Here is a 72,089-nt window from a genome sequence, read left to right on the forward strand (position 1 = left end):
ATATTCTGAAAAAGATTTTGTTATTGACTAGAGAATAAAAAAATCAGGTGCATGTGTATACAGATGCCATTCTGTTGTCTTTACAACATGAGATATTACACATAAAGCACAGAGACTTGATCACAGGAAGTGGCTGATAGACACTAGTGATGAGGAGGTGTGGCGTCAGCTCCATGCCATCATCTCGTGCCTTTCTCATTTCTGTGATATGTGTGGCTAAAGATACGAATGACTTCCAAAAGGAAATACACCAGTTATGTGGGAGGTGCCACATGACTTTAGAAAAATTGTGTATTCCAAAATGCATTTACTTATATCTTAAGTAGAGCAGATATAAAAGCCCAACTGGGCCTTTCCAGGATGTGAAATATCTGGCCTACTTATACGTTGCTAGTGTTCATTGGTATAATATATTTGGAAAACTGACAATATCTATTAAAGCTTAAAATGTGCATAATATGTGGTCCAGCAATTTCATTCTTAGGTATATACCAAACAGAAATATGTGTTTGTATCTGCATTTATGTGTGTGTGTACGTGTATGTATACATATATATTTCTTCTTATCTAAGAACATCTACTGTGATGTTCATAGCAGCATAGCTTTAAACTAGAAATTACCCTAATACCTATTAATAGTAGAATGGATGAATACACTGAGGTATATTCACACAACGGGCAGTAATAAGAATGACTGAACTATAACTACACAATAACATAAATAAATTTCAAAGATAATATTAAATGAAAGAAGCCAGGCACAGAAGAAAACATACTGTATGATCCCATTTATATACATTGTAAAAGCAGGCATAATGAATCTATGCTGTTAGATGTCAGAATAATGGTTATCCTTGGGGAGCAGTGACTGCAAAGGAGTATGAGAAGGTCACTGCGGTTTCTTAATCTGAGTGGTGGCTTAACGGGTGTGTTTAGTTGTGTCAATTCATCATGTTTGCACTTATGTGAGCTTTTCAGTATGTATAACATATTCTGATGTTAACAACAATAACAACAACAAACCACAGTTACTATGAACAAGTAGAAAATATGTTCTTTAGTTTTCCATAAACATTACTAAGTAAAGAACAACGACTTTTAAATTTCTCAAACCTATCGCATTGAGAAAGAAAAGTTTAGGTTTACTAATACCAGAAAATGGAGTAGGAAACTATTTGAATATTACCTATGATTTGACATGTATTACTGTTACTTTTTTTCTTTGGAGATAGGGTCTTGCTCTGTCACCCAGGCTGGAATGAAGTGGCACAATCACAGTCATTGCGATAGGGTCTTGCTGTGTCACCCAGGCTGGAATGAAGTAGCACAATCGCAGTCTTTGCAGCCTTGACTTCTTGGGTTCAAGTGATCTTCCCGCCTCAGCCTCCTGAGTAGGTGGAATGACAGGCATGTTCCACTATCCCCAGCCAATTTTCTTTAGTGCTTTTGGTGGAGATGGGGTCTCACCATGTCAGGTTCGTCTTGAACTCCTGGGCTTAAGCAATCCTCCCCCGTCAACCTCCCTAAGTGCTGGAATTACAGGTATAAGCCACTGTGCCCAGCTTTACCTATGTTTCATTTTCTGCCATCTTCTCTATTTCGTTGTCATGGTCCATTTAGATTTTGAGATAACTTAAAATAAAAATACACTGGTTAGTCTGTGAAACTTCATCTCCCCACCCCTTCAATAGAACAAAGATAAATAATAATATTTCCTGTGCCTGAGTTATTTCATTTTATATCATGGTTGAGACTTATCTGTATGAAGATTTTATTATCTAACATCACATGGGAAGCCATGCAGTATTCTAGCCGAGGTCTGAGTCAGATAGGAGAAGGTGAGCAGAATTCTATAGTTGATAGCTATTCCACATTATGAAACCACATTGATCCTCTCTTAATTCCACCCTTCTCCTATGCCAATGGCCTCTCCCATGGGCAATTATCATTAAATCTCCATAAAACAAAAATCTGATCACATTACCCTCTTGCTTAAAATCATTAAATAGTTGCTTATGTTCAGGCCTCTGTCCACACTTTGACCACACTTTTTTTCATTTACTCCTTGCTCACTCCCTATGGCCATATTGCCACTTATTTTTTGGCCTGTTAAATCAACCAGGATGGTTGCCATCAATAGGCCACTACAACAAGTGTTCATCTACTGGGAATGTTCTTCAGATCTTTCTGGGCCTTCTCCCCATTTAAGTCTCTGTTCATAGTTAACCTCTTCAGAGAGATCTTCCCTGACTGCCTGCCTTTCCTGATTCCCTGCTTCCTAAAATATGAAAAAAATTATCTTAGTTTTCTTGTTTATTGTCTATATCCTTCATCTCCCTGCCCTCCAAGAGAACAAAGATAAAAGAGACTATTGTTTATTTCCTGTTGCAGCCCAAGGCCTAGAATAATTAGTACATAGTAAGCACTTAATACACATTTGTTAAATGTGAGGATATAGTATAACAAATATGGTGAGAGAAACATGCTTCTGCTCCTTTTGGGGTTCTTCTAACAAGACTATTTGGATTCCTGATAGTTTGTAGATTCTTGGGTAACTTACAGTATGTTAAATCCTCATGTATGTCCATTAGTAGGGACCCATATATCAAATGTACCAGATAACATTATTCTTTATCTTTCCCCTAATTATACCCTTGTTAATGGGAGGCAATAAGAGGCCTCAAGCAAAGCTACTGTCAGAGGAATCTGTATGCCATTAGCAGAGAGCTAATGGAAATAAAAGAGCCATGAGCCACTATACAGACCCAGCCAGTGGTTAAGTTCTGGGGGAGAATGTTGGCTCCCCATAACAATTGGGGAAATGTGGTTGATTAAAAAGATTTCAATAGATGGGTATAAAATTTACCTCATTTCTCACCAAGCATTCCATTAGGACTGTTGCAGAGATTTACAAAATTCAGAGAATATATAATTAAATTTTATATTTAAATTTTAAAATTAAATATCTTGACTTTTTATTGTGCTTTGTGGTGACTATTCAGCACTGTTTGCCTAGATAATCAATTGCATTCTTTGTTTTGGGTTTGCAGGTGTTGACAAAATGTACCATGTGAAATACGTGGTTTACACAAAGGGACAGAATAAGCCAGTGCTGAATGGCAAGGATCGTGTGTCTTGCCCTCTTCTGTTTACATAAGCTGTGCCTTCAAGCAACAGTTGCAGAACTCTTTGGAACTCTGCTCTGCTTATAATACTTTTAACACAATATATTCATTGTGTCCGGGTTTTTACAGCCAAGTACAATAGTATGTTTTGTGGCAATGCACAGGTGAAATCACATTGTCTGCAGGGTAAATGACCACTTTGGTAGCTTAGGATAGTGATGCTGGGCATTTATCTGAATATTCCTAGGTGCTTAGGACTAAACTTTTGGGCCAGGAAAATGTATGGTGCTACGTTTCTTCTGCCATCACTTTGGACCACTGATAATTTTGCTCTGGTAATTCATAAGGACAGAGGTCACTCTCAGGTCAGACAGTCTTCAGCAGAATGCCACTGTCTTTGAGTGGGTGATAAGGAAAGATAAATATGGGCTGGCCACACATGTTTCTTTGTCGTCCCATCCATACCACCCCGCACAGCTGAATGTGTCTATCAGGCTTTCCTGAATACTTGCGTTAACATTTATGTAGTTGAGGGCCAGGGGCAGTGGCTCATGCCTGTAATCCCAGTAATTTGGGAGTCTGATGCAGGTGGATTGCTTGAGCCCATGAATTTGAGACCATCCTGGGCAACAAAGTGAGACCCTGTCTTACAAAAAAAATATAAAAATTTGGCAGGCCTTTACTCCCCAGCTACTTGGGAGGCTATAAGGTGGGAGGATTGCTTGAGCCCCCGAGTTCGAGGCTGCAGTGAGCTCTATCGTGCCATTGCTCTCCAGCCTGGGTGGCAGAGTGAGACCTTGTCTCAAAAAAACAAAATAAAACTCAAACCAACCAACCAAACAAAAAACATTTATGTAGTGGATTAACAACCCTATAAATATGTACATTTGTATTTCAAGGTTACATTTGAGGAAGTGGAGACAGGGAAAGATTGATAATTCTTCTAAGCTTCTGGCAATTCTAACAGGGTTCTCAAGATTGCTGCTTCCTAGTGCAAGTGGCCTGGATGATCTGCTCATTTGAGTGTGAGCAAGACTTGTGAATATGATGGGCTATCACTCCCATTATGTTACAGTATATGACAGAAGAGACTTTCCAAATGTTATTAAGTTTCCTAGTCAGTTGAGTTGACTTTGAGTTAATCAAAAGTGAAATTATCCTGGGTGGGCCTGACCTAATTCAGATAAGTCTTTAAAGGAAGTCAGAGATATTTAAGGCAGCAGAGATTCTTCTGCTGGCCTCAAAAGAACAGACTACAACGTTGTGGAAAGGGTCACAGGGCAGGAAATAATGCCTCTCAGGGCTGAAAATGGCCCTCAATTGATAACTAGCACCAAAGTAGAAAACTCCATCCTGCAACTATAAAAAACGGAAACTACCAAAACCCATATGAACTTGGACAAGGATCTCATGAACCAGAAAGGAGTGTTGAATGACTCTAACCTTTATTTCATCCTGTGAGATCCTGAGCAGAGAAGCAAGCTATGATGTGCCTAGACTTCTGGCCTACAGAACTGTGAGATAAATGAGTGCTGTTTGAATCAGCTAAGTGTGGGATAATTTGTTATATAGCAATAGAAGGTAATGAATATGACTTTTCACATACTATAGGAAATTTTAGATTTTTATGAGTCAGAGCCCTTGTAAATGACCTGTTTCCTAATCTTGCTTCGTGTACTTTTCCTGGGCCTCTCTGTGAAAGTATTGAGGAGTTTTTGACTTCTGCATGCAACCTTCTATCACTCCCCATAGCCTCGCTATCCTCATCCCCATAACTGCCAGGCAGTTCATTTACTCAAGTATGAATAAATACATCTAGAATTGCCTTACTCTCAGATGTCCTGATTTATTTGTTTTGGGTTGAGGCCCAGTTATTTTTAAAATGTGCTTTCTTGATTTTATTTTAAAGTGTCTCAGGGATTTTATTGTGCAGCCATGAGGGAGAGTCTGTGGCCTAGAATGACATCTTGTGAAGCTCAGAAGGTCAGACTGTGGTAGCCATTAGTTATGCAAAGTCCTGTGCAGCGGAAGGACCAAGTGTGGAGAGCATCTGGAATGCCAGTTCATGACCAGAAGCTTCAGATGTGGTCACTGCTGGGAGTCTCCACTAGGAGAGGTTGAGTACATGTCTGTTCAGTCTCTAGCTCTTGCAGAAGATTCAGAGACACACACAAATGACACATTTGAAAGAGCATGCTTATTTCCTGAGACAGTATATTCTTAAATTTAAAAAGAAAGAACAAATTTTCTTTTATAAATAATATAAAGTGAAAGTCGGCCTCACTGTAATGTATTCAGTGCTTCATGTTACTACACAGTCATTGAATCTCCTGCTTTCCAATTATGACTGTTGGGTTACAGCCGATTAATTTGTCTCTTAAAAGCCATTGTTTTAGCTATACAAGTAACTGGGAAAAAAACTTTAGAAGAATTACTTGTAAATCATAAATTAATTTTTTAGCAACATATATTAGTCTATTTGAGCTGCTGTAACAAAATACCATAGGCTGGGTATCTCATAAATAACAGAAATTTATTTCTTATTCTAGAGGCTGGGAAGTCTAAGATCAAGGCAGATTTGGTGTCTGGTGAGAGCCCATTTTCTAGTTCATTTTCAGCACCTTCTTACTGTGTCTTCACATGGTGAAAGAAGTGACTGAGCTCCTTTGGTCTTCTTTTATAAGGGTAGCAATCTCATTCCTGAGGGCTCTGCCCTCAAGATCTAAACAGCTCCTAAAGGCCCCACCTTCTAATACCATCACCCTGGGGATTAGGATTTAACTATATGAATTTTGAGGAGACACAAATATTCAGTCAATAGCACAAAGATTTATATCTCTTCTTATTCTGTGTGTGGGGGTTGAGGTGAGGCGGGAAGTTGATTTTATTATTGCCGATTTACAGTATCATATATATTAATGCATACCTTGGTGTGCTTCCATTCATACATACTTAAAGACACATTCACTTTTATCATCCTGGTGTAAATTAGGATAAGGTTTGATTATCTTTCAACATTATTTGTGTCTTGACTAGTCCTTATAAAGGCAAACAATATATTTGAGAGTCTAAAGTTCTCTCTGTAACACAGGCTAATCATGGGAGGATAAGTAAACTGATGGAGGGGAAAAGCAATATTTTATTTGGTATGTGAAATACTAGCTTTTGAAGTACTACATCAGGTGGAAAATTTTTCCCTAACTTACAGAGAAATGTTAGATTTATAATAAAATTAGTGGTGTGTGTGTGTGTTTGTTCAGGTTTGCTTTGTTTAGGGGCTTTCCTGTGAATCAGCTCCAGGAAGATGAAAAGCCAAGTGTGGTCTAGTTTATTAAGTGGAACCCATAGCTGTGAAATAAAGCCTGAGGATATAGAAGTAAAAGAGTGAGCAGCTGTGAAGTGAGCTGCCAGGTAGGAATCGATAGAGATTGTCTTGTCGGGGCGGACCCCCATCCTGGGAGCCTGATGAAAGTGAGGTGGGGAAAGTGCTGAACCACCAGTAAGAGGAATCTGAGTTATAGCTCTCTGTAGAAGTAGCAAAATAAATTGAGTTTTTAAAACAAGAACACTCTATTTAATGCAATAAAGAATATTTGGATGGAAAATATTAATATAAATGTACCAACAATATATCCATCATTATTGGAGATGCAAAATTTTCAGGTGTTTTTGTTTGTTGCTTGCTTCAAATGAAGCAATAGAAGAGATGAGCACAGTCCCTGGCATGTGGCAGGCACTTAAATAATTTTTGGATAAATAGGTGAGCAATGTAAGAGCCTTATTACCGTATTTTTGCAGTTTCTGATAGTTTTGGAGGAGGTATGATTATAAGTACAGAGGTTCTGTGTTTTTGAAAAAAATACAACAACCAAAAACTTGATGTTCTACAAAAATTTCCACTAGAACTAAGAGGATCTAATGGGGCAAAGAGTGAGGGTGAGGGGAGACCATTCCCACCAGTGCAACTTTGTGACCACAGCACTACACAGAAGAGTAACTGGTACTTTGGTAGAAAACACATCACTCAGGCAGGCAGTTCAGTATGGCTAGAGGATGGCACAGAGGATACTAAAAATGTACAGAAAAAATACAATGAAAATGTTACAGGAAAGGGGTTTGGATCCAGACCCCAAGAGAGGGTTCTTGGATTTCGCGCAAGAAAGAATTCAGGATGAGTTTGCAGTGCAAAGTGAAAGCAAGTTTATTAAGAAAGTAAAGGAATAAAGAATGGCTACTCCAAAAATCGTTGCCCATTTTTATGGTTATTTCTTGATGATACGCTAAACAATGGGTGGATTATTCATGCCTCCTCTTTTTAACCATATAGGGTAACTTTCTGAGATTGCCATGGCATTTGTAAACTGTCATGGTGCTGGTGGGAGTGTAGCTGTGAGGATGACCACACGTTACTCTCGTCCCATTTTAGTTTTGGTGGGTTTTGGCCAGCTCCTTTTCTGAAACGCGTTTTATTAGCAAGGTCTTTATGACCTGTATTTTGTGCTGACCTCCTATATCATCCTGTGACTTAGAATGCCTTAACCATCTGGGAATGCAGCCTAGTAGGTTTCAGCCTCATTTTACCCAGCTCCTATTTAAGATGGAGTTGTTCTGTTTCACGTGCCTCTGACAGAAATACTAGTAGCTCTTAATTAGCATAGAGGCAGGTAGATAGATAGAAGTAGAACTCTAAACCAGAGGGGCTGCTTTGAAGGTGTTCTTTCTGGGGAGTGCAACCTCTCATCAGGCACAGCAAAACAAAGCTTGAGTGTTCCTTTTGGAGGAGGGATGCCCTGGTGCAGGACTTATTTATAATTTTATTAAAATGGAACGGAAAGGGTTTCAGCTGCCTGAGCAGCATAGGCTGAAGTCTTTATTCTTCATTGCTGAATGTTCGGTTTCTGCTCTTGATTTTCTACTTCCCCTTGCTTATAAAAAATCATGTATAAACCAGATTATGTCCATATTATTCTGACATAGTTTCTCTATTTTCCAATTGTTTATGAGCTGATTAGTGTTATAGAAATACATTCTGCAGCAGAATAATCTGCTCAGTAATTTGGAATTTTGTGAAGAATGAATCGGACCCCAGACTGTTAGATCTTTGGAGATCTTAATAGCCACTTACCAGGTTCCATTTTATAAGTAAGGAAACAGAATTAGAGAAATACATGTTTTGTTCAAGGCGCTACAGCAGGGATGTCCAATCTTTTTGGCTTCCCTGGGCCACATTGGAAGAAGAAGGATTGTCTTGGGCCACTCATAAAATACACTAACAATAGCTGATGAGCTAGAAAATAAAAATAGCAAAAAAAAAAAAAAAAAAAAAAAACCAAACCAAACCAAAACAAAAAAACCAACTAATAATGTTTTAAGAAAGTTTACAAATTTGTGTTGGGCTCCATTTAAAAGCATCCTGGGCCATACGTGGCCCTCAGGCCGCAGGTTGGACAACCTTGTCGTATATTAATTTAGAATTTTCTAAGTAAAAAACAGTTTAAAAGTCATAACCTTGAGAGTACATTGTAAATTTATGACAGGTGATAGAAATAACAGAATTTTAAGATGTCTTTTAAGTAGTTTAACAGCATTTAATAATTACAATTATATCACACATAAACATTCTGCTATTTTGGGTGGGTTTATGGAGTGTCAAAGCTAAAATTGCACTGAACAATGTTAAACAGACAAGGAAGACTTCATTCCAGGCTATTGCAATAGGGAAGAGAGGCCAAAACTCATTCTCACCTCATCTCCATAGAAACAAAGCGCTAAAGAGTTTTTAAGGGCTGGAGTGAGGGAAATTATAGGCTGCCTCTGTTTGCTAACTCGTCTCACCCAAAGGAAAAGTAAGCTTTCTCATATCTTTATGACAAGAGGTAGCTTTACAACTCGGACCAAGGCTTCCATCCTTTCACAAGGATGGGCTCATAGTTTGGCTCCTGCCCTCCCACAGAGATACCTTCCCTGATGATTATATTTCACAGGGAAGGCTCCCACATCTTTGAGAAAGGACATCCTGGGCTGTAAAGCTAGCAAGAGGCTTTTTAGAAGATTTACATCTCAAAGAGGCAAAGAGAGAATTTACACTTAGAAGTTTTCTAAAGTAAATGCTGTAAAGAAAAGGAAGGTCAGGAGCCTAGCATCAGGAAGAAGCCTGTCTAAAGCTTAGTCAAGCTGAGGGAAATGTTAAAGCTGTCTGGGTTAGGCATTTTATCTACCACTCCTTTCAATGGCCCAACGTTAACTCACCTTTTTGAGATGGTGATAAATTCTCATTGTTTTTATTCTATCTCCCTCTTCAATATCAGGTCTAATATGACATGTATTTATTTGTTACTTTAAAGAAATTTGATGCTCTTATGCTTTGCTGGCAGGAGGGCAAATTGATATAATCCTGTGTGAAAATAATTTATCAATAAGCATCAAAAGCTTGAAAAACCTTCATACTCCTAGACTTTTTAACTCCACTCTAAGAAATAGTTGTATAGAAATAATCGGAAGTGTCTTCAAATATGCACACAACTCTGATTGCAACATTTTCTATAATAGTGAAAACCTGGAAATAACCCATAGGTCCACAAGTAGGAGATAGCTAATAACAAAAATGAAAAAAAATTACATTTATATTATGGACTTCTTTTCAGCTATTAAATGTGGAAGTTAGAAGAGTACTTAAAACATTGATATACTTTTTAAAAGAACAGCATTTTTCCAATTTTGTTATGCATTGCTGTGTAAATATTAATATATTCTATGATAAGATAATATGGTAATCTATGATAGAATTTTTTCTACTTCCTAAAAGTTTATATTCTCCTGGTCACCTCCTCTTCAAATCTTATTCCTACAAAATCCTGATGTCTTGCCTTCTGCAGTTCCTCATTTCACTACATCAAAATGTGGAGCATACTTAAAAAAACATTTCTCCTAAGCATCGTCAACACAAGGCAGCTGGGTGTAGTGGACCACTTGTACTGAATGTTTGAGGGCAATTGGAAAAGGGTTATAGCACATCAAGCTTTCAACCTCAAATCAAATGATAGCATCTCTGTTCGCAATGTCCCTTAGCCATTTCTTCCAGGCATTTTTAAAAATAGATTATTCTTCTACCTTGCAGAGTTGCTTCCTGCCAATCTCTTTGCTTTTCTCTCCAGACTTCTTCATCATTATCCTTTTCTAGACAGTTCTCATTATTTTTCTACAGATATGTCTGAGCAATTTCAAGTTCTTTGTAATGTAAAGCAATTTAGCATTCTTAGTCTTTATGTCTTCAGGAGCATGCCCCTGGCTGTCTTCCTATTAACACACTGTCTTTTCATGAAAGGAGAATAAAAGTCTCTTTTTCTTACAATATACCAATAAACATCATGTGTACTGACAGTCTATACAAGCTCTATATTTCATTGGTTCTTTCCTCCTGTCTCCAACAGGACCCTGCTCCTACCCACAAAGTGCTCTTTTTTATTTTCTGGAGTCCCTTATGCTGCTGATAACGATAAAGCTTTTGAAGTGTCACTGTTGCTTAAGAATTCTGGAACCCTTACTGCCAAAGGTGGATGCCAAAGCCATACCTGTTTTTGCTGAAATGAAGAAAATGCCTTATTGTGTTGTAGTCAGCTAGAAAAGAATTCACAAAGAACAATCTTGCATCTCCAATACCTTCCTGAGATATTGGAGAAAGTAGTCTTCAGTCATTCCTTTGTAGCATCCTGCTCCCTGGGATTTCATTGGAGTTGGGCCAAAGGACGACATGAATGACTATCTCCATGGTAGACTTGGTGTCACTTTGGCTGACTACTGGCTTTGTTAGTAGATCTAGTTGGTTGTGGCTCCTTCCTTTCTTAGGATATATCCTTGCATTATTCCTAGGAATCTCTTCAAATGCTCTCAGAAATAAAATCCTATCTACCCTACCCTGAGTTTATTAGAGCAGTCTGAAAATGTGAGTATTGATGGTAGTTAACCTTAAAGACAGTAAAGAAATATATTAAAACTTTGAGTTGCTATCTTTAAGTGGTAAGATCATGAATAAGTTTAATTTTTTTGCTTTTCTCTATTTTCTATATTTTTTCATTGACTATATATTACTTTTATAATCACAATGGTTAACCTATGGTAATAAATGCAAAAAAATTCAAGCTACTTAAAATATATTATACTTTGAAAATGAATAATAGTTTTTGAGGGATGGTTGATGTTCTCTTTCATGTAACAAAAAACTAGTCTGAACACAATTATCCTAATTACTAACAGGCCGTTCTGTGGGCAAATAGTTGATCAACTTTATCCAAAAGATTTTTTTTTTCAATTCCTGAGCAAAAACTTGTGCAGAAAGAATTACAGAGAATTATATATTCTAGCAAAACTGGGGGACACATTGCCAAAACTCCTAGAATTGTGTGTAGCGCTAAATCTATGGGAACTAGGTATTTTTTTTAAAGAGAAAGATGGAATTTCATCAGTGAAACATAAAAAGAAAAGTTTTTCTTTAGCTATTTCTAAATTCCTTGAGTCTCTGAGTCAGCTGTTGCTCCTTGGTATGTGTTTGATGAATGGTCGATTATCAATATCTAATAGGGGAGAGCTGTGGGATCTGAGGCTGATGGGGGAATGGGGTGCCCATTGCTGAATTTCACGCTGAGAGGGGAAGCTATCTTTACTTTTCCGTAACTGAATCATGGTGAAATTGTGGCAGAAGCAGAGAAACAGAATGTGATGGGTGAAATAGAGGATTCTACTTCCCACTTCCTGTGAGGTGTTTGTAAAACTTACCAGCTATTGTGATGTCTTGCTGATGCTTTGGCCACTGGCTAGGCAATGTTTTGATGGAGGTGGAAGTTGTGTTTGGAAACATAGAAACCTGCTGTGAATTGACTGAGACTCTAAAGCCTCAGGGGGCTCTGCAGTAACCTGTTTTGAAGGCAATTAGAATAAAGTGATATAAACAGACATATTTTTCTGGGAGGTCACGCCTCAGGAATTCCAGAAGACCTTTCTCAGAGTGGCAAAATGGGGGCTGGCAGCCATATTAATTTTATTGTTAAAATTCATATGACTATATTTTCTACCCCAGACTGGGGATGTGAGAGATCTTAGTTACACTGAGAGCATTCACGCCTATGACATGGCCTCTATCATATTAGACACTGTAGTTGAAGAATGTAAAAATATCATTGCTTATGTATTGAATATATTCTTGTATCAAGCATTATGTCAGGCTTTGTGGGTAAACAAAGTTGGACAAGACATTGTTACTGTCTTTGAGAAGGTCAGAAATGAATTAACGTTTATTGAAACATGAATTACTATAATAGAGATATATAATAAGTGCTATGGGAGTATGCATAAAACATGAGTGGGCTAAAAACAGACACCCACCCAACCACAAGCTCCGTGAGTGAAAAGATCACTCTGATTTTACCTAAATTACATTCCCATACCCAGCAGTGTCCAGCCTGGAGTAAAAATAGATGATTAACAAACATCTTTTTTTATGTGTAAAACCCCAGGCTTCTTTCTACATAACGATGTAACTCAGGAAAGAATACGAATTAGTGATATCTGTATAGCACTTTTAGAGGTAATATTCATTCTGTAAATTGCTTTCATTTTGTCTAACACCATCACTGTATATGACATTTCAGTCACATTAAAACTGGGGGACACATTGCCAAAACTCCTAGAATTGTGTGCAATATAAGCACCTAGGAGAGAGTAAAGAGAGAAAGCCATTCTCGGATATAGGCTCATGGAGAGAAAAGAGAAGAATCGTTACTGCAGAGGTTAAACGGTGCATGCACTTTTATATCAGAAATATCTTGGTTCAAATCCTGTCTTCAATCCTACAATCCAGAGTTATTTAACTTCTCTGAGCCTCACTTTACTCATTTATATAAAAATGAAGACAATAATATTAGTACCAACCTTGGTAGGCAACCGTAATGAATAAATAAGTTCATTATTTGAAACAAGTGGTTCGGCCAGGCGTGGTGTCTCCTGCCTGTAATCCCAGCACTTTGGGAGGCCGAGGCGGGCGGATCACGAGGTCAGGAGATGGAGACCATCCTGGCCAACACGGTGAAACCCCATCTCTACTAAAAATACAAAAAAAGATTAGCCGGGCGCCTGTAGTCCCAGCTACTCGGGAGGCTGACAAGAGAATGGCGTGAACCCGGGAGGCGGAGCTTGCAGTGAGCCGCGATTGCGCCACTGGACTCCAGCCTGGGCACAGAGCGAGACTTCATCTCAAAAAAAAAAAAAAAAAAAAAGCAAGTGGTTCAACTATTAAAGCATAGTGAAAGTTTAATGAACATTGGTTACTATTAGAAAGTTCCAGAATTTCCTAGTTATATTGAAGGCAATTTTAAAAAAAGAAGGTCCAATTAGTGCAGTACACTGGATACAGAGAAATAACCATTTTAACAAAATCATTACGAGATGGGAACAGCTCTGGGATGGAAAAGAGAATCCATGTATGAAACAGAAGTAGGATGATAGAGGAATGACAGCATCAGGCAGAAACGCGGCATTGTTAACATTTTGGTGTACATGTTTTGAGACTTTTTGATATCGACTATTTAATCACTCAGCCATTCTATCCACATATATTTTTTTCTACATCATGCTCTCTGTAGATTCTTCCCCATTAGTAAAATGTTACATTATCTGTCTATTTGATAACTATATATCTAAAACATCATGTATTTTTGTATCTTGTCAGGGAAAGCAGCTCTCAAGCCATGTGTACTTTTGCCAGGCTCCTGAGAATCAGTGTGTCCAAATAGAGAGATGCACTTACATCACACACACACAAACAACACCAGGAGAAGAGGTTGGGGCAGCCGTTTCTCTTTGTCCATGTGGATGTAGCCTAGCATGCTTATCAATCAACAAGAAAGTAGAAAAAGCATAATATTTATATTTGATGAACATTTTAATCCTTTAAAAGATCAGTCCTTGTGGTTGCGGTACTGTTGGAATTGAAACACTTCTCTTCCTTGGAATGCAGTAAAATTTTTAGATTTTAACTCATTCTTGATGGAAGAGTGATGAGGAGGATCATAAGAGAAGAGCTTTAAATCAACTTTCTCCGCCCAGAAAACCAATAAACTTGAATAATTTTTCATAATTGCCATTAACTTGCATCTATTATGGATGGTTTATTCATGTTCTTACCCATTATTCTATTAGGATATGCATTTTTATATTGAATTGTATGTGCTCTATATGCATTTAAGGCCACTATCTATTTGCTGGCCATATAGGCTATAAGTATTTATTTCCTGGTTGATATGTACCTTTTATTTTGCTTATGGGATTTTTGGATGCACAGATATTACAATATTTAATACTGTTGTATATTTCAGTGCTTTCCTTTGTGATTTCTGCCTGCAGTATCATACTTAGAATACTTTTCATTGTCTGGGCGTATTTAAGAGATAATCTGTATTTCCTTCACTCTTTCCTTTAAAGAAGATGGAATAGGTTTTCATTTCATGTTAGCATTTATAATGCTCAATAACTGTGGTGGTTTTCTACATATAGGTTTCATATTTTTGTTGTACTGTTATTTTTAGGCATCTGATATAAATTTCAATTTTGAGAATGGTAAATTTTTTCCTTGATTTTTAAAACTTGTTATTTCAAGTGTAAAATAAAAGATTTGGAAATATCTGTGTACATTAATACTATTATTTAGACTGGCTCCTTTAGTGGGCTTTTATTTGAATTTTGTTTCATGTTGTTGATCATGCTGGGTTTTCCAGAGAGACAATCATCACCTGCAAATATTGGAAACTTTGCTTTTTCTTTATTTTTTTCCCTTATTCCTAGTCTTGGTTAGGATTTTTTTAATGTTATGGCTTTTTCATTCTAAAGTCCTTGATGTGATTTACCACTGCCTCTACAAAACATTTTGAAATAAGTTTTTATTTTAGGAAGGGTATGTGACTTGTACACTGTCTGAAGGCTTGAATATCCCCGAACATCTTCGTTTTGTCTTTGCACATCAATATCAACTTTGTTGGGAGCAGAATTTCATGTCACAACTTTTTGCCCTCAAATTGATATACATCTTGCTTCAATACCTCTGCCATTTTGTGTTGTAGCAACATCATAGGTCAACCTGAGTTTGCTCTTTTTTGATTAGAAATATTACTAGAACCAAAGAAATTATTTTTTCTCAGATCAATCACCTATGACATTAATAATCTTTATAACATTTCCCTTTGTCTCATTCAGAAAACAGGCCGTTGAGATCTTTAGAACTAAAGACAGGTGGCAGCCTTCTATCTGTGACACACAAACTTATCTCCTTATCATTTGTCTACTGTGGTATGTTTAAACTGTTCAGAGAGCCGTGATGAAGATGCTGTTGCTGCTGCTGATCAACTGCATAGGGAGGCTTTATTGTATTCTATAACCCTTTTTCAGTGTTTAAAAAATTATCTTTTTTCTTTTGCATCTGAAATTGATCTCTTTCTCATGACACTATACATACAAGACTGCATATGCAGATAGAATGGATTTTTATCTGCTTTTTCTTTTTTTTAATTGAGACAGGGTCTCACTCTGTCACCCAGGCTGGGTTGCGGTGGTGTGATCATGGCTCACTGCAGCCTTGACCTCCTGGGTTCAGATGATCCTCCTCCCTCAGCCTCCCAAGTAGTTGGAACCACAGGTACATACCACCATGCCCAATGAATTTTTTAAGAAATTATTATTTGTAGGGATGTGGTCTCACTATGTTGCCCAGGATGATCTTGAACTCCTGGGCTCAAGTGATCCTCCTACCTCCCCCTCCCAAAGTGCTGGGATTATAGGCATGAGCCACCATGACTGGCTTTATCTCCTTTCTAATGAAGATTTTTAATAAGCTTAAGAATCAAGAAATACTTGAGCTCTTCTGATTGAAGTAAAGACTTTGCAGTGATTCTACATTTATTACTCAAGTTGTGGTCATCTGCTTTTTTGTCTACATTCTGGAGGACAGGCACCAAACACAGAGTGTGCCCTCACAACAACACAGAGTAATCTCTGTGGAGACTTCTCAGAACTGGACCTAACAACTTAGGACAGTTTTTGCTCAATCGTACATTTGTTTTTTATATTTTATTTATTCTGTTCCACTCTTTAACAATACAAATTATTAGTAGATTGAATCTTTCTTTTTCTCTCTCTTTTACTTCTATCTCTTTTTCGTAGTTTTTCTCTTTGTTATTTTGCTTTGCCTTTGGAAAAGCATTTCACATTTGACTTTCATATCAATAGTTTAGATTTCTGCAGTGCAGAGTCTGTACCTCACAGGTGGACATATAGTTTTATATTTTACCAAGGCACTTTGGCTTTTGACATTTTTCTTATTTATCTAAAAAAAAGAAAAAAGAACATTACTTTCTAGTTCAAGGTCTAGCTTACATTATTAAGTTATTCATTCAAGAGGAAGTAGGTCCTGTAAAATTAGTGGCAATAATGCAGCTGAAGGGATGTTCGAGTAGTTGGAAGAGGAGAAGGTCCTTGATGGTTATTTATTGCAACTACCCTTTAGAAAAATGGAATCTGTTTTTGCTCCTCTTATCAACATTGGTGTTTGATGCTTCATTTTAGATCTCGGACTGCTTGATGAACTCATCCTGTACTCAACGTGTCAGGGGACATCTGTTGATTGTGGCTCTTCCAGACTGAGGCTTATCCTTCTTTGACTTCCTGATTATCTTGCATTGTGCAAGAGAAGTTATTCAGAAGCGGTTTGAAGGAATCTGCAGTTTTTCTCTTGTACCATGTGTACAACTATTTAACATTTCTCCTGCTTTCTACTGTTAAGTTTACACCCCAGGCCTTAATGTACTGTTGGTTTCTCTTCTACTTTTAGCTGTATGGTATTACATGAAACTGTCATTCCTAAAAGGATGGAGAAAGGAATGAAACTTGAGAGCAGTGTAGTAAGGGAATGAATTGTGAAATAGTATCAGTTATTTTCAAATGGAACTCCTGAGCGTAGGGAGCTTTCTTATGTTCTGGATATTGTAGATCTGTGTCTCTGAAGAAAGGACACACAAGGTAGGCAGGCAGAAGTCATCTTTCCCTCACCTATCTGATTCCAAATGAGTCTCAGAATTCATCTACCCTGGATACAGTGAATGTTCTTTCAGGGTTCTTGAAATCTGTCCAATATTCCCAGTACTCTACGCTGTATTGTTGCTTCCTGCAGACGTTTTATGTATATATGATTGTATTATTAAAAAAAAACTGTCAAATTCTTTTGGATTGAGGCTGGTTACAAATAATCATATGCCCATGCTGTTGGCATGTCATAGTGTGTTAGATTATGTACAGGAAGAAACCATGTGGGATTCCTTTTACTCAACATGTATCACTTTTGGGTTCCAAGTTAAGGGCCCATGAATTTTCTCTTTTACTTTAGGCCTCCAAAAATTCAACTTTTTTTCACAATTACCAGCACCTATATTATGTTTTCCCATTGCAGATTTTAATCTGTATCCTCTTATTATACTGCTATAGTCAGCTGTATCTGTGTCGTGGCTCTGCTGAGTTCTGTGAGTCCTTCTACTGAATCACTGAATCTGAGGGTGGTCTTGGGGATCTCTGAACACCTAATGTACTTTATATAGTTTGGATAGAAAATATCTTTTGAGATTTGTTTCCAAAATAATTTTTTTAAATAAAAAGGATAAAATATTGTTACTACTACTATGACTACAGTGTGAACTTCCTTACTGTGGTTGGATGAAGGAAAGCATTCACTCACTCATTTAACAAATATTTTTAAGCACTTACTCTATGCCAGAAAATGTGCTTGATGTGAAGGACATTGCAAAGAATATATGGAAAAGATTCCAGGCCTCAGGGAGATTAGAAAAAAAAAAGCAAATAAATAATTGAGTAAATAAACAAGCATTAAGTAGTATGGATGAAATAACATGAGAAGAGATGGAGAAGTTTAAGTCAGGAAAGTCTTCTTTGAGGAGAAGACTGTCGTGATGATTTCCCAAGGCTTAGAATGGTCTAGACATTTTAAGAGCACAGGAGCAACCAATGCAAATGCCTTAATTTGGGAAAGGACTTTCCCAAGTCTCAAAAGAGGAAGAAAGCTGGAGTGGCTGGCATGTACTGACAAAAGGAAAAAAAGGCATGAGACAAGATGAGAGAGGGAAGCAGGAGCCTGCTCATGCATTGCTGGTAGGCAAAGGTAAGAAGCTTGCAGTTTATTTTAAGGGAAATGGGAAGGCATTTAACACAGGCAGATCATGTTATATTTCTATAGCTGGACTTATTTTTTTGAGAATCCCTTCAACTCCGTGTAAAATATGTAGTAATGTCAGTCATCCTAGGAGGAGTTCTTCTGTCACACCAACACATTTGGTGTTGGGCTGGGGGTGATGAAAGGTGTGTGGCCAGTTCCATCTCTCCGTGTTGGTATTCATTGAGGCATACTTTTTCTATCTGATCCTTGGCTATGAACCATGCAGACTGCTTCTTTTTGTTTCTCACCTCAACCACAGGGACTCTGTAGATGTCCCTTGTCTCCTCTCTGTTTGTGTCTCTGTTGAAACACAGGACATATTTGGTTGCTTTCTCATGGTGGTCTAGAGATGAGAGGAACTTTAAGGGGTCTTCCTTGTCTCCTCTGTTGAGATGTGACATGCAGCCTTTTCTTCTTCCTTACTCTTGCTTGCACCATGCTGGACTCAGAAAATGCTAAGGCTTTATAACTGTCTCAAGTTCTGTTTAGGACACAGTCTTCCTCATTGTTCTCAGATTTCTCAGATATACCCAGACTGTTTTTTCCTCCCTAGAACTTAGCCCAGCAGGTGAGGACAAGGCCTGGGGCCTTCTCTCAATGTTCTCTTTGAATCCCTCCTGACCAGAGAAAGTTTGTCTAGTCTAGGGTTGGGCTGTATGTCCTTTCATCTGTTTTTTTTTTTTTTTTTTTCCCCAAATCATACTGTTTACATTATAAACTTTATGCCCCCGAAAGACTTTGAAACTTGAAGGGTCTTTTTGTTTTCACAAACAAATGCCTCTGCCAAGAATTTCAAAAGACCTTTTCTCTTTTCTTTGATGCCATTTTCTTTCCCCTGAGGCAATAAGGATAAAATATCTTAGCTGCTGCCTGAGGTGGGGTGTCACAGGAAATATGGAAAAAAACACTTTTGCCAGTCTAAAATAATAGCTAGTTTACTTATGCCAGGTATTCATTTAAACATTCCTCGTGGATTCTTTCTTCTTTTCTTTTCTTTTTTTCTTTTTCTTTCTTTTTTTTTTTTTTTTTTTTTTTTTTTTGATATGGAGTCTCACTCTGTCACCCAGGCTGGAGTGCAGTGGCAAAATCTCGGCTCACTGCAACCTCTGCCTCCCAGGTTCAAGCAATTCTCCTGCCTCAGCCTCCTGGGTAGCGGGGATTACCGGTGTGCGCCACCATGCCCGGCTAATTTTTGTATTTTTAGTAGAGACGTAGTTTCACCATGTTGTCTAGGCTGGTGTCGAACTCCTGACCTCAAATGATCCACCCACCTCGGCCTCCCAAAGTGCTGGGATTACAGGCATGAGCCACCGCACCTGGCCTCCCCATTGAATATGTTCATTGCATATTCAAAACAATCCTGTGAAGGAAGGACTATGAACATCATTAATTTACAGATGAGGTCATAGCTAGGAAGTGACAGATCTGGAATTCAAGCCCGGGGAGTGACTTGATCGGGTTTACATTTTTAAGTTATCACTTTTACTGCTGAGTGAAGTGTGCAGTACAGAGGAGCAAGAGAAGCAGGTAAGCTAGTAAAGACACCACTGAATTCAGAGAGAAAGACAAGGTACTGGCTGTGTATGTGAATGTGCAAATGGAAGCACAGCCTGATGAAGTAGAACAATTCTTTCATAGATGGTTTGATGAAGCTGGAGGTGAAGAGGACAGATTTACTAGTTCACAATTTGATCTGGACCAACTCTGGGTTCTAATGGCAACCAGTACATATACATTTCATAGTTAAATGGGAGACTATACGTTAAAAAGATAAATCTTAACTTGGTTAAATTATTAGCCAACATCATTATTTAGTTGGTAAAATTCAGGATATTTAGAATGTTAAAATGGTCCTGTAAACATTTTCTTTTTCTTTCTTTTGTACCGCTCTGGCACTGATTAGGTTATTTGATATTCACGCAGGAAAAAATGTATTGTCAGTAATTGGGGAATACTATGTGGTGTCCCTAAAGAGCTTGGTATGAAGGATATAAGTGTGCTTTCTGGCATCAAAAATGAGAAAGTACCACATAATGGGGAAGAGAGTGAATTTATTCTTCAGGGTATGTTCTCAAACCCAGCAGCTGTCAGATGCACTGAAGATGCTCATCATATATTTGTGGAAGGCATGAATGAATAAAAATCACTTTATTGAGACCGAGTAGCCCTTAACTCATGATTTGATTGTATAAATGAAAAAATTTCTAAAGAAGAAATGCACGATCTTAGCTGTGTATGTGGAAGGGAATTGGTCAGGGTAGGGGTCACATTTATTTGTTGCCTTAAAAACTTAGTAAAAGACAGTCAGTGAGATTAATTTTGGCAGTGCAGAGTGAGGCACTTTTCAGGGGACAGACCACCTGTGTCTTCTACCCTGTATCTCTGGAGAGTATAAAGGCAGTGGAAGAGGTCCCAGGCTTTGTTAGGCTGAGGTCAACAAATATTTGAATAATGTAATTAACTCCCCTCAGTCTGAATCTAGACTTAGCAAACACACTTTTGAATATTTTTATTATAAAAGTTGGTTTCTCATGCAAAAAGTAAAAACCGGCAAGAAGACTCAGGCTCCCAATCTTCCTTACAACAATATTCATTATTGTATTTTAATGAATTATCACTCTGATTTTATCATGCCTTCCTGAAGTTTTAATACCATGTTCTCTAACGTATGAATCTAATATGTTAACAAGTAAGGTTCCTGAGTTCAAAGGATGAAAACAAGACCACAGTTCACATGAAAGGTATCAGATAGTTTTGTCCTGTAAGCAGTTAGGGTTTTGAAAGAAAATAGAATATAACCTGGGTGTTCAAATGAAGAGACTTAATTGAGAAACTACTTGCTCAGATGTGAAGCCAGATTAAAAGAACAAGCAGGTAATGATGAGGTACTCACAGAGAGCAAATGGAAAAGTCCTTCCTACCCTTTGGACCAAAGGCAGTAGGAAAGGAAATGGAGTTATCAGAATCCAGTGGAAGTGCGAACCATTGAAGAGGAATTGCCCAGTGGGAGTTGTAGCTGTGGAAGGAAATGGCTATTTTAAGAGGCTGGCCAGAAGAAGAGCAGAGAAGGAACAAGACAGAAATACCACATCCCCTTTTTCCTCTCGCTCTCTTATCTCCTGCATGTGAATTCCATTGGCCTGAATGAAGCTGGCAAGCAAGAGAGCACAGGAGATGCCAACTGCAACCACAAGTCAGCCTCTCAGGCCACAGAGCAGGCAATGGAGGGGAGAGATGACTGAAGGGGTGTGGTGTGGAATATGATGAGGAAGGCAAGTGCAACCTCTAAGACAGAGCCAACTGGATTTGAGAGAGAGCCCAGATGGACAATAACCTCTTTGTCTTTTTGTGGGCCTTACCATCATTTTACAATAAGAATTTATACTGCTATTAATAGTTTGTTTTCTCATATAATTCTGATAGAAAAAGTGAAATTTATTGTTTATTTGTGTATCATTGTGACATACCAAAATTCTTAGTTCCATCAAATTAGCAAGGTTCTTATTCTGAGAGCAACAGCTAGGCTGTTTGAAGTTCCAGTGTTCCATTGAATTAAAAACAGACTATTTTTCTCAAATATTTGTTGTTCTTTGAGGTGCTTGAGGCCGAAGTTCAAAAATAAAGACTTCACACTGCGCGTTTAGTACAAAAACATAAACTGCCTCGTGAAAAAATATATGTAGAATATTTAGAACAAAATAATGTGCCATGCCCACTATTGAAATACATTATTTACAGTCATGTGTTGCTTGACAATGGGGATATGTTCTGAGAAACGCATCATTAGGTGATTTCATTGTACTGAGAACATCACAGCGTATACTTACACAAGCCTAGATTGTATAGCCTAGTGTGCACCTAGGCTATATGGCATAGCCTAATGCTCCCAGGCTATAAGCTTGTACAACATGTTACTGTACTGAATATTGTAGGCAATTGCAACACAGTGGTATTTGTGTATAGAAACATCTACACATAGAAAAGGTACAATAAAATACAGTATGAAGGATAAAAAAAAGCACTCCTGTGCTGGAGAGGATGTGGAGAAATAGGAACACTTTTACACCATTGGTGGGACTGAAAACTAGTTCAACCATTGTGGAAGACAGTGTGGCGATTCCTCAAGGATCTTGAACAAGAAAACCATTTGACCCAGCCATCCCATTAGTGGGTATATACCCAAAGGATTATAAATCATGCTGCTATAAAGACACATGCACACGTATGTTTATTGCAGCACTATTCACAATAGCAAAGACTTGGAACCAACCCAAATGTCCATCAGTGATAGACTGGATTAAGAAAATATGGCACATATACACCATGGAATACTATGCAGCCATAAAAAAGGATGAGTTCATGTCCTTTGCAGGGACATGGATGAAGCTGGAAACCATCATTCTCAGCAAACTATCACAAGGACAGAAAACCAAATACTGCATGTTCTCACTCATAGGTGAGAATTGAAAAATGAGAACACCTGGATACAGGAAGGGGAACATCACATACCGGGGCCTATCGTGGGGTGGGGGGAGGGGTGAGGGATAGCATTAGGAGATATACCTAATGTAAATGATGAGTTAATGGGTGCAGCACACCAACCTGGCACATGTATACATATGTAACAAACCTGCATGTTGTGCACGTGTACCCTAGAACTTAAAGTATAATAATTTAAAAAAAAAAGCACTCCTGTATAGGAGTTAATGCAAAGGCCTAGTATATTACTGTTCACTCCTGTAGACTTTATAAACACTGTACACTTGGGATACACTAAGTTTATAAAAATATTTCTTTAATAATAAATTAACCTAAGCTTACTGTAACTTTTTTAAACTTATAAGCTTTTTTTTAATGTTTTGACTCTTCTGTAATAACACTTGGCTTAAAACACAAACACACAGTATAGCTGTACAAAAGTGCTTTCTGTATATCCTTATTCTATACTTTTTTCTATTTTTCTATTTTTTACTTTTTAAACTTTTTGTTTAAAATGAAGACTCGAACACACTCATTAGCTGAGGCCTACACGGGGTCAGGATCATCAATATCACTGCCTTCCACCTTCATATCTTGTCCCACTGGAAGTTCTTCAGGAGCAATAACATGCATAGAGCTGTCATCTCCTATGATAACAATGCCTTCTTCTGGAACACCTCCCAAAGGATGTGCCTGAGGATGTTTACAGTTAACTTTTATTTCATAAGTAAAAGGGGTACACTCTAAAATAACAACAAAAAGTGTAGTATAGTAAATACATAAGCCAGTAACACAGTTGTTTATTATCACTATCAAGTATTATGTACTGTATATCATTGTATGGGTTACACTTTTATATGACTGGCAGTGCAGCAGGTTGTTTTACACCAGTGTCACCACAAACACATGAGTAATGCATTGCATTATGATGTTATGATGGCTAGGACATCCACTAGATATTGAGAATTTTTCAGCTCCATTACAATCTTATGGGACAACGGTTGTACAGGCGGCCCATCATTAACCAAAGTGTTGTTATGCAGCGCATGATTATATTCATGCATATAAAATGCAATGCCATGCTTGCTTAAAAGCTGACCAAAAGAAAATCTGTTGGCCTTTCAAGCACCCCAAACATCTTTAACCTATCTGGTCTATATGGGATGTTTGAAAGTCAGTGATAATCACTGTATCTTTAGCATTTATAGAATTTCATATGAGTTATATATCTACTTCTGAACTTCTGCCATTAAAGGGATATAGAAAAGCTTTAGACAAAGAATACCATCAAAACTTTTTGACCTAGCCTCATAAATAAGAAACAAGAAATAAAAACCTTTGAAATTTTCAAGTAAAAATAGTGATTTAAAACAGTTTAAGATTGCTCAGTACTACACAAACACGAGCATTTGTATTTGAAGTATTTACATAAAATATTGGTTATGGTTCTTATCCACGGGTAACAGAGACTCACTTAAAACAGGAATTTGAATGGATATTGAGATGCTGGTAGAATTTCTGAGAAAACTAGAGAAACAGGTTGGGAAGCAGGCAGGAATAAAGACAGGCCAAGCCACCAGAACCAGTCTTGTGAGGACCCTGGTGTTGACCATTCTGGACCCTGGACCCAGTAGCTCATAAAGCATCCTGTGGACACTGGGCATAGTGGTGGCACCATTGCCGCTGCTGCCATCCAGAAATGGATTCCCTGTGCATCACCAGCTGCCCGATCACAGTTCCAGCCCAGTGAATCTGAGGAGCTGGCCTATGGCACATACCCACACCCTAACTGGAAGGGGCTTCCGATCTTGAGCATCTGGCTTTTTTGACTTCTATAGGGAAGGCATACTCAGTTTCCTATTAAGATTCATAAGTTCAAAGATTCCACAAAAAGGCTAGAAAGAGTCTATATTTATCTCTACTACGTAGTAAAATCGAAAGGGGTTCTAGATGTAGTATAAAACATTTAGAGTCATGTTTAACTTTTGTCATCAGGTAACTTCCTTTGACCTGGTCTAAATGTTTGTCTCCTTTCCAGAAATCTTTTAAACTAGGATTCTCACTTCATTAGAGAGATGTTTTTGTTTTATATAATTTCTCTGACCTCACAATATTTGACTTAACTGGTACTTATTTTGAAAGTTATATTATTAAATGAGGGGAAAATTATTACAGTAAACTCAAAGAAAATAAAAACTTAACAAAACTTGATAAGTAGAAGAAAGCAGAGTCAGAGTAGAATCTGATGAGTCATATAAGAGCATTCTTTTTCACTTTCAGCAAAAGCATTCCAAAAATTCAATGACATAGACTAATATTATGATTCTACTGGGCGTTTTTAAAAATGTAAATGGATTCCTCTAAAATAGATAACCAAAAGATGCAATAAATCTTTGCAGCTAATTTGACTTTACTCTTAAATTAGTTTCAAGGTGATCTCTCTTTTTACCCATTCTTAAAAAAATTGAGGATGACAGCATCAGGGTCTTGGTGTGGAATTTTACTGAGTGATTTCAGAAAGATGACTTTTTAGATGAATTCTCTCGCTGTTTATTAAATACCTTTTACATTAAAAACACTGGAATCACACATAAAAGAATAATGTGACACCATTTCTGTTTTCAAGCAGCTTTCACTCCACTGTGGTGAGAGACTTATGATATGACTGATATAAAGCAGGAAAGCAAAAGTGCCAAATAGAGAAGTTCCAAACCATAGCAGGCTAGAAAAAGGAGGCATGCACCCCATTATGGGGAAGTAGATGAGGCTGCCTTTGAACTAGGCTTTGAAAGATAAAAATAAGAAGAAAGAGGTGAAAAATTCAATAAAGGATGAAGGGACTGAAATTTCAAAGATAAGATCAACTTAAGTGCTTGGCCTATTCAGAAAGCAGCAGATAAAGCTGCAGAGAAGGAACACAGGACTCATAAAGGATGGCAAAGAATTTGGCTTTTGTCTTACACTCTCCTCTGGAGCTCTCCTGGGGCAGACAGTGCTGGCTGCCTACCCCACAACCATACCCCTTCTTATTGGTAAGCAGAACCTTCATTTTGGTCATTATTGAGCATCCCAGGGATTGAATGACTATTTTTCTAAGCCAGTTATACAATTCCTTCTCCCTTTGCAGTTATTGGTTTAGATATGCAAGTGGGATAAAACCTTGGTCACTGAGTGGTAATAGAATACATGCTGGATGCTTTCTGGAAAAGGGACCTGAGACAGCAAGTTGATCCTGCCAGTCTTCGAACATCATTCTGGGGATATGTTGCTTGAAAAGGTAGCAATTAACCTGTGTCCGTGAGTAGAGCAGAGAAGTCATGTGGAGTCCTCTCTAGATTGAATTGCTGAAGTAACTGACCTTAGTACCACCTACTTGGGCACTTATTGTTATGAGGAATGAGGAATTTTACTTCCTGCTTATGGTGATTTTGATATTTAATTACTTGTAGTGAATGCATTTGCAGTAATAGATTTATCCTGTTCTGACTCAATCCTGAAATCTGCTTGGAACATTCAGATTAAAGAAAATGCTTACTTTTTCATCTGTCACTCTATTTAGGCAAAATTTTTCCTGTTAATTACTTTTGTATTTAATACTTTTTTTCCTTTAGGAACAAATTTACTCTCTTAAGTTCTGTTAAATATTTATTTAGTTGTTATACCCAAGAGCAGAGGAATAGATGAATATGGAAAATGGTCCAATAGTTAAAAGTGCTCAGATATATTCATATGCTAGAATGTGCTTTTATTATTTAATGGAGAAAATGAATTTTTCTGCAGAAATGTTATTGTTAGTACTTTCTGCACTACTGGGGAGAATGGAAGTCATCTTTATTAGCCTTCTCATTTGAAGAGAATACAAACTTTCAGCAAAGTTTTCATGAAAGAGATTATTCTCACTTCAGGGAGCTCAGTATGATCTGTGCTGTGGATCAGAAAACTGAACCAGGCCACGAGGACTCCATTGGAACCTCAATTTGCTTGTTGGGATTCTGCCAGCTGAGGCTTTATTCTTTTTTCCTCACTCCTGATGATTCTTTTATTCTCCTTTTGTTTTTAGCAGGCACTACTGGAATTTCATCTATTCTGTTCTTCCCATTTAATGCCAAATCTTTTCTTCTGATCAGTGTGTTAATTTGTAATTAAAGTTGCCCAAGCACCTTGAACATATCCTTATCTAATCAAGTGAAGCCTGGAAGTCGATACACAAGTCACAATCTCCTTTAGCTACATGGTTATTTAAAACTGAGAGTGTGGTAAACTTCCGGAGTTCAAACAAAGTTGAAACCCAAAACTTCATACACAATAACACATTTATTTAGTCTTAAACATCATGAGTTTCTGAGTGTCTACTTTTCCAACTTCTTCAAATAACGAACATTATTTGAAATGTCTGATTTGTATTTCTTCATTTAAATATAAAAACATAGGGGCTGTATTTTGAAGCCACTGTTTATGTAAAACTTTCCATAAAAAGAGTTTTTAATTTTCTTTTTAAATGTCTACTTCTTCTATTTTAACAATTTATATGTATTTTAAAATTTGGAAAATATTGAAAAAACACAAAAAAAGAAAATTATTCTAAATCACATCAAGTGTGGTTGCTCTTGACTGAGAGATAGCCTATTTATTTTTATCTATTAAGATGTGTGTTTATGAGTGTGCCTATATTTGTGTATACACACATATGCAAGTATATTATGTATTTAATATAGAGGTATATAAATAAATTCAGATTGGTATTTACTGTACTCAGTATTTTTAAGGTAACTTTTTATGTTGATATAATTTTAAACTTCCATATAGTTTTCAATTTTGGTACAAGGAACTCCAGTATACCCTCTATTCAGATTTAACAATTACTTACATTTTTCCTATCCATTCTCAGCATTTTATAACTTGCTGTTTTAGTAGCAAGGATACCATATTTTCTAGAAATTACTAAATATGCTTGTACTGCATGATTCTAATGATGTTGATGGGGATGATGTTGACAACAATGATGGTGATTGCTAAATAGTTATTGGACACTTTTATGTGTCAGGCAGTGTTCTAATTGCTTTACATGTAATATTTTAATCCTTAAAATAACTAGGAGGTATATATTCTTATTGCTCTACGTTAAAAGAGTACAAACCAAACACAAAGAAGTGAAGCAACACAAACTGGCAGGTGAAAAGCAAGGAATTGGTTAGGGAAAAAACCTCAACCTTCGTAGCAGAGGCGCTGAAAGTAAACTGTACTACTCATTGGATCAGAGCAAGACAGGTCATTACTCACAGCACAGCGACAGCAGAAGCATCAGTATGTTAGTGCTAGTTCTCCTTACCCTAAATATCATGGGATGATGCAATGGCCTGGTTGGGCTGGAACCCAGGGCTAAGGGCTCAGTACCTTTTATAGTATGCAATAAACAAGCCCCTCCTGAGCAGTCACATGGGTATGTTTTTGTTGCCTTGACCTACTTAACTGTGTTTGAGTCTATCTGCAGAAACAGCATCAGGCTAGAGGAGATTAGGCCCTGTAACTTGACACACTGAGCAAAGATGTGCATGAATGCTTAGGGCCATGGCAGACTGCCCTTCTCAACTAATATGTAGTCAAATAAATTGATCCACATGATTGATTATATTATGACACCTTTGATCTCATTTTAAAAAAATTTACTATAACTTATTTGATTAGTTCCATTGTTTGGGCTATAAAAGGTGTTTCTATTTTTCTTTTTTTGAGGGAACTTATAGACTCATTTGTTTTTAATTTTTGTCTTAAAGAAAAAAGTTAGAATTTTATAAACCTTATTGTAGCATAAATGGTCTGTATCTCAAGTCCCATTTTTCCCCTGGGTTTTCTTGTTTTATTTTAATTATATATTGCTAAATTATAGTTGTATATATTTAAGGGGTACAAAGTAGTGTTATGATTTTTAAAACAACGTGACATGATTAAATTAAGCTAATCAACATATTCATCACCTCAAATGAACATTTTTTATGATGAGGTCACTTGAAATGTATTCTCTTAGTGACTGAAATATACAGTTTTCAAGTATTAGCAATATTCACCATGTTATGCAATATATCTCAAAAAAGAAATCAAACATTCTTCTTATCTAACTGAGATTTCATACCCTTTGACTATCTCCACATTTCCCCCATCCACCAGCCTCTGGTAACCACCACTCTACTCTCTGTTTCTATGAGTTTGATTATTTTAGGTTCCACATATAAAACATATAGTATTTGCTTTCCTGTGTTGGGCTTATTTTACTTAGCGTAATGCTCTCCAAGTTGATTCATATTACAATTGACTGAATTTTTCCCCTTTTTAAGGCTGAATAATATTCCATTGTGTTTATATACCACATTTTCTTTATCCATTCATCCACTGATGGACACTAAGGTTGATTTCATAACTTGAATATTGCAAATAGTGCTGCAATCAATGTGGGAGCACAGATATCTCTTCAACATACCGATTTCAAATCTTTTGAGTAAATACCCAGAATTTAGATTGTTGGATTATATGATGATTGTATTTTTAGTTTTTTGAGGAGCCTCCAAACTGTTTTCCATAATAGCTCTACCAATTTACATTCCCACCAACAGTGTACAAGGTTTCTCTTTTCTCCACATTCTCACCAACACTTATTTTTCATATTTTTGAAAATAGCCATTCTAACAGGTGTAAGGTGATATCTCATTGTGGTTTTAACTTGCATCTCCCTAATGATTAGTCATGTCGCAGACTTTTTTCATATATCTGTTAGCCATTTGTATGCTGTCTTTTGAGAAATGTCTATTCAGATTGCTTGCCCTTAATCAGATTGTTTTCTTTCTATAGATTGAATTCTTTATATATTTTGAATATTAATCCCTTACTACATGTATGACTTGCTAATATTTTATTTCTGTCCATAGGTTATCTTTCAACTCTATCAATTTTTTTTCTTTGCCACACAGAAGGTTTTTATTCTCATTTGTCTGTTTTTGTTTTTATTGTCTGTGCTTTTGAAGTCAAATCTAAAAAATCTTTGCCCAGACCAATGTTGAATAATTTTTCTCCTGTTTTCTTCTTATAGTTCTATGCTTTCAGGCCTTATGCTTAAGTCTTTGAAACATTCTGAGCTTATTTTCATATATGGTGTGAGGTAAATGTCCACTTTCATTTTTTTACATATGAATGTCCACTTTTCCCAACATCATTTATTGAAGAGACTGTCCTCTTCCCTTTGCATATTCTTTGTACCTTTGTCAAAAATGAATTGACTGTAGTTGTATGGGTTCATTTCTGGGCCCTTCATTCTGTTTTCACTGGTCAATGTGTCTATTTTTGTACCAGCACCACGCTGTTTTAATTACCATCACTTTGTAGCATTGCTTGAAATCAGGTGATGTTGATGCCTCCAGCTTTGTTCCTTTTGCTTATGATTGCTGTGGCTATTTGAGATTTTTTTGGATCCATATGAATTTTAAAATTGTTTTTTCTATATCTATGAAAAATGACATTGGAATTTTGGTAAGGATTACATTTAAATCTATAGATTGCATTGGATGGTGTGAACATTTTAATATTAATTCTTCCAATCCATAAGCATGGGCTATCTTTGAATTTATTTTTGTCTTCATTTATTTCTTTCATTAATGTTTTATAGTTTTCAATGTACAGGTCTTTCATCTCCTTGGTTACATTTATTCCTAAGTATTTAATTTTTCTGTAGCTATTGTAAATGTGATTGTTCTCTTGATTGCTTTTTGGGAAGGTTCATTTTCAGTGTAGAGAAATGTTACTGATTTTTGTGTGTTAATTTTGTATCCTGCAACTTTACCAAATTTGTTATTAGTTATAACAGTTTTTGGTTATAGACTTTAGCTTTTTCTGTATATAAGATGATTCCATCAGCAAGTAGCAATGGTTTTATTTCTTTTTTATTTAGATGCCTTTTATTTCTTTCTTCTGGCTTATTGCTCTAAGCAGGACTTCCATTACAATGCTCAATAGAAGTAGCAAGAGGTGGAATTTTTGTCTTGTTGCAGTTATTAGAGAAAAGGGTTTCAATTTTTCATCATTGGTATAATGTTAGCTGTGGGCTTATTACATATGGCCTTTGTTGTGTTGAAAGACTTTACTTTTATACCTAATTTGCTGAGTGTTTTTGTCATGAAAGGATGTTGAATTTTGTCAAATTTTTTTCTGTGTCTAATGAGGTGATTATATAACTTTTTGTCCTTCAATCTGTTAATGTGGTGTATCACATTTATTGATTTGTGAATGCTAAACCATCCTTGCATCCCAGAAATAAATCTCACTTGATCATGATAAGTGATCCTTTGTGATGCTGAGTTTGGCTTGCTACTAATTTGTTGAGAATTGTTGTGTCTATATTCATCAAGGATATTGGCCTGTAGTTTTCTTTCCTTTTATATCGTTGTTTGGCTTTGGTATCAGAGTGATGCTGGCCTTATTAAAAAAAATTCTGGGTTTGAGATCAGCCTGACCAACATGGAGAAACCCCGCCTCTACTAAAAATACAAAATTAGCCGAGCATGGTGGCGCATGCCTGTAATCCCAGCTACTCAGGAGACTGAGGCAGGAGAATTACTTGAACCCGGGAGGCAGAGGTTGCAGTGAGCCGAGATCATGCCATTGCATTCCAGCCTAGGCAATGGGAGCGAAACTCTGTCTTAAAATAAATAAATAAATATAAATAAATAAAGTTTGGAAGTAGTTTTCCTCTTTAATTTTTTGCTAAGTATTACTATCCCTGCATTATTTTGTTTTTTATTTGCATAGAATATCTTTTTTCAATCCTTCATTTTCAGTCTATGTGTATCCTAAAAAGTGAGGTAAGTCTCTCGTAGGCAGTATATAGTTGGGTCTTATTTTTTTTATACATTCATTTACTGTATGTCCTTTTATTGGAGAATTTAATCGATTTACATTCAAGGTACTTGTTGATAGGTAAGGACTCACTACTGCCAATAGTAAGGAATTACTGTTCACAATTTTGTTAATTGTTTTCTGGGTTTTTGGAGATACTTTGTTTCTTCCTTTCTTGCTGTCTTCCTTTGTGGTTTCATAAATTTCTGTAGTTGTAGTTTTGAACCTTTTTTATTTTTCTGTGTGTCTCCAATAGACTTTTTTGGTTTTTGTTTACCATGAGGCTTACATAGAATATCTTCTACTTATAACAGTCTATTTCAAGCTAAGAGTGAGCAAATTTTGCATACAACAAATCTACACTTTTACTTCCCCCACACACATAATTTTCATTTTTAATGTCTGAATTACATCTTTTTTTATAGTATGTATTCCTCAACAATTTATTTCAACAGTAGTTATTAATGTTTTTGTCCTTTACCCCTGTACTAAGAATAAAATTATTTTATATACTAACATTATAGTCCTAGAGCATTCTGATTATTGTTCTCTATTACTTAGACCACTGGGTTTGTGCATTTATAACTTTTATGTTATTTATTAGAAGCTTTTTGTTTCAGTTTAAAGAACTTCCTTTAGCAATTCCTGTAAGGCAGGCCTAATGGTGATAAACTCCCTTAACTTTTGTTTACCTGAGAATGTTTTTATTTTTTCCTCATTTCTTTTTTCTTTTTTTAATGTTTGTAGCAACTTTATTCACCAGAACCAGAAAACCTGAAAAATATTCAGCCATCCTTCAATGGGCATGTGGTTAAACAAACTGATACATCCATAACATGGACTACCTCAGCAATACAAGAAATGAACTATTGATACATGCAGAAAATTGTATGAATCTTCAGGGAGTTATGCTGAGTGAAAAAAGCCAATCCCTAAAGATTAGACATTATATGATTCTTCTTATATAATGTTCTTAAAATGACATAATTATAAACATAAATAACAGGTTAGTAGTGGCCAGGGGTAGGGAATGGAAGAGGGGAGAGGAGTAGATGGGAACGTGGACAACACAAGGGATCTTTCTGGTGATGGAAATTTTCTGTATCTTTTCTGTATAAATGTCAAAATCCTGGTTTTGCTATTGTGCACATCTTGTAAACATCTTATTTTGTAAGATGCTACCATTGTCTCCCTCATTTCCAAAAGAATGCTTTGCCAGGTATTCTTGGTTGGCAGGTTTGCTGACAGGTTTTGAATATTTCATCCCACTCTTTCCTGCCTTGCAAGGGCTCTACTGAGAAGTCCACTGATAGTGGTATTAAAATACCATCGTATGAAATGCACTTCTTATCTCTTGCTGCTCTTAAAATTGTCTTTTATTTTTAATAATTTAATTATTACTTGTCTTGATGAACTCTTTGGGTTGAAAAATATGGAAAGATTCACAAATTTTCATGTCATCTTTGTGCAGGGACCATGTTAATATTCTATCATTCCAATTTTAGTACAAATGCTCCTTGGCTTACAATAGAGTTACTTTCCAATAAACCCATCGTAAGTAGAAAGTATTATGTTGAAATATGCAGATGACTGAAAGCAATGGCTGACTACTTTAGGGATGGTGAAATAAGTATGGTGTCTACCAAATGTTTATCACTTTTAAGTTATTGTAAAGTTGAAAAGCCACAAGATAAACCACCATAAATCAAAGATTATCTGTATATGTGCTGCTAAAGTGAGCACTCTATTTTCTTTAACCAGAGATGTAAAGTTATTGTAAACATTCTTCACACACACACATCTTCTCACATCTCTGATTATTTTCTTCAAGTAAATTTCTTGAACTAGAATTATTGCCTCAAAGAGATTGCATATTTTAAGTATTCTTTTTGCCATATTGCCAATTGCACCCCTGAAATATTTCATGAGCCAGTTCTTCAGCAGCATTTTCTACAAATATCATTGTCTCTGCCTTTTCAATATTTATGTTTCAATATCTCTGCTTAGCCTTCCTTCATCTTACTGAATTGACAAGAAAGTCCAGAATATTGGTATTGGGAACATTTATACAAACAAATATCCATTTCTAATGAAAATTCTATGTTTTCAAATTATTTGTTGGCCACCCAGATAACAAGCCTTGTTAAAAACCAAATTTATTTGCTCACCTATTTTGTGTTTTCTAAGGATCAGAACTTTGATGAATATATGGAGGGGTTGTTAAAGTTAGCATAAGACAATAAAAATGTCTTCTATGTAACAAAAAATACATATAGCAATACTAGACTAAAATTGTTTAGTTTTTGTTTTATAATTATGGATTCTCAGCAGCACGTACTGATACTTCCGTTTTCTTATAATAAAATTAATAAAAATTATCAGACAGTATAGACATGGGAGCAGTTTTTTTACATGTTTAATTTCCATGTTTCTTCTCCCAGTTTCCACTGACTGTCTTCTGCATTCTTCCCATTTTTATTCCACAGTATTTTAGTCCTCTGTCAGTCGGCTCCAGATGTTTTCTTGCAACTGTAATTTGCACAAGAATTCTAGTCTTTGCCTGTGCCTTTGCTCAGCATTCATTTGAATTTGAGTTTTTATAACTGCCTTACCAAAAAGCTTTTACTTCTCTCTAAAATACCCTGTAAAATGCTTGCTCTTGATTACTTATATCCTGAGAACAGCTTTGCTCTCTGTGAGGTACCAAAGCTCTGACTGTTGCTCTACTCTCATTACTCTATGCTTTTGCTGCCTCTGGCCTTTTGTGTTTTGAACCTCCTGTGGTCTGTGGCTGCTATGAGAAGGTCAAAGCTATGGAGTGGCTAAAATGATTAGTGCAGGGCCAACCTGAGAGGATATTGATCTGCTTCTCCACGAAATGGCAATCATAATGTTTCTTTATTTTCAGAATTTATTTTCATAACAATTTAAAATGTTAACAGGGATAAAATAGAATTGAATAAACAGTATAGTTTATTTCATATGCCTTTTCACTGTGTCTCATCATATTGGTGATACCGAAATATTCTTCTTCTGAGATAGATTTGGGATCTAAGGGCAGGCATGTTGTAATCTGAGGGAGAGGGGCTGACTAGTTAATGTCATAGACTTTTGAGTCTGTTGATTCATTTTCTATCCCGTAGAATGAGCAGTTAAGAATTCTAGCTGGCCCAGGTTCTGCCTACTGGTATAATTTCTATATCTGATGTCCTTCAGAGATACCCTGAAGGGAGTATTGGGGCAGATTCTCATAGCGAGGCTGTTCATAATGCATAGAAATCCAGTCTGGCTCTGCCAGCATCTTTTGTAGTCCTGACTTAAAACAAAGCCTTACTTTAGCTGAGTTTCCCATATTGGTTTGAGTCATTTATGTTCTGTTGTTCAGATTCAGAGTTTTCTTTTTTTGTTGTTGTTGTTTTTCTGGGACGGAGTCTCACTCTGTCGCCCAGGCTGGAGTGCAGTGGCGCGATCTCGGCTCACTGCAAGCTCCGCCTCCCGGGTTCACGCTATTCTCCTACCTCAGCCTCCAGAGTAGCTGGGACTACAGGCGCCCGCCACCACGCCCTGCTACTTTTTAGTATTTTTAGTAGAGATGGGGTTTCACCGTGTTAGCCAGGATGGTCTCCATCTCCTTACCTCGTGATCCGCCCACCTTGGCCTCCCAAAGTGCTGAGATATAGAGAGTTTTCTTTTAAAATATTATTGGTCTTTTAAAAAATCTTTGTTTATATTGTTTGGTTTTAGAGACTGTATTTGCAGTAAACCAAGCCAGATAACTTGTTGCATCACGGTGCTTAACGGATTTGCTTGGCTGAACTGTCAGAACTTGGTTTATTATTTTTATCCACGTCTTATCCTGGAATCCTGTCTCCATTTTTATCTACTTAATGGCTTTAGTCTTAAGGCCCAGAAGAAAAACAATGACCAGCAGAGCACAATTCCTTAATCTGCTCGTGTGTATTAAGACTAAATCATAAAATCCAGATTATGTTTTGAAGATATTTGCAAATGTGTGAAGTTGGAGGTATGGTATGGCACGCGATAGAAGGCCATTCTCTAGCTCACGAAGGAGCACATGGATAATGATTTCTTTCCATTACCTTAGTTAGTTGCACATATCCCATTATCAATATTAGTATTCAATAAGGACATCAGCCTAATTTGGAGATATATGATTATTCAAATAATTTTGTTGTTGCCATTTTGGCAGGACACATAATTTATTGATTGGAAAGACAGTAGTCTTAAATTGCTATCCCTGATTTCCTCTTGGTCTATGTAATTTCTTCTCTTAAATCTTAAAGATACTCTGATACCTTTAAGTGGGCGATCACATCCTTTAAAGCTTCACTTTTTATGAAAATACAGACCGAATAGCCAAAGATAACAATGATAGCTGAACTATTTTGTTATTGCCAAACCAAATTGCTATTTTTCTATTCCTTGATAGAGGAATCATCATTGTCCCCCAACCCAGAACTCACTTTAATTTATCCAGTTTAATGGTTTTATTTGGAACTGTTAATTATAATGTCATTTCTTATATTAATTTCTGTTGCCTTTAAGGCTATTTTGACTGCAAATAACTGAAACCCACTTAAGAGCTTAAGTAAAAGAGGAGAAATTATTATAAATGTACTCTAGTATCTCATGGAAGCCTAAAGCAGAAAGTATATTAGGCTTTAGGAAGGACATAAAACAGGAATCTAAACAGCCACACTTTTTAGTTTCTACTAAGACAGTCTCTTACCTCCTTATATCTATTTTACTGATTTATTTCTATGAACTAGAATTCTATTTGGCCACAATTCAAGTTCCAATAGTACATATCTTCAGCCACAGGATCAGTGTCTCAATTCCAGGCAACAGGGCAGAGGATTTGATTGGTCTAGTTGGGTTTATTATGCATTCATATTCAATCAGCTCTGTCTGTGAGATAGGGCCATGTAGGACAGAGAGAACTGTATAACCATAGGAACTCAAGAGGGCAGAATTTAGAATAGGAGATCATGGTCTACTAGACATCCAAATAATTATCTACCACATTTTCCACTGGATAGAAACATAAATGCCATGGAACAGCATTAAATAACATCTCAGTTAAAAAAGCTCAGAGAGCCAGGCGTGGTGGCTCATGCCTGTAATCCCAGCACTTTGGGAGGCCGAGGTAGGCTGATCACAAGGTCAGGAGATTGAGACCATCCTGGCTAACATGGTGAAACCCCGTCTCTACTAAAAAAAAAATAATAATAATACAAAAAATTAGCCAGGAGTGGTGGCGGGCACCTGTAGTCCCAGCTACTTGGGAGGCTGAGGCAGGAGAATAGCGTGAACCCAGGAGGTGGAGCTTGCAGTGAGCCGAGATCGCGCTACTGCACTCCAGCCTGGGTGACAGAGCAAGACTCCATCTCAAAAAAAAAAAACAAAAAAAACAAACTAAAGAAAGATCAGAGAGTTTGATAGTTTTATCCAGATTCCCATGTAGGCTGCACTTGATTTTGAGGATAACTTTGAAATATTGAACTCAAAATAGTATTATTATTATTTCAATTTTATTTTCTAATGTGTGCATAATAACCACATGGGTTTAGCTTTGTCTCAAAATGTAAATTAATTTTTAAGCTCATGTCTGAGTAGCTTTGTCTTTCCTAGTTTATTTCACTTCATTCTTTCTTGGCTAGATTTCATTGGCTAGTAGTTTTATGAACAAAGCTCACTGATGCTGTAATCCTGTCTACTTGAGAATGTCTGATTTTATTTTTCTAATAGTTGAAGAGTGACTTGGCCAGACAGAATCCTTTAGTCCTACCATATTTTCCTCAAAATTTTGGAGACTGTGCTTCACTCTCTACCTGCCTGTAGTGTTGTTGTAGAGAAGTTTGATACAGTCTGATTATTTCCTTTTGCTTGGAGTGTGCTTACCCTACCTTAAGTTCCACGTAATTGTTTTCCTTATCATGAAAGTTCCATAAATTCATCAGGATATAACTTGGGATTGATTATGTTTGTCAATATTTCTTAGGACATGATGTGCTAATATTTCAGGGAGGTTATATTATAAAATACTTTTGAATGTTGATGAGTTCTCTTTTTCAGGAATAACAAATAAGCATATTTTGGATCTTCTTTGCTATCATTTTCTAGATAAAGGCTGTCTATTCTACCCTAAAACTCTGTTATTACACATTTCATTTCATTTACCAACCTATTATGCCTTTTCTTGGATTTTAGTCATGTTATTTTATTTTGATTACTACCTAGTGTTCTTCTTGATGATTTTCTGCGTTGCCCTTGTCCTTCTTTACTGAGTTCTGCTAGCTTATGTTTCATCTTCTGTCTTCATGTAATTGTCAGAGGATCCTTTGGGTGTTGCCTCACCAGCCAGAAACCTCTGTGGCCAGTGGTGCCTCTACTTGAGTTTTGCTCATGCCTGCTGGACTCATTCTGCCCACTCAGCCCGGCAGGCTGTGCTTGGCTTGTGCTACCAGCCTGGATCTTATGCCTGCGAAGGGTAAGCCAGGTGTGGAGTGGCGAGGGGTGTGTGAGCGAGTGAGCGCCGGGTCTGGCCATTGCGCACAGCCAGGCACGCCAGCTGCTGCAGCGAGGCAGGCAGCCCCGGGCACCGTCACAGGTGCCAACTGTGTTACAGGCTAGGCCAGATCACAAGCAGCTTCTGCTGTGGGCACCAGTGTCTGGACGAGGGGAACGCAGTAGCACCCGGAAACTAGGAGACATCAGGAACCTCAGAGCCACAAAGAGGGTGTTAAAGCATGTCACAGCCCTGGCGTGGGGAGCCGCGAGGTCTGGGCTCCCAGAAGGGCTGCAGCTTTTCTCTGCTTCTCATCACCTGCAGTGCAGTGAATGGGGGAGGTATGTTTTGGGGGGATGTGTTTCACCCCATTTGTGTTACATCTCTTTCAGTTTGGTCATCCCACTCCAGCCCGCGGCTCCAGGGCTGGCCTGGCTCCCGCCACTGCTTCCGGTCATGTGGAGCGCCTGCCCTGCGCTGGCAGAGGGCAGGAGGGCTGTAGTGTCACAGCCCCTTTAGCTCCTGCCCATAGCTTGGCAAGCAAGCCAGGGAAGTGTTGCAGCTCCTTTCGCTCTGCCCTTTGGTGGGTCCCGAGTTCTTGTCCTGCATCCAGGAAGAAGGAAGTTACACAGACAACTGGAGGGTGAACAAGCTTTACTGGGAGCTGCTGGGCTTTACTGGGAGCTTTACTGGGAGAAAAGAGCTTTACTGGGAGACGGAAGAGCGCTCAGCAAAGAGGAGACTCGAAGTGGGCAGCTCTTATCTACAGACGGGTAGTACCAATGAATGTAGAGGATACCTCAGTTGGGTAGTTCCTATCCGCAGACAGGTAGACACCACAGATGTCCGACTGAGTCTGGCTGAGTGGGTGGTGGAGTGGGGTGGGGGTGGGGATGGGGCTTTATGGGCTCTGAATGGAGGAAATGCATGCTGATTGGCACATGGGCAGGAGGAAGTGTGTGCTGATTAGTCCATGGGTGGCCATGGGTGAGTGTGGAAAAAACCCCATTTAATTAGCCAAAAGGCATGAAGGAAGTTCTCACTCCAGGTTGCAGACTCCACTGCGAACTGGCAGCCTGGCCCTCAAGGTTCAGACCGCCCTGGCTTGAAGTTGAGGTTTCACTGGGGACTCACCTCTTTCTGCCCAGGAACCTGTCTTCCTCCCACCGCCATCAACATACTGTCTACAGCACCCAGGCTGTCCGCACTGAGGGACGCCCACAGGCCCGTGTCCAGCTGCCCTCAGCACTCAGAGTTTCCCTCCCATGTACCTTGGTGCCCCAAGTCCAAAACAGGCCAAGGCGGCAGGTGGCTGGCATGTCAGAGCCACCCTGAGCGTGTGCACACCTCGCCAGGTCGTGACAGTGCCTAGGTTTGACCACAACTTTGCTCTGCAGTGGAGCAGGCGCCTAGAGCAGGGAGATGCTAGGAAGCAGGAGCAGGCAGGCTTCCCAGGCCCCAGGGAGTGCGGGAATGCCTGTGTCCAGAGCTGTGGCTGGGTGGTTGCAGCTGTGCCCAGTAGCACAGGCTCCTGCCCCGCCAACTTGACGGGGTGCGGGGTTCCCGCCGGAATCACCTGTTCCTGTCTCCTGCCAGCTCCGCAAAACACACAGCCCCAGCCACACCTTCCCTGCTGTAGCCAGTGTCTTCGCAGTGGCCACTCCAGATGGGCTGCCACTGCCATCATCCTTGAAACTCTGTATCCCTTCCTTGAACCTTATCCCTTTGTGGTACAATCGGTTTGTTGTAATTTGAGATTGGAAAAACATGGAGAAATTTTATTATTTAGCTTGTTCATATACTTTTTTCCGCTTTATCTATTCTTAGGTTCATGTTAGTTGTACTTTGAACATTACTCATGTTTAAATGGGATCAGATTATATTTTTATGTGAATAATGTGGAATAACTTTGGTAGCTGTTCCAGTCAACTGTGAGCTGCTGCAGTCTCAAGCTTTTTGGGACTTACTGTCTCAAACATTCTCTTACCAAATCTACAATCTTCTTTGCCCTGGATGCACATCTGCTTTCAATATTGCGTGCGTGTGTGTGTGTGTGTGTGTGTGTGTGTGTGTGTGTGTGTGAAATTAATGGTTTCTAAGCAATACTCACTAAACCTCTAGCTTTCTGATTTGAAATCTGGTTGTTACTCCTTACCTTTACCTTCCTATGTATTCTCCATTTTTCTGTTTACTCTCTACTTTTAGTGGGACTCATCATTCAGTTATTTATTAGAAGATAATATATTTGAGTAAAATTTTGAGAGCTTACATTCATGAAAATATCTTTGTCTTTCCCTCAAACGTAATTGATAATCTGTCTGGGTATAGAATACTGAATCTAGAATATGGAAGACTTTATTCAAGTTTCCAAAGTTGCCATTAAGAAGTCTGATGATTTTGGATTTCCAGTCTTTGTATTTACATTTTTTCCTCATTGCTTTGAAAAACTTCTGATTTTCTCTAGTGTTATCAAATTTTCAATGGGTTCCTTCATAAAGGCAGTATTCATCCACTTTGCTTGGCATTCAGTGGTCTCTTTTAATTTGGATGGTCATGTACTTCAGGTCTAGAAAAATTGTTTGTGTTATTTATTTGAGAATATTTACCCTGCCAGTTCTCTTTTCTCAGATCAGAATTCTTTTGAATTGGATGTCAAGCACTACAGACTGCCATCCATTTTCTGATCTCTTCTGTTTTATTTTTATCTTTTGTTTTAAAAATGCTTTTGAGAGGTTTTTAACAACTTTAATGGATTAAAATTATTTATGTAATATTTTTAATATTTCAGATTTGTTGAGAGCTTTTAAAAAATAACATTCCTTTAAAATAGATATAGCATATCTTAATTACAGTATATTTGAAATATACTAGTTAATGGATGTAATATATAGTTATCTGTGTATGCTTATATATGCATATATAAACTTATATGTGTAAATTATATATATTAAATATATACATAATATTATGTTACAGTGTATTTGCAGTTTTCTTTTAATCCCACATAGTCTTTGTTGCCTCTGGCTACTTGTTTGTTTCTGTGTCTACATTGAATATTGCAGGCTTTTCTCAACTACCAGGTGATTCTTAGCAGTCTTTTCATATTCTAGGTGAAACACTAAGATTCTGACTGCAAACTCTGTGGTAAGAGCAAGGTTTGTTGACTGCAGGCTTTCACTGGTAAGTCAAAGATTGACCGTCTCATTAGAGGATCCACAATGGCCAATATCAATTGATCCTTTATCCTAGTCAGTTTTTCCTAAGAGGATATCTTCAGTCTAGTCAGTTTCTCCTAAGAGGATATCTTCAGTCTCATGCCTGGAGATACAAATCAAGGTTCTGGAAGCCCCAGTGGGTCTTAACTCTTCATGTGTCATATTTTTTGAGTTTCCCTGGTTTTGATTCTGGTATCTTTTGCTTAGCTCTGCCTAGTGTCTTGATTCGAGACATTGTGTTCTGCCTCATTATAGAGTGAATCATCAGGCTTCTCAGAGTGGGGAAGAATTGCTTGGCTATTTAAGTGATCCAGAAGCCCAACTGCACCCTATAAAGCTCTTCCTTCAATCATTCTGTTTTGAAACCGCAGTATTTCTTCCTTTTTTGTAGTTCCAATTATTGCATTCCTTGTATTTCTAATTCTTGAGATTTTGCAAGGTTCTGAGATGTGCATTTCTAAATTTCTTGGCTTTTATACCCCTAAGCTCCTAAGTAACATCTTTCTCTGCTCTGCATAGTTACTGATATGACCTTTTGCTTCTAAAAATTTTTGTTTACTGAGATTTACTTTCTCATTGTCTTCTAGATTAATATCTTATTAACTCTTTGTAACTGTAGTGGTATTTTCTGAGAGGTTGGTGATAAATGCATGTATTTAATCTGTGACAATTCACTGAAAACTCTTATGTACACTTTAAAGATCTCTATCTCTAATACAAATATATAACTTTTCAGGGTCTCTGATGAAATGCGTGAGTCAATGTTCAAGTACTTCATGTTGTGAGAATGATAGATATGGTTCATCCTGCTGAGATCAAGCATGTTTCTATTAAATCTTGTAGTTTTAATGATGAAACTTAGAAGCAAAGTCTTTCTTTGATAATGGAAAACTATATATTGTTATTAACTAAAATACTACAACTGTTTCAGAATGTTGACTGAGTATATTCTTTGAAAGATTTTCACTTGAAATGCTGTAGGGAAGTGGAAAATGGTACAACCAGAATAGTATTAAATTGAGATGAGCTGACAGAGAGTCCAGTCTAATCTTAAATTTTCAGACTGCATTTAAACTCTATTATTTTGTGATTTCTACTCTATTATTTTGTGATTTTTTTATTTAACTTTAAAAAATTTGTGGGCATTAACACTGAAGTAAATGAATAGTGAAAACACTATTGCAGAACTGTGTAAATAATAGCTTTATTTTTGTATTAGCAATTGCAAGAACTTCTTAGGGTTCTGATAGACTTCAGGGTAACTTTTCAGAAAAATTCAAATTTATTGACCTTTATTTGATTATTATCTGTTAAAAATTTTTAAATTGCAATCTTACCCTCCTAAAGGAACTTTTTTTCTTTTTTTGGTAAGTGAATCCTTTAGTGATCATTTTAATTCTGGATTTCTTTGGAACTATGGTGTCATTTACAATATGTGCCATCTCAATTTTTCCAAACATTTATTTAACAAAAGAAAGAAGAAAAAAACTAACGAATATTTTTGTTAGTGGTATAAGATACTTCAACATTTCACAAATATTCAAATGTGAAAAATATCCTAGTCAATGAAATATGGTAATAATGTTTATATTAACTACCTGTATATGTATGATGAGTTCTGGTATCAAACAATAAAAGAATAGTAGAATGTTTTGCTTCCTAATAAGCAAATTATAAAGTGCTTATTATTATAAAATTTGTAAATGTTTTTAATGCTTAAAATAGCAATTATTGATATATTACTTTCTAGAAAAAGTCAGAATTGCTATTTATTTTATTATTTATGTTAATTGGTAGGATATGATTTAAGGCAAATGGATAGCCATGTTTAAGTTTTTTTCAAAATTTATAAAACTTACAAGGGAAATTTTAAAAATAATATTTCTTAATTTTTCCTAGAAGACCTGTATTTTCTATAATTCATATAACTTTTTAAATAAAAGATATTAAAACTCTTTCTAGTACTTTAATTCTAAAAAATAATTTATTATCTACATACACTATACCTCCATATTGCTTTACCCTTTTAAAGAAACTTTACATAAATTGCATTATAGATATTTTCTTTTTACAGCATGTATAGTTACGTGCACGCATTGAACATTTATTTATTTTTACTTTAAAAAAAGTTTCTTCTATTTTTCCAATTGAACTTTAAAATCTATGGTTTCTTTCTTTCTTCCATTCAGGATACATGTAGTGAAGGCATAATGTACCCTAAAAACTTATTTCTTTTCATATGTTTTAGCAGGAGAGGTGAGGAGGCAGAGTGAGATTAACTAATGCTATACTTTCCCCCTATTCTTCTAAAATAAGTTTTACCTTTTGAGCATTTCTTGTAGAATAAACAAATATCCCTGTGCCTCTTTAGCTCTTTCCTATAATGTGACTAGAGAAGAGCTCAACTTTGGTCCTGTCAAGTGCAATTTTTTTTGTATATATTTAAATGTCTTTATAGTACTAAAATAAATGTTTTGAAGACAGCTGCAAAGCAATCTGAGTGCATAATTCCTTTAGAATCTTGTAGATTTTCCTACAACTTTTAGGGTTTTCTTCTGTATCTAATTTCATAGCACTTTTATCTTAGTAACTTACCTTTATTAAGTTTTCCAAAGAATTCAATTTAGTTTTCATAGAAACAGCTATATTTAGCAAGTATATTTCTTTAATTTGTGCTATAATTACAATACCATGTAAAACTGTCATATATTTTGGTGAAAATGTAACAGATTTTTGGAAACTGGTGGAAACAGAAGAGACCCAATAGAAAGTAGCTTGGCAGCTTTGAGTATTTAGTGTGACGTGGTCATTATTTACTGTATTTTATTGAAGAAATGGGCATTGCCTAAACTGATGAGTCAGTTTCTTAGAGATTAATTAAGAAATCTATTGCTGTAGTGAAACCCTGAGCATCTGCTGAGTGACAAAGGGGTAATGGAATTTGTTATGTTTCCACTGAAGTAGGTGTAATTTATTTTATAGATATGCAAAACTTACATAGATTTAAGTACTTTTAATTCTGCTCAAATAAATTGTAGTACAACCATATGATGGACTACTACTTATAAAGTAGTATCATGCTTCATGAAGCCAATTTAAATACTTAAAAGAAAGATGCCTATGAGCTATACTGAAATGTGTGCATACATTTATGTGTGCCTGTGTGTTTAACTGCTTCAGAGGGGGATTAAAATGGGTGAGGAGAAAAATTACTCTTTAAACACTTCGAACTGTTTGTACTTATATTATAATCAGGTATTGCTTCTACAATGCTACAGAAAAGAATATATTAAGCCCCTTGCACTGGGAAATTTATCTTTTCTTGCTACAAATGCTGTTCTTAGTTAAAGGGAAATAAGAATACTTTCCATACACAGTTGTTGGAAGGATTTTTTAATAGTTAATATTTATTCAGTACTTAACTTGTCCCAGACACTTCCCATGAACCATCATTTTTTTTTCAAATTTATTTATTTTTTGAAATGACATATAAAATTGTATGTATTTATTATGTACAACATGATGTTTTGAAATATATATATACATTGCGGAATGGTTAAATCTAGCTAATTAACAAATGAATAATCTCACATAGTTTTGTTTTTGATGAGAACACTTAACATCCACTCTGTTAGCATTTTTCAAGAACACATGTATCATTAACCATAGTCACCATGCTATGCAACAGATCTCTTAAACTTATTATTCCTAATTGTAACATCTCCCCTCCCTCTCCCAACCCAAACTACCCCAGCCTCTGGTAACAACCATTCTATTCTTTACTTCTATGAGATCAACTAGAAGGATTAAATGAGGTAATAAATGTAAAGTGCTTAGAATTCTGCCTTGCACATAGTAAATGCTGTATATGTTTGCTGCATTATCCAACATTATTACTATTATTGTTCCAGGATCTGTGAACCAACCCTGTACTCAGACCTCCAATGCCATTCTTGACCGATCTGGGCCTTGAGTGTAGAAAGAGTGTGTGTGGGCTTTGGAGTCAGACAGATGTGGTTTGAATTCAGGCTTCATCTCTTACACATGTGTTCTTGGACAAATTGTTTAAATTCACTCTTTCAAGTGTTTATTCTCTAAAATAGTGATAATAATAACTACCATCCAGGGTTTGTGACTATAAAATAATTGTAAGGGATATAAAATATTTAATGTGATGGGGAACATACAAGTACTCATTGATACTGCCTGCCTTCCTTCTTTCACTCCCTCAGGCCTCCTTCTCATCATCACTTCCTGCTTTGCTCTGCATGACTGAACAACTTTTTTTCCCACTTCTTTTTTAGTACCGGTAGGAGTCTGTATGCTCTTTCTCTTAGCATTTTATTTGTTTAACTCCTACACAGACGCATGCCAAATGCTGTTATAGTATTAGTCTTGATTGCAATATTTGTTATTAAATTTTATTATATAATTTTACAATTTGGGTTTCTATCTGAAAAGAATAAACATTAATAGCTCTTTGTGTTTTTCTGATATTCATAGGTGCAGATTGGAGCACAAGTTTAATTATTCATTTCTACTTTGATGGTTCCATCCATTTTTTATGATTTTGAGGGTCGTTTAGCACAGCTACCTCACTTAACCCCAAATAAGACAACTTTTGTTATTATGCCACTGACAACATTCAAATGAGTCACATGACTTAATGTACTTTTTACCTTGTAAAAGTGTCTGAAATTCTAGAGGACATCCAAACAGATTTTTTCATACTTCCTTTAATAAACAAATTCTCTTTAAAAAAAAGCAACCTGGAAGAGGAAGTTAGAGAAAATTAGGTATGTTTCAAGTTCTTGGTATCATTTGTCAATACACTTAAACTGAATATGTCTACATTTTCTGTTACCTGGATTTTTAGAAAAGCCTTCTTGGTGGACATATAATATAAGACTGATAACACGATGTGCACAGAGTACCCTTTATCTTTAACTTTGCATTTCCAGAGATTACTCTAAGTTTTGTTGTACATGCAGGTGTAGATTCCCAGGTTTTCTGGGCTAAAGGTTATACAGTTGTTGAGGGCCCTCTTTAATAAGAGGAATCCAGAATTTAAAATTCAAAGTTAGATACAAATATAAACATTTCTTTAGGATAAAGAAAGCATAACTTAAAATTTTATAAAGCTTACATATTCTATAAATATTTAAAAATCCCAAAATAGAACTTGCTACATTTGTCACTGCAGCATGACTTCAATTCTTTCAAAAAGCCCCTAAATCTGTGAAATTAACCTATGCACACATGTCTGCTTGCTTATAGAAATGAAGGCCAGATACTGGCAACAACAAGCTAGCCACAAGGTGAGAAATGAGCTCTGTAGTGCTACCCTAACCTGAATGCTTGCCTTGTTACCAGACTAAATCCCCATGCAGTGGGAAGGGATGCACTTTCCTAGGCACATGTAGTGTCGGGCACAAAGGAAACAACTAAACTGCTACACTTCGACTCTCTCTGGAAAGTCCCACCTCTTTCCCTGAATCCTGCCCCCAGTCTCCACCTACCTGCCTTAAAAGCCCTTAAAATCTCCCTTTACCTTACCCCCCAGAGAGAGAGTGCTTTGAGTATAAGCTCACCTTCTCCTTTCCTCAATCAATGAATAAAGTTTCTGTTCTGCTTTACTGAATCTGGTCTTATTTTATTGGTGTGAACAACACTGAGCAGGGAAAGGGCCCATTAGGGTCAATGACCTTTTTGAAGGTTGGTAACATTTTATTAATTAACGGCCTCACAAAGTTCTGTAATACTCTTTCGTATGTATTTAGTTGCATGCCCTTTGATATCCTCATTGTGAAACAAATAAATTTTTGATATCCTCTATGAAAACTATAGAAAGATATTGGGGATGCTACCCCGATAGTCACGTAGGTTCTTTTCTATTTTCCCTAAGCATTGACCGGCTTGAGAAATAAAGGGACAGAGCACAAAAGAGAGAAATTTTAAAGCTGGGCATCCGGGGGAGACATCACATGTCAGTAGGTTCCATGATGGCCCACAAGCCACAAAAACCAGCAAGTTTTTATTAGGGATTTTCAAAATGGGAGGGAGTGTGTGAATAGGTGTGGGTCACAGACATCAAGTCCTTTACAAGGTAATAGAATATCACAAGGCAAGTGGAGGCAGGGCGAGATCACAGGACCACAGGACCAGGGCGAAATTAGAATTGCTAATGAAGTTTCGGGCACCATTGTCATTGATAACATCTTATCAGGAGACAGGGTTTTGAGAGCAACCAGTCTGACCAAAAATTTATTAGGCGGGAATTTCCTCTTCCTGATAAGCCTGGGAGCGCTATGGGAGACTGGGGTCTATTTCACCCATGCAGTCTACAGACCATAGGAGACGGCCACACCTAGGGGTCCCGTTTATAGGCCTATGCCCCCAGGTGCATATCCTCTTTCCCAGGGATATTCCTTGCTGAGAAAAAGAATTCAGCGATATTTCTCCCATTTGCTTTTGAAAGAAGAGAAATATGGCTCTGTTCCACCCGGCTCACTGGTGGTCAGAGTTTAAGGTTATCTCTCCTATTCCCTGAACAATTGGTGCTATCCTGTTCTTTTTTCAAGGTGCCCAGATTTCATATTGCTCAAACACACGTGCTGTACAATTTGTGCAGTTAATGCAATTATTACAGGGTCCTGAGGCGACATACATCCTCCTCAGCTGATAGGATTAAGAGATTAAAGTAAAGACAGGCATAGGAAATCACAAGGGTATTGATTGGGGAAGTGATAAGTGTCCATGAAATCTTCACAATTTATGTTTAGAGATTGCAGTAAAGACAGGCATAAGAAATTATAAAAGTAATAATTTGGGGAACTAAAAAATGTCCATGAAATCTTCACAATCCACGTTCTTCTACCATGGCTTCAGCCGGTCTCTCTGTTTGGGGTCCCTGATGTCCCAAAACACAAAGATAATTGTCTTCTAGCCTAGCTGATTGAATTTTTTTTTTTTTTTTTTTTTTTTTTTTTTTTTTTTTTTTACTGTTAATAGCTGGGACACATTCAATATGTGATTATACAAGATATACTTACTATTTGTAGTACTGCTCTTGGTTTGTGCCCTACAAATGCAGGTATTCTAATACTATTCTGAAGAATGCCTGAAAAACATGTTGTTTTTATAATTATGCAATATTATTGAGAATATTCTTGAAGGAATAGAACTTTCATTTTGATTGGTGTCAATGAGAACTGAATCATTTTCTTATAATTTTACATGTCTGATAATTAGAAGAATTTTCCATAGACTAGATTGTTGCTCCATATATTTCAAATCTATTTCTCCTCCATTATCCATGAATATTCTGTGCTGAAAATCAGAGGGCATGTTCATATCAAATTATAATCTCTGGAAATAATACATTAATTTCAGTGATGCCTGATGAGTCAACAACAACTTAAGTATACATATAAAAACTGTGAAACTTAAGTAGATTAGAAACAAGATAATGTATCTCCAACTTAACTTTCTCTTAGCCAGATTCTAAAACATCCATGGCTAATCCATTTCTATTGGACCTCAGGGGATTTGTAATGGGGATGAAGTCAGAAAAGAAAGAGACAGCAGGCCAACCAATTACCATTAAAATATCTTATGTTTGAAAGTTTTAGAAAAACTGGTGATTATATGAACACGTTGCAAGGGAGCCTCCTAGGGCATTGCAAGGGCCTCATCTAGTGAGGTGCCCTAGAGAGAAGCTTCATTAGTTTCATAGGAAATCTCCCTCTAATTACAGAAACTTCTGAGTGACAGATTTGCCTAGAGGGACCTTTCTTTAAACTCAGATATGTCACATTTGATTTTGTGTCTGTTGTATTTTCCTATTTAGTTTTTTATTAAAAGTTAAGAGCAACTCCAAAGTCACTGAAGTTGTAACCTAAGAACTATTCCCTGTTTCTTAGAGTACCAATTCTATATGGACTATTAAAAATGAATGACTCACAACATTGTAGACAACAAGGAAGTTGGAAGGAAGCAAAGAATGTGTGCTGATCTAAAAAAAAAAAAAAAAGAAAAGAAGGCCTAGTTTTAAACTGTTGAAGGTAGAAAGACAAGTGTTGTAAAGCCAGGAATTCCCAGAAGATAGCCACTTTCTAAGAGTTCTATGATAACTTACTTACAATAACAAGGCTCTCTCCAGACACTGAAGTATAATCTCAAAAACAAAACTATTGATTTATAGGAAAATAAAACTTTACACAGATCAGAATACTTGTGTTAACATGACAAGGTTTCTCTCCTGTAGGCTAGCTTGAATGGCAAGTCTGATTATGAACAAAAAGTTGCCTGGTAAGTGTGAAATGTGAACATAGAATGTATGTGATCTTAAGCAGTTCCTCAGACAATATATTTTGATCTTTCTTCCTCATATCTATTGGCCAAGGCTGGCTTTTCCCTTGACTTGTTTAGATGCACATTGCCATATTTGTCATGTATGTTCTTCCTGATTGAAACAGTCTTTGTTCACACATATTAATGCCATTGTTATGACTGTGGTCAAATGTTATGCCAAACTGGGAGCTATTTTAAATCTTCCAGGTAACATAACATACATAATATATATGTATGTATATTACATTTTTAGATGTTTATCAAAGTAATATTCACCTACAATTGACAAAGCATAGGGCTTAAACAAAAACAATGGCCCATTGCCTCATCAACCTCCATTCCTAGATCTTTCTCCTAAAGATTACCTGCATATCTGTGAATGATGTGTAGGGAGGAATTTCTTGTCAATTTTTAGGTATTTTGTATTAGGTTCTTACCAAGGCAGATGAGGATTTAGCCTACTTATAGCTACCCCATCTTCCTTCCTTTTCATATAGTTATAATATCATTTTGTTCCTGAATCCTTATATTTGAAACATTAAATAATATTCTTAACCTTTGCTATTTTTTCTGCTAATTATAAACAGTAATTTTTAAATTCTATAGTTCATAAGATGTAGATATTAGTTACCTCTTGCTCCTCCTCTCAGCATTTCTCTCTTCCAGTTTCTGTTATGTATATTTTAACTTTTACATTGTCACAGTTGATAACAATTTCTTACTATATATTACATGAAAGAGGGGGTTAATTAAACTCAAGACTAATAATGTTTGCATTCTGTGAATTGGTTAAGAAAAAAAAATAGACCAAAACCAATTTTGTTCACAATAATCATGGTTTTAAGAAACCTGTACCTTGTTTTGCTTAAAAACTCCAGAAGAAGCCTCATAATATGCAATATGAAATGTGTTTAAAAGTTGCTTTGGGTGTACACTATAAGGTCTTAACACAGACACTGGGTCAATCAGTTCAAGATAACCAGTCTTATAGTTGGTAAACAGCCTGATATTACTTTCTGATATTCTGTGTAAAATCTTCTCCTAAAAGTCCTTGGTGAACTCATGTCTTCACTGACTTCTATGTATGCATACATGTGTTCACGCCCACAATGAAGCTGTACAAGCCATTAACTCAAGTGCTGCCTGTGGTTTTTAATCTTGTAAATTGAGAAAACTAATAGCAGGACTTACTATACAATTATATTTCATTGAGAAGTGTCTTTTTTTACATTTCTGGTTCAGTATTTTGTTTTTCAACTGCCCTCCTTTTTCATCACTATTTACCTTCATTATGTAATCTTTTCTTCCTCTTACCTCACTTCATATAGTACAGCAGCATTCAACAAGTCAAGATAATAAGAATAAAAATTGTCTCCTGGATGAATCCCAGGAACCCTAAATTCAACATGTTAAAAATTTAATTCAGAACCAGACACAGTGGCATGTGCTTGTAATCCCAGGTACTCAGCAGGCTGAGGTTGGAGGAACCCTTGAGCCAAGGAGTTGGACACAGCCTAGGCACTACAGCAAGACCCCATCTCAAAACCACAACAACAACAAACAAACAAAAACCTCAATTCATCCTCTTGTATCTAGCCCAACTCCTCCTACATTCTCCATTTAAGGACACCCACTGCTAAGGACAAAAATCAAGAAGGCATCTTGGGTTTCTCCTCTCATACTTCATATCTTGTCTGCTGTGAAATCGTTATTTGTTCTGCCTCACAAAGAACAAACGGATTAGGATAGTTTTCTCTGTCCTCACTACTCACCTTCAAGCCATCCTACATTTCCAGTTAGAATAATGTTTCTTATACTCAGATCTGAGTTAACCACATTTTCTATTTAAAAGCCTTATTTTTTTCTCATTGTGTGCATGATAATACCCCAGATTTCTCACACAATATTCAATGCCTTTGATTATGTAGGTTGAGCTCATCTCACCAGCCTTGTATCTTAATGCATCTCCCCTTACTCTTTACTCCACTCTGAACTGTCCCTGACCCTCCAATATGCCACTTCCTCTTTTGTCTTTAGGTTTTTACATGTTTTGTCTGTTCTCACTGGAACATCCTCCAGTCACTCTTCACGTGGTGAACATGTGTGCCCAGTCTCAGTTTAGATGGTAAACCCTTCCTTGAATATTTTCTTTTAGAGTCATTAAATGCCAACTGTGTTTTCAAACATAATGTCTTAACTGCTTTTCAGAATACATATAGTGTGCTGAGATGATCTCTTTAACTGTTTTATACACTAGAGTGTACATTCTCCATGGAGATTATATTTTATTCACTGTGTAGGCCTAATGCCCAGTATAGATGGCAGCATTGCCTGGTGTCTGTTTGCCAAGTGAATGAATGAAAACATCCAAGTCCTTTTCATAGATTCCTTGATTATCTCAAATTATTTTCATTAGAACAGATGACTATTTCATGGGATGATATAAGTATAATTTGGCTTTAAAAGGAATAGATAGAATAGATGACACCTTCAAGTTGTTATGAGGGTTCTGAGAGTAATAAATTTACTGTCTTCACAAATTTCAAAGTAGATACCATTAAAATGGCTTTTTCATAGCCCTCTTCAAGATACTGAGAGTGGCAGGAGGCATTCAGATGCCTAGGCATAGGGTGGGTCCCCAGTGAAACCCCACCTCCAAGCTGAAGACTGTTTAATGCCTGAAAGCCAAGCTACAAGTTAAATCCTCGGAATGGATTGAGAACATGTCTTTCTGTTTGGTGCACCTTCCTCCATAGATCCCCACCCTTCACCTATTTTACATATACCTATCCTTTCCTAATTTGTTTCCTACACTGTCATGTCCACCTTTGACTCGTGTCTTTGCTTTAACCTTTTTTGCATATGCACAGGCCAGTCAGCATGCACTCCCTATTCTGAGTCATATGAGGCCCCAGACCCAGCCACATGGGGGACTTTCCTGCTTTCTGGTAGGGGAATCACCCCCCACATCCCCTCTTTGCTGAGAGCTTTCCTTTTGCTTAATAGATTCTACTACACTCACTCTCCAGTGTCTCCATGCTTAATTCTTCCTGGTTGTGAGACAAGATCTCGGATTTAGCTGAGCTAAGGAATAGAAAGATTCCAACAATACCAGGTCTACCTATGGCTTGTAGAAATTGCCACATGACTAAGAAAGCTACTCTTCTATATATTTTAATTCTCCAATGACATCAATGTAAGAATAGCAATTGCTGCTTGTATTTTGGGGATTGTAAATAAGATCTTTGTAGTTATTCTGAAAGAGATTGCATTATGATAAATTTGTACCAACTATTTAAATTTAACAACTTATTTTATTTTTCTCCCAGAAAGCTATTTCAAATCTTTTTCTGTAATAAATTGATTCAAAAGAAACTTTCCAAATGGGAAATTTGTTCTCTAGTTCTTTAACCTCCACAAACTGTTAGCTGGCATTCTTTCTGCAGAGATTTCAAAATTTCTCTATGCCTTCTAACATGGATATATCACTGGGATAGCTGTGTTTCTCCTGAAGGGTTAGATTTAGTGCCTAATTCTGGCTCATTCATCTCTTCCATAGTTATACCCGTTGTTAATGCAGAAATTTTCTTTTCCAGATATTCTATGTCTTTTTCTGTATCTTCCCATAAAGATTTGCTCTTCTTGTTTTGTAATGGCATGTTTGGTGTTTGAGGCCAATTTTGGCTAGTTAAATTGTCCACATTTAAAAGTTAATCCAAAAATTGTATTTTCAGACTAGAAATTGGTATAAGGCAGAGCAACAATTTTAACATTTATAAGCCCTGCTCTTTCATTTGTTCTGAGACTGACTTTGTCCACTAGAGTGATGGATTTTCAGCAGCTTTCCTTGAAGCCCCACTTCACACACAAGCCTTGGGGCCGGTGGCAGGAGAAAGCTGGGGCCAGATTAGTGGCACAGTGCCTTCTTCTCTACCACACTCAACCGAAATATCTCTCCTTTTGTTTTATTTACATGTTGAGCTTCTGAGTAAGATTTCATCTGGGAAAATAAACTGAATAGAGCATGTTATTACAAAATAATTTTAAAACCTCTGCCAAAGAAGGTGAATAACACTTAGGAAGTAAATGTGATACAAAACTGCCTAAGAGCATAATTTACCTTTGGTTCTGGCTATCTTCTATATGGCCTGAGTACTCTATTCATTCCATGTACAAACTGATCAACACTTTTGTCATAAAACTATGACTCGTCACACTCAGAATCTTCAAGGGCAATTCCTATTTATAATAAAATGGATCCAATATTTACCTTCTGCAATAATTGTCCAGTGAGTCCCTTTGAAACTTCTGCCTCACTTGGGGTTGAGAAAGGCTGGATTCTTCATGTTGAGTAGCGTTCTAAATGATACTTTTTTTTTTCCTGAAATCTTAAGTAGGCACAGTACGCATTTTATTCTGCTTATCTTTGCATTTTAATATCCACTATAAATGTAATATAGTTATATATCTATATTATCAATGTTAAATATCTAAAATGTGCAAGTGCATAGAAGTGACTCAGATCTTGTTTATTTCTATTTACTTCCAGTGCTGCTGATATCTCACTTGTCACTTGTAGAAGACATTGCCTGGTTTTTGTCTGACCACCATTGTTTTTCTCTACTACTGGAGATAGCAACACCCACCCCACTGGGGAAATGCTCTGCCTCCTCTCCATGGGTTTTAGGGAGGAGAGTTTCAATACAGCCCTCTGGAACATGGCTGAGAGTGAGTCAGCTGACCCAATTAGCTAAACAAAAATGCTCATGTAGGATTTATACTTTATTTAGAGAGAAATAAGTTCTTTTTCCTGTGGGCTTTATTAAAGTGAGATGAGGTGAGTCTCAGTAATTGTAGAATGTCCTTGGTTACCTCTAGGTTTGCTGAGCTGTTGCTGTCTGTTGATTTATATACTCTCATAATAATATTCTTGGGGGTGGCAAGAAGTGTATCTCCCTGGAAGGGTGCCTGTAGCATGACTCTACCCAGAAAAAAAGTAGTTTCTATAAAATAGATGATTTCTGTTTCCAAGATTTTCAAAATTTTAGTCTTCCCATTTCAAAACACTGCCATCTCTTCTTGTTGCAGAAAATGTATGAAAACTAAAACTGAATTTGATGATGGATTGCCGTTCCCAGAGATTCTGTGGTTGATAAGAAAACCAAGCATTTAACATGCTTACCTTTTAACTCTTTCCTGTTTGTGAGGTACTGAATAAATTCACACAAATTATTACAATATGCATCCTAAAAAATGTCCACTGTAAAATATATTCTTTTCTTGTAGCCTCTTTGCTTATATTGATTCCATGGGTCTACCCTATAAACATTTGCATTAAATATAACTATTAATGATGATCCATATGAACTATTCTAATTGTTTTACCTCCATGAATCTTCTTTCATGAAAATATAAACATGGCTACCCTTAAACTCAAATATCTCTTTCATACCTTGTGAGTTAGTTTCTAGCTTTCCATCAATGCACATCGAATAGATTCCTTTTCACTCCCTGACAAGTACAGTGAGAAAGAAAAATTAGAGCTAGGGGTGAGACTGAAGTCATCACTATCCAAATGACTATCCAGGAGAGAAGATAGCTGGGAAATAGGTCATCATTTTGGTTCTTATTGTTTAACTTGACTGAGTCCTACTTCTCTTCATCCCTCAAAGACTATAGTCATTGAGATAAGACATCATTTTGCAGAGTGTATTTTGTTAATAATAAAAATAAAGGAAAGCTTTAGGGGTTTGTTTATTCTAAAGTCACAATCAAAATAATTTAATTGCATTACTTCTCTAATCATTGACTGCTTCTCTTCTGGTACAAGGGTAGGTAAACTTTGTAGCAAACCTAACCTTGCCTACAAAACTTGGGATTGCTCTTCACTACAGTAATTGCTACCCCTCTGCTTAGGACATCCCTTTCCCACTCATCAGGCAAAGGGATACCAAAAGCTGGAGGGAAAATCATCTGTTATATCAAGAAATTTTGGATTTATATATGGTGTTGAAATCTGAATCTCAGGTGCCTTGACATGGCACATGATTTAGACTGTTAGAAGAAAAACTTCAGCTGAATTAAATTTAAAGGAGTTTAACTGAGCAATGAGCAATTTCTAAATTGGGAAGCCCCCAGAATTACAGCAGATTCAGAGAGACTCCAGGGATGCCTCATGGTCAGAATAAATTTATAGACAAAAAAAGGGAAGTGATGTGCAGAAATCAGAAGTGAGGTACGGAAACAGCTGGATTGATTACAGGTTGATGTTTACCTTATTTGAACACAGTTTGAGCACTCGGCAGTGTATGAGAGGTTGAAGTATGGCTGCTGAGATTGGCCAAGACTCAGTTATTGTTACAAGCACATACTCCTAAATTAGGGTTTCAATCTTGTCCACCTATTAAGTTAGGTTGTGGTTCATCCACAAGGACTCAAATATAGAAGTACAGAGTCCTTCTCAGGTTATATTTAGTTTACTTTAACAAGACTAAAAAGTTATAGCATTTCTCTCCCACTGACAATCATTACCCAAGAAAAGTTTTCGTTTGAATGAGGTGGATCAAGCTAAAACAATTATGCATATAGTTTAGCAATTAATTTAGCTCCAAGTAAGTTAAAGAACTAACGGGTGTTCAAAAATAGATTTATAAAGATATCACAATATCCAAAAGTATTTATGAATTATTTTGTAGTGAATTTTCCTATGTAGACCTTTACTAAAATTTACTTAGATAAAAAGACATTGAGAAACACATTTCTCAACCATAGGTAGAGGAAGAGCCAATTCCCACAATAAGAATTAGGAATTCTCACAAGTGATATAATTAGAGGAAGAAGTAGTAATCTTATATTTGCAGTTCAAATGCTGAAATGAGGCTGTTGTTGTTTGAAACCTAACTGTGGTGTATATTCTGAAAGTGTTCACATGTTACAGCAGTGTAAGGGCCAGCAAAGTTATTAAATACTTCAAGTATAAATGATATGGCAGCAAAAGGGGAACCGTCCCATGGATATGCCCAGCTGTCATTAACAAATAAGAGCTACAGATAGCATTATCAGATATTCTTACCAACACTATACATTGCTCACTGGAAAGCCAGCACAGGTCTATAATTATTATGTTCCATACATTGTGTTCAAAATATGTAATTATTTCTAGACCCATAGACAAATATGTACTGCAGCATTTAGAGTTGCATAATAAAAACTTTTTGAGTGTATAGTATGAGGTGAAATGTGAGCAAATACCATAAATATTTTTAGCTTCAGATAAGATGATTTTGAATTAGCAGAAAAAGGCAGTAGTGTTAAGCTCTATATTACTTTCTGAGGTAAAGTCATCTACGTGGTTTAAATGTGTCTTACTAAGGCAAATCAGATTTAATGTTTGCATTATGAAGAGGCAAAGTATGAAACAGAACAAAATTCTATCTAGTCTGTTAACTGCATTAATAAAAAACTCTACTTATGAGATAATCTATCTGATAATTTCATGAACCATTAAAAGTATTTGAGAGGTTTATCCGCAATATGCTTTTGAGGTCCTTTAACTTAAAATCTTTATGGGGGAGAAAATTTAATGTTCCTTCTGGTGAATTCTAAACTACTCCTTCTTCAGAATTCTGGGTCAGGTTTTACATTTGATTTTTATTGAGAATTGGGAAAGAAAGACCACCTTGTGTCACTCCTGCCTTAAGGGGGATAAAAACCCAGTTACCCAACAGGAGGGCAAGTTTGCTTTGTTTATCCCAGCTCTCACTGTGAAACTTTCAGTTTTAGGGGTGATTGTGGTAGAGGTGAAAATGGATCTTTATTTCCCTGTCAGGTGCCAAATACCTTAATTTATCTTTTCCTTTAACTTTTCCACAAAAATAAAAACCGTTTCATCAACGTGTTGAATATTTTAATCTTTTTTGAGACGAAGTTTCACTTTTATTGCCCAGGCGGGAGTGCAGTGGCGCTATCTTGGCTCACTGCAACCTCTGCCTCCTGGGTTCAAGAGATTCTCCTTCTCAGCCTCCCCAGTAGCTGGGAATGCAGGCACCCGCCACCATGCCCAGCTAATTTTTGTATTTTTAGTAGAGACAGGGTTTCACCATGTTGGCCAGGCTGGTCTCAAACTCCTGACCTCAGGTGATCCCCCTGCCTTGGCCTCCCAAAATGCTGGGATTACAGGTATGAACCACTGCACCTGGCCCAAAGTGTTGACTTTAATAATCAGTTGGAGAGGAGACATAGTGATGAAGTGTGAATGTGTGAAAGGTTGGCCTTCCATGCTTGTTTATAGTTTATAAGAGTGTGTGTAAATGGAAAAATGTATTGATGAGGACAAGAAGTGCAGGGGCTTCATAGTCAAGAGAACAAAGTAAGAAGGGTTTTGGTTTATCTTGTTATTCACTTGCATATATAAAATTTAGGAACAATTTTGGCAGTCTCCTTCTCAAAAGGGTTGTGGTACTTTGTTGTAAGAGAATTGCGTGTTGATGGCCACTTTGTATACACATGGATTTGGACGTTCCAGAGATTGAGAGATGGAAAGGTTCCCTTTAGAAGGGTGTGGACAGGGCCAGCAGTAACTATCAATTGTAGCTTATCTCACCTTTTTGTCTTCTTTTCACAGTATAATTTCAAACATGCCTCCTTCTAACATATTAAACTACTATTCCCATAGCTGAAAATACTGCAGTGATTTTCTCTGGAGGGTGAGGTAATCAGGATATTTTTACATTTTTCTTCCCTTTGTATAGTTCAAGTTCTTACAATTAGCTTATAATCATTTTATATTTAGAAAAAAGCAGTTTCTATCGAAAATGAAATAAAATGGATGTAAAACTAATCAAGAGAATCAGTGGTCTTCTAATGAGCTATTGAAAAGTATGTAAGTAATGAGAATTTTGAGACAAAGAGAGTATTTGGTATTAACTGATACGCTTTAGTTGGAGAATAGTATTTTGAATCAAGCTCTATAATAGAAGAAAATCTTCTGAGAGTCATTGTAAATGTGTAGTAGGGATAGTCACTCACCTGGAAAGAACTAAGGAGAAATGAGTGGAGAAAAATCAGAAGTAGGAGTAGCAAATGTGCCTCAGGCCCTTAGATGCTTATTTTGCTTATTTTTAATTTATCTATGAAAAGCAAGGGTTGATAGCTGGTCTGTGACATTTCCTCAAACCTCAGAAACATCTGAGAATTTGATGCGGAATTGAATCCTCCTGGAACTCAAACTCAAGGAATTATAGAAATATACCAGATCCACAATAATAGTACACCTACTGAGCACCTATACCTCATCCTAGGAACAGTTTATTGATTGCCAAATCAGTGTATCGATGAGAAGGAGCTCCACCAGAGAATGAGAGTAAGTCATGTATCCTGATGGGCAATGTGACTAGAAGTGCATAAATGCAGGGTACAGTTATATACCCTGAGGGGCAGTAAAAGAACTCATTGCTCATGGCTTTCTTAGGCTGAAGTGGCCTGTCTACACCCAGCCTTGTCTCCCCTGACTGCGCATGTTTAAAGTTCAGCCATGGGGCTTCTGCTATGCTGTGGATTTCTATTCCACATTGCCTGTATTGGCTCAATAATTTGGTACTAGGAGCAACATGTGTCTTTCACTGCTGCTGACTGAGCAGTGAGTGTTGCAATGTATGCCAGTGAGTCTATTTTGCAACTTTTAAATACTCAATTGTATTCAAAAATAGTCTTGGAAAAATACATTCAAGTCATAGTATAAGTTCTTCAGTATCTTTTGGGGGAAAAAGTAGCTGCTTTTACCCCCTTTACAAAGAAATCTGATGGCTTAATTATTATGATACCAAAAAACCTCTCAATTATAAAATCAGCTCTTTCTCTGAGATCAGAATATTAAAAAAAGCACACCATAAGGTACTGAATTTTATCAAATTGAGTGGAGACATTTTCAAACATTAGTTTTTGCTCTGACTAAATGTGTAAAATAAAGGACATTTTCAAAAAGGAAAATTATTTTCAATTTTATTCAGTCACTCAGAAGGAATCACAATGTACATTTTATAAATATCATTTAGTTTGTCTTTGCACTTGTCTTTTCAGGTAACTTTTACAGATAAAGTGATAAAATGTTACATTTCAATGGAAGCCTTGAGTATAATTCAAATAGGACAAAGTTGCTAAAATATGTGTTTTGAGAAATTTAGGACTTCACACAAAAAAAAGATAGGATAGTGACATATAGATAGGATAGTGACAAAGTCTTTTCTGAGGAATCCCAAACACCTTACATGTATTATGTCATTGTTCTCACAAATCAATATAGGGAAGCTGAAAGACAAAAAAAAAAAAAAAAGTGGCTTTGCAGTATATATCACATGGGTTGGGGATAATACATATCAGGGTACAACATGTTTTTTTCATGATCTGAGATTTCAACGTCTGCATTTTTTGATACAAAAATATTGTTTTTATATCCCTTTAGACCTTATTTTTATTTTATTTTGTAGAAATAGTATTTTAGGAATTATTAGAATAAGTAAAATTTCTAAAGACAACTTTCTAAAGACATTTCCTAAAGAAAATTTTTTTCTTTTTCATATTTTGTAAGGGATGTTTCTGAATGAGTAACAATAAACAAACAAATTCATTCTTATTGAAATTTAATTAAAATATTTTATACATAAATTCCTTTTCCCAGTGAGAGTTACCAGACTGGGCATATAGTTAAGAATTTTTAGTTGTCCACTTTGTGGACATTGATTCGATAATGTAGTTGCTGGGGTCAATAAAATGTTACATAAAAATTGAAATGCCACAAATAAGCTTTTTGTTGTACTGCAAAATAGATGCATTTTGAAAGTGTAGAAAATATCATCCTTTCTAATTTTCTACCTTTTGGAGGCTCAGTTGGTATCCAGCTGTCACTATTTACATCTCATGCTATCGTTGCAAGAAATAATTACCTGAACCCTAAGAGAGCATTTATCTGAAAAAAGGTAAGGTCATCTACCACAAAAATGTAACTATTTCATTTGTAAAGCTATTCTTTGAGAAAAGTTTAAAAAATCAAAGGTAAACTTTATATTTACACAGTCTCTGATCAAGATATTAATGGATAGACACTGATGAAGGTTTATCACTGATTTCTACTCTGTATCTTTCCTATATTGTCTTAGTTTTACTTTCCTTTCTTATTTTATCTTCTTTTTTCTTCTTTAGCTTTCTTTCTCCAGGGCTAGATGGATTTTATTTATATTAGATGAAATTTTAGAGATTCACTGGAATTGAAGGCGGTTGGAAGGAACATGAAAGCTCAAGTAAAGAAACAATTATTAACAACAACAAAAATACTTCCACAGCTGAGCATCAACACTTCCTCTAAATTAAGCTCATACTACATTATTAGCTCTAACTGGAGTATATGTAGATCTATTCTGAAAATTAGCCTCCTTTCCTCTGTTGACAATTTTTTTTTTTTTTTTTTGATGTGGAGTCTGGCTCTGTTGCTAGGCTGGAGTGCAGTGGTGCAATCTTGGCTCACTGCAACCTCTGCCTCCTGGGTTCAATTCTCCTGCCTCAGCCTCCCCAGTAGCTGGGACTACAGGCATGCACCACCACGCCCAGCTAATTTTTGTATTTTTAGTAGAGATGGGGTTTCACCATGTTGGCCAAGATGGTCTCGATCTCTTGACCTCATGATCTGCCTGCCTCGGCCTCCCAAAATGCTGGGATTACAGGTGTGAGATTCTGCACCCGGGCACTTGGCAGTTCTTGAGGGCATCTAGTCTTTTAGTCTTAGAATTTTCTCATTGGCTGTTAAAGCATTTTGGTGGAGAAGGGGACTTCCAGTATACAGACAAGGAAGATTAGTTAGGTCTATAAGCTGATCTTAGGTGGTGGTGGGAGAAATCTTCCTTCTATTGCCTCTGCTGGCCATTTGGTATACTAGCCACTGTGCCATGGCTTGTGCAGAGTCCTGGTTAATGCCTCAAGGAACAGCTCTGAAGTTAACAGAAACAGTTGAGAATGTGGAAAACTATAGATTGGATGTACTAAAATGTATTTCAGTACAAAACATTGTTGCAGAAATTAAAGGCAAGAAATATTTCTTTAGAATACATAGAGAACAATATGAACATGCTTACTATTGTGGTTTCATCATTTACAAATATGCAACTACATATTTAACTATTTCATAAACATTTTATTTTTCAGTATACCATTTTGGCAGCAATAAATTAAAAATGGAAAATGCAGGTTTAATTATTAGTCCAATTTCTGAATGCCAAGAAAATTGTTGATGATTATGCAACTTAAACATAATGTCTGTGAATATTTACACCCACCATGGGGTCTATAATGATATTACTGATCACATAAAAACCAGAAGACATAGGAACACTAAAAAAGCATCAAAAAAAGGAGGAGCCTATTCAAGATAGCAGACTAGTGGGTGCCTCATCCATGGAGATGAATCAAAATAGAAGTAACTATGCCCAATTCAAATAGATCGTCTAAGAAAGCACACTGGAATTCATCAGAGAAGCGATGGGAATCATGAAAAGCAAAGAAGAGTGAAGCCAAGTAGCTTGCTGAGCTAGGATCAACATGGAGCCAGGGGAAGCTGCCTGATGCATGGAAGGGGTGAGTGAGTAACTTCCAGGGGTCCACACTCCTACCATGGACATTTACAACCCTAGCTTTGGGAGAGGCCCCTTGACTAGTGCCCCAGCTCTGGCCTCTAGTCTAACACAGGGAGCTGCTTAGAGATTTCACAGAGGCATTAGTGGAGCCCATATGAGTTTCCACAGGCTTTTGTTCCCTGATCAGCTGCAGCCCAGTGCCAGTTGCTGGCGAGGAAATGAGGCCAGGCATTTTTGTGTGTCCCAAAGATGGAAACTGTAGCTGCTGCCATGGGACAGAGGAGCAAACCAATTGCACACCTGTGGGCCTGTTTTGGTGCTCCCACTAAGGGGGAGCCTACCTTTCCTGGTAGCAGGCCCTCAGTGCAACTACCATACCCCTTCTGAAAGCCCAACCCCTGGAGGCCTGCATTCTGCCCTGGGGCAGATCACCTCTTCTCTTACAGGAGAAAGATGCAAGCAGGTCACACACTCCATAGATCTGACTGACAGGGGCCTATCTTCCCTGGTGACAGGTCAGAAGCACGGCTGCTTTGCCCCACTTGATGATTGCAGCTCCAGCCTGTACTCTCCTAAAAGCCCAGTCCCCAGAGGCCTCTGATCTGCTCTGAGCTGCCACCATCTGAACATTCTGGCCCTGATTGAATGTTCTGGTGGTGGCCTGGGGGCCAGTCCTTCTCTCCCTATCACAGCTAGTACCTAAACCATGGGGACTTGAGGACAAGTCCATTGGTCCAGTCCAGGTCCGATTCCTTCATGACTCGTGTATGCTGTCCAGGGGACCATATAGGGACCTGAGCATCAGGGGATTGCCAGTCCACCACTGCTGGCACCTATTCACTTTTCCTAGGGTCTGAGGTTTGGCCAACCCAACTAGTGAGCATCACCATCACAGCTGACACAACACCCACCTGCACATGCTGAAAGGCAGAGCCCCTTACCCACTCTACATGAAGCAGTAGCATTACTGCATTAGAGAACAGGTGAACAACAAGATATATATACTGGGCTGAGGGAAGAGGTTCTTCCTTGAAGTCATTCGTATGGAGAACAATGGGACAGGTGTTTTCTGAGGCTCTCAGCTACACTGTGTCATAGAGATAGACAACTACATCTGTTGGATGTGAGGGTCATGAATCTTGGGATGGAGTGTGATAGGGAAACAGACTGCATTTCTGCCTCCCTGGGACATGGAGCTGGTGCAGCCCCTTTCCTCCCTGCAAAGACTTCAGTGCATTTCCCCAGGAGTTCGTCTAGGACCTCCTCTGTTAGGGCAGTGCTTGTGCTCATCATTGGTGTATTCATGAGCAAGTTTGGTGGTCCAGCTCCATCAACATCTATCCCCATGCGGCCCCACACTGAAAAGGGAACTCAAGGTATTGAGTATGCTACAGACCAGCCCATCATGTGAAACAACAGGGAACACATCCCAGTATACAAAAATCAAGCACATACACATTTGCTTCTGCCACAACCGGCTCTTACCCATAAGCAGCACCTATGGCCAGGAGGTTGAGCTGCACAATCCAATGTAAAACCTGCTGACAGAAATGCACAAGGTTAAAGAAGAAAAGCCAAAGCACCCTACTTAACATACACTACAGTCACACCTTCAAGGTGAAAAAATCCCATCCAAATGAAAATAAGTTTGAAAATAAGTTTAAAATTAAGAAGCAAAAACTTTGCCAGATAAAAAGAAACCAGCATAATAACTCTGGCAATGGGAAACATAGTGTTGCCACACCCTCAAAGGATCACACTAGCTCTCTAGCAATGAATCCTCACCAAAATGAAAATTCTAAAGTGACAGATAAAGAATACAAAATATGGATTATAAAGAAGTTCAGTGAGATCCAAGAGAAAGTTGAAAACCAATGCAAATAAATCAGAAAAAAAATGCAGGAAATGAAAGAAGAGATTGATATATTTAAAAAAATAAAATACAGTTGAAAGGTTTAAAAATAGGCTCCACCTAGCAGAGGAAAATGTTTCAGAGCTTAAAGGTAGGCCCTTCAAACTAACATAGTCTAACAAAATTTAAAAAAAGTTTAAAAAAAATGAACAAAGCCTTCAAGAAATATAGGATTGTGTAAACCAACCAAATTTATGAGTTATAGGCATTACTGAGGGAGAAGAAAAAGTAAAAAGTTTGGAAAACCTATTTAAGGAAACAATTCAGGGAAAATTTCCTGGCTGTATTGGAGATATAGGCATCCAGATACAAGAAGTTTAGAGAACACCTGAGAGATACTTTATAAAACAGTCATCATCAAAGCATATAGTCAACACATTATCTAAAGTCAACTTGAAGAAAAAAATTCCAAAAGGACAAAGAGAGAATCACCAAATCATCTATAAAGGAAATCCCATCAGACTAATAGTAGTCTTCTCAGCATAAATCTTAGAAGCCAAAGAGGACTGAGGTTCTATTTTCAGTCTTCTTAGATAAAATAACTGCCAGCCAAGAATTTTGTATTTTGCTAAACTATGCTTCATAAATGAAGGAGAAATAAAGTCTTCCCCAGATAAGCAAACATTAAGGGAATTAGTCACCACTAGACTAGTTCTACACAAAATGCTCAAGAGTTCTAAACAAGGAAACAAAATAATAATACTCATAATTATACAAACACATGAAGTGCAAAGCTCACAGGTCCTATAAAGCAGTTACATAACTGAGAATAAAAAGCAACTAGGTAACAACATTATAACAGGAGCAAAACCTCACATATCAATATTTACCTTGAATGTAAATGGCCTAAATGCTCCACCTAAGATACAAACAGAAAAATTGGATTTAAATTCAACATTGAATTATTCACTGCTTACAAGAGACCCATAAGAAGGTCAAAGATATCTACACACTCAAAGAGGTGGAAAAAGTTATATCAGATAAAAGAGACATTAAATCAACAGTAAAAAGACAAAATAGGTCTTTAATAATAAAGGGTTCAATTCATCAAGAAGTTATAACTATCCTAAATATATATGCACCCAACACTGGAGCACCCAGATTAGTAAAGCAAATACTACTAGACATAAGACAAATATAGAAAGCAATAAAATAATAGTGAGCAACAGATCATCGAGGCAGAAACTCACAAAGAAACTTAGGACTTAAAACAGAATTCTAGACAAATGGACCTTATAGACATTTACAGATCATTCTGCCCAACAACTGCCGATTATACATTTTTCTCATCTGCGCATGGAACATTCTGCACAATAGACCAAATGCTTGGCCAGGAGGCAAGCCTCAATAAATTACACAAAATGATTAAAATTATATCAAGTATCTTCTTGGACCAGAGTGGAATAAAATTAGAAATCAGTATCAAGAGGGACTCTCAAAACAATACATGGAAAGTAAACAATTTGCTTCTGAATAATCTTTGGGTAAATGATGAAATTAGGGCAGAAATTTTAAAAAAAGTTTCAAGATAATTGAAAATGGAGACACAGCATACCAAAACCTCTGGGTTACAGCCAAAGCACCACTAAGAAGAAAGTTTACAGTGTTACATGGCTATATCAAAAGATCTCAAATTAACAGCCTGATTTCACATCTCAAGGGATAGAAAAACAAGAGCAAACAAAACCCAAAGTTAGCAGAAGAAAAGAAAAAAACAAAGAGCAGAACTTAATGAGACTGAGACAAAAATTATACAAAGGATCAACAAAATGGCAAGTTGGGTGTTTAAAAAGATAAACAAAATTGATATACCACTAGCTAGGTCAACCAAAAAAGAGAGAAGATTCAAATAGGCACAATCAGAAATAATGAAGGTGACATTATACACACTAATACCACAGAAATACAAAAATCAGAGACTACTATGAGCATCTCTATATGCACAAACTAGAAAACCAAGAGGAAATGGATAAATTCCTGGAAAAATACAAACTCAAGATTGAACCAGGAAGAAATAGAAACCTTGAACAGACCAATAATGAGTAATGAAATTGTAGTAGTAATTTAAAAAATCCACCCCCTGCAAAAAAAAAAAGCCCAAGACCAGATGGATTCACATCAAAATTTTACCAGACGTGCAGAGAAGAGCTGGCCCCAATCTTACTGAAATTATTCTAAAAAAATTAGGAAGAGGAAGGATTCTTCCCTAACTCATTCTATGAAATGAGTATAACCTCAATACCAAAATCAGTCAAGAACACAATAGAAAAAGAAAATGATAGGCCAATATCCTTAATGAACGTAGAAGCAAAAATCCTCATCGAAATCCTAGCAAACTGAATCCAACAGTACATCAAAAGGATAATACACCATGATCAAGTAGGTTTTATTCCAGGGAGGCAAGGATGGTTTAATATATACAAATTAATAAATATATCAATAGAACTAATGACAAAAACCACATGATCATTGCAATAGATGTAGAAAAAGCATTTGATAAAATCCAACATCCATTCATGATACAAATCCTCAACAACCTAGGCATCAAAGTAACATACCTCAAAATAACAAAAAACATATATGACAATGTGGTAGCGCTCCTCATACTGGGGCACCAGCTGCGGGGGGATATGTCCCCTGCAGACCCCTGACCTGGCAACAGATGAATAACATACACTGACACACAGATATTCTACTTTGCCAGTCCCACTGAGTCTGTCCAGGCTGCTTACAGACTCCCTGCTGAGTCCAGTAAACAGTTGCAACTGTGGCCCTAGTGCCCTCACAGCTAGTGAGACGTTTATTCAGTAAGATTAATTAACAAAGGCTTGAGTTAACACCATTAGAAGGTAATTGACATTGTGGACTTTCTGAGTAAAAAGCAATAAGCACCACCCACCATTGTGGACTTTCCGAGTAGAAAGCAATTAAGCACCACCCACCCCTGCCTGGCACATCAAAGTTTAGTCTTAAGATCACATGAGTAAACAAGCTAGCTAGGTAGATTACTCTGCCTTCCTTTGTTACTACTTTAATTTGTTTAAAGGTAAAGGGACCAGGCCGCCTTCAGCCAGATCTGTTACCGAAGTTATGCAAACTTCTCGGCCTTCCAAGAAGACTTGTGTCTATCTCTATAACTATCTCTGTTATTTTTCCCACCGGCCTGATTGAACTCCAGCATAACCCACAATCAACATTATAATGAATGAAGAAAATCATAAGCATTTCCTCTAAGACTTGGAATAAGACAAGGATGCACACTTTCACTACATCTATTCAACACAGTGCTGGAAATGCTAACCAGAGCAATTAGGCAAAAGAAAAAAAAAAGGATCTAAATTAGAAAAGAGGAAGTCAATTTATGTCTGTTCACTGATTAAATAATTTTATACCTAGAAAACCCTAGAGACTCTTCCAAATGTCTCCTAGAATTCATAAATGATTTCAGTAAAGTTTCAGTACACAAAATCAATGTACGAAAATCATTAGCATTTTGATACACCAGTAACATTCAAGCTGAGAACCAAATAAAAAACTCAATCTCATTTGCAGTAGTCATAACAAAATAAAATACCTAGGAATACATTTAACAAAGGAGATGGAAGATAAGATCTCTACCAGGAGAGCTTCAAAACAGTGATGAAGGAAATTGAAGAGGCTATAAATAGAAAAAGACCCCATGTTCATGGACTGGAAGAACCAATATTGTTAAAATGACCACACTCCCCAAAGCAATATGCATATTCAACACAATTCTTATCAAATTACCAATGACATTTTTCACAGAATTGGAAAGAAAAATTTCTAAAATTCATATGTAACCAAAAAAAAAAAAAAAACCTGAATAGCCAAAGCAATCCTAAACAAAAAGAACAAAGCTGGAGGCATCACATTACCTGGCTTCAAGTTATATTACAATATCATATAAGGTTGGTGCAAAAGTAATGGCAAAAACTGCAATTACTTTTGCACTAACCCAATAGTAACCAAAACAGCGTGGTACTGGTACAAAAATATATATATTGATCAGTGTAACAGAATAGAGAATCCAGAAATAAAGCCACATACGTACAACCAACTGATCTTTGACAAAGTCAACAGAAATATATAATGAGAAAAATGCATGCTATTTAATAAAAGATGCTGAGAAAATTGGATACTCACTTGCGGAAGAATAACACTGGATTTCTGTCTCTATAAAAATCCTGGAAGAAAACCTAGAAAAAACTCTTTAGTACATTGGCCTAGCCAAATAATTTATGATTAAGACCTCAAAAGCAAATGACACAAAAACAAAAATAGACAACTGAAAATCTTCTGCACAATGAAAGAAATAATAAACAGAGTGACAGACAACCTAGAAAGTGGGGGAAAATATTTGCAAACTATACATCCAACAAATGACTAATATCCAGAATCTGTAAGGAACTCAAAAACTCAAGGAGAAAAAAAATAATTTCATTAAAAAATATGCAAAAGACACAAAAAGACATTTCTTGAAAGAAGACATACAAGTGGCCAATGAACATAAGAAAAAATGCTCAGCATTACTAATCATCAGAGAAATGGAGATTAATGCCACAGTGAGATACCATCTCACACCAGTCAGAATGGCTATCACTGAACAGTCAAAAAACAACAAATGTTGGTGAGGATGCAGAGAAAAGGGAAAGCTTATACACTGTTGGTGGGAATGTGAATTAGTACAACTTCTATGGAAAACAGTATGGCGATGTCTCAAAGAACTGAAAATATAATTATCATTTAAGCCAGCAACCCCACCACTGGGTATCTATTCGAGGGAAAAGAAATCGCTGTATCAAAAAGACCTGTACTCTGTTTATTGCAGCCATATTTGAATAAGATATGTACATCATGAAATACTAGACAATCATGAAAAAGAATGGAAATCATGTCTTTTGCAGGAACATGCATGGGGCTGGAGGCCATTTTCCTAAGTGAAATAACTCAGAAATAGAAAATGATTAACTCAGGATGAATTAAAAACTTAAATGTAAACCCCAAACTATAAAAATCCTGGAAGACAACCTAGGGAATACCATTCAGGACATAGGAACAAGGAAAGATTTTATGATGAAGATGCCAAGAACAATCGAAACAAAAGCAAAAATTGACAAATGGAATCTAGTTAAACTTAAGGGTGTCTGCACATCAGGAGAAACTATCAACAGAGTAAACAGACAACCTACAAATGAGAGAAAATATTTCCAAACTATGCATCTGACAAAGGTCTAATATCCAGCATCTATAAGGAACTTAAACAATTTATCAGAAAAAAAACTGCATTAAAGTAGGCAGAGGATATGAATAGACACATTTCAAAAGAAGACATACATGCAGTCAACAAGCATATTTAAAAAAGCTCAATGTCACTGATCATTAGAGAAATGCAAATCAAAACCACAATGAGATATCATCTCACACCAGTCAGCATAGCTATTATTAAAAAGTCAAAAAATAACAGATGCTGGTGAGGTTGCAGAGAAAAGGGAACACTTATATACTGTCCATGTAGTGTAAATTGGTTCAATCATTGTGGAAAGCAGTATGGCAATTCCTCAAAGATCTAAAAATAACTACCATTTGACCCAGAAATTCTGTTAATGGGTATATTCCCAAAGGAATATAAATCACTCTATCATAAAGACACATGCAGATGAATGTTTATTGCAACACTATTCACAATAGCAGAAACATGGCATCAACCTAAATGTGTACCAATGACAGATAGGATAAAGAAAATGTGGTAGATGTGCACCATGAAATACTATGCAGCCATAAAAAAGAAAGGGTCATTCTTTGTGTGTGTGTGTAGGAACGTGGATGGATCTGGAGGCCTTTATGCTTAGCAAACTAACTCAAGAACAGAAAACCAAATACCACATGTTGTCACTTATACATGGGAGCTAAATTATGAGAACTCATGGAAACCAAAAAGGGAACAACAGACACTGGGGTTTGCTTGACAGTGAAGGGTGGGGAGGAGGGAGAGGAACAGAAAAGATAATTATTGGGTACTAGTCTTAGTACCTGGATAAAGAAATAATCTGTACAACAAACTCTCATGATGCAAGTTTACCTATATAACATACCTACACATGTACCCCTGACCCTACAACAAAGTTTAAAAACTTTTAAAAGAGAATGAAAGATCTCATGTTCTCACTTATAGGTGGGAGCTAAACAATGAGTAGAAGTGGTCATACAAAGGGAAATAATAGACACTGGAAATTCAAAATGGGGGAAGAGTGGGATGGAGATGATGTCAAAAAATTAACTATGGGGTACATTGTTCACCATTGAGGTAATGGGTATAGTAGAAGCCCAAATCACACTACTATGCAATATATCCATGTAACAAACATGCACATGTACCTTCCTAAATCTAATAAATAAAATCAAAAGTATCAGCACCTATTCTAAATGTTATCATTTAAGAAGACCATGCATGAAGACAATGATATAACACCTATAGTTATAGGAGGTCAATTTATACACCAATCTTTGAGTTATGACTTTCATTTAAATCAAATGACATTTGTTGTATATTGACTTGCTCATTTTTATTTCTAAATTTGTATGGGCATACGTATAGCTGTTCTTGTGTTTCATTTCATTAGCAGAAGAATAATTTCCCAAATGTTTAAGATGATAGCTTTATATCAGTATTATCAGAGGTCAATCAAAATGGAAATAGAGATGAAATAGAAATTAGTTAATTCTAATAATGGTTCATATTTTTCTTCCAAATCATGGGTTGTTACCAAACAAAACCTTGTTTTTTGCCCATGTCAAATTGAAAGCCAAACACCGAAGTACTTCTCTCTTGTAGAAAAGTTTATTGCAAAGCTGCTGAGCAAGAAGAGAGGAGTCAGCCTCAAATCTGTCTCACTGAGCTGAAGGCTGGGGTGGATTTTATGGGTGGAGGGTAATGAGGCATTATTGGGGGAACCAGCCTCTGATATTTCAATGTAGGTCCTTTTCTATTTTCCCTAAGTGTCGGCCAGTCTGAGGAATAAAGGGAAAGAGTACAAAAGAGAGACACTTTATCATTGTTGGACATTTGGGTTGGTTCCAGGTCTTTGCTATTGTGAATAGTGCCGCAATAAACATATATGTGCATGTGTCTTTATAGCAGCATGTTTTATAATCCTTTAGGTATATAGCCAGTAATGGGATGGCTGAGTCAAATGGTATTTCTACTTCTAGATCCCTGAGAAATCACCACACTGACTTCCACAATGGTTGAACTAGTTTACAGTCCCACCAACAGTGTAAAAGTGTGCGTATTTCTCCATATCCTCTCCAGCACCTGTTGTTTCCTGACTTTTTAATGATCACCATTCTAACTGGTGTGAGAGGGTATCTCATCGTGGTTTTGATTTGCATTTCTCTGATGGCCAGTGATGATGAGCATTTTTACATTGTCTTTTGGCTGCATAATGTCTTCTTTTGAGAAGTGTCTGTTCATATCCTTTGCCCACTTTTTGATAGGGTTGTTTGTTTTTTTCTTGTAAATTTGAGTTCATTGTAGATTCTGGATATTAGCCCTTTGTCAGATGAGTAGATTGTAAAAATTTTCTCCCATTCTGTAGGTTGCCTGTTCACTCTGATGGTAGTTTCCTTTGTTGTGCAGAAGCTCTTTAGTTTAATTAGATCCCATTTGTCAATTTTGGCTTTTGTTGCCTTTGCTT

General features: G+C 36.8%; 1 pseudogene; it reads right to left on the reverse strand.

Moving 5' to 3' along the window:
- Positions 1–33,172: 33,172 nt before the first annotated feature.
- LOC112209620 (U6 spliceosomal RNA) lies at positions 33,173–33,270 on the reverse strand (annotated as a pseudogene).
- Positions 33,271–72,089: the final 38,819 nt, after the last annotated feature.

The sequence above is a fragment of the Pan troglodytes genome, chromosome 5 (assembly GCF_028858775.2).
Source record: "Pan troglodytes isolate AG18354 chromosome 5, NHGRI_mPanTro3-v2.0_pri, whole genome shotgun sequence".
NCBI classification, from domain to species: domain Eukaryota; kingdom Metazoa; phylum Chordata; class Mammalia; order Primates; family Hominidae; genus Pan; species Pan troglodytes.